General features: G+C 40.9%; 5 protein-coding genes across 5 annotated transcripts; 2 read left to right on the top strand and 3 right to left on the bottom strand.

Annotated features, from left to right (window-relative positions):
• Positions 1-263: 263 nt before the first annotated feature.
• CGCS363_v015103 (Clavaminate synthase-like protein) lies at positions 264-1,671 on the bottom strand (the record flags this gene model as incomplete). The annotated part of the gene is made up of 6 exons (XM_036646952.1): positions 264-344; positions 407-811; positions 887-939; positions 999-1,088; positions 1,148-1,399; positions 1,452-1,671. The coding sequence occupies 6 exons, from the start codon at positions 1,669-1,671 to the stop codon at positions 264-266; spliced, it is 1,101 nt and encodes a 366-aa protein (XP_036487840.1).
• A 667-nt stretch (positions 1,672-2,338) lies between these two features.
• Positions 2,339-4,804, top strand: CGCS363_v015102 (Pantothenate transporter liz1; the record flags this gene model as incomplete). The annotated part of the gene is made up of 16 exons (XM_036646951.1): positions 2,339-2,497; positions 2,562-2,620; positions 2,682-2,742; positions 2,799-2,837; positions 2,899-2,960; positions 3,023-3,049; positions 3,095-3,169; positions 3,228-3,244; positions 3,298-3,344; positions 3,402-3,515; positions 3,576-3,683; positions 3,764-3,888; positions 3,964-4,061; positions 4,115-4,177; positions 4,234-4,426; positions 4,624-4,804. 16 exons carry the CDS (start codon positions 2,339-2,341, stop codon positions 4,802-4,804), a joined length of 1,428 nt encoding a protein of 475 aa, XP_036487829.1.
• An 18,418-nt stretch (positions 4,805-23,222) lies between these two features.
• FUS6-1 (Efflux pump FUS6) lies at positions 23,223-25,119 on the bottom strand (the record flags this gene model as incomplete). Its single annotated transcript, XM_036646950.1, has 2 exons — positions 23,223-24,645; positions 24,857-25,119. 2 exons carry the CDS (start codon positions 25,117-25,119, stop codon positions 23,223-23,225), a joined length of 1,686 nt encoding a protein of 561 aa, XP_036487839.1.
• A 4,978-nt stretch (positions 25,120-30,097) lies between these two features.
• Positions 30,098-31,336, bottom strand: mlcG-0 (Deshydrogenase mlcG; the record flags this gene model as incomplete). Its single annotated transcript, XM_036646949.1, has 3 exons — positions 30,098-30,514; positions 30,632-30,743; positions 30,798-31,336. 3 exons carry the CDS (start codon positions 31,334-31,336, stop codon positions 30,098-30,100), a joined length of 1,068 nt encoding a protein of 355 aa, XP_036487827.1.
• Positions 31,337-32,847: 1,511 nt separating this feature from the next.
• On the top strand, positions 32,848-34,423 carry CGCS363_v015099 (Dioxygenase; the record flags this gene model as incomplete). The annotated part of the gene is made up of 5 exons (XM_036646948.1): positions 32,848-32,997; positions 33,051-33,556; positions 33,638-33,944; positions 34,063-34,313; positions 34,420-34,423. 5 exons carry the CDS (start codon positions 32,848-32,850, stop codon positions 34,421-34,423), a joined length of 1,218 nt encoding a protein of 405 aa, XP_036487830.1.
• Between the last annotated feature and the right edge of the window lie 26,525 nt (positions 34,424-60,948).

Genomic DNA, 60,948 nt, shown 5'->3' with positions numbered 1-60,948 from the left:
AGGGGACTGGAGATCGAAGACGGTCAGCCGAAGCAGAGAGAAAAAAGCGCTGAGGTAGTGCACCTAAATCTATCACTACAGCTACACGGCCTCCCCAGTCTTTGACGAGAAGCTTTACGGACGAGGAATGTGTTCCCGTTCGACCAGAGAGGGAGGTTCGCTTACCATCTCTGTTTGAAGCCGAACCAAGGAGATTCAACTGGACGGGACGCGTTTTGGGGGACTGTCGATAGAAAGGCCGTTTCAGTACTCGGCCGTTGCCCTTACAGCGGCGCGAACTTCTCGTGTCCGTCCCAGAGGCTGATGAGGAGCGATCTCTCGCCAACCCACGGCGAACGCGCGTGCTGCTCTCAGTTGTCAGCCGATTGAACCCGACCAAACAAACATCAGTCTTGTGGAACGCTACCTGAACCGTGTAGTTATCCAGCAGCGCGACATCGCCTTCTTCCCACGGAACCAAAAACTGAATCTCGTCGCCAATCTTGAGCAGTCGGTCCAGAGACTCCCGTGGAATCTCGCTGTCGTCTCCGTACGTCGTCGGCAGGTGATAGCGCCCGTCGGGCCCGCGATGCGGCGGATCGAGAGCCTTCTGGTCGCGCATGCGGCCAAAAACGCCCGCCAGGCCGTTGAAGAAGGTGAGCTTTCTCGTCGAGGCGACCCTGCGGATGGCGGGCACCCTTGAGAGAACGATGAGCGAGCCGTCGCGTTGCCACTCGCCCTCGACATGGAGACGGTCGGCGAGGAACCTTTCGACTTTGGCGCGTTGGACCTCGAGCGTGTCGCCCTCTTTGATTTCCTGACCATATGAATCCTATGAATTTGTGTGAGTTGTTCAGCTGTAGATCACGTCCGAACAGGTGCGACTTGCCTTCCAGTTCCAGCCGACTCTCTTCCAGTCAGGGTCATCTTTTGATGGGTAATATTGACGCCCGATGACACCTGGAGGAGAGTATCAGCCGCGCCAAGTCATGGAATGCCCTTGGGTGTTCTATTTTCACCTTTTTTCTCCAAGTCTCTGATAAAGTCTGGCAACTCTTTCTCAAGTATGTCATACAACTCCAGTGAAGACAACAATGGGGTCTGGCCGCCTAGTAACCTTGTTAGATCTCGAGAAGCGGTATGCTGTGTGTAGTAGGTTGATACATACCTTCTTGAGGGGCCTTCTCTGAGAAGAAGAACAGCACACCCGGGAAATTCGCAGACCGGCCATACTCATTGTGGAAATAGAACCGGACGGTTGGGGGCTCTTCGTTGGCCGTCTTGACCGTCTCTGAGATAGTGGTTCGCTTCCCAGAGAGTCCGATTTCCCGGTGAAGGTTGGGCAGGCCGAAGGCGTGCACGAACTTTGAAAAGTCGCCCGCGTCTTTCAAGGGAAAGCCGCGGAAGAGAATCGCGCCGTCTGTGGTTATCAGCTCATATGTATGATTGACTCGAGCACTGGGGAAACCAACGGTTTGTGAGGAGTTTGTTGAAGACGTTCTTGTCCGCCAAAGCCTTCAAGTGGGAGATGGCGTCATCAATGTCAATGAACGACTGCCCTTTCTTGACCCGAATCCCAAGAGGAAAATCCTGGCCGTGTACTGTGCGGCTTCCGGGAATGCTGAAGATCTCCACCCTGTCTTCCGTGCCCGGAAGCTCTGGGCCGGTCGCGTCGGGGGCTGTCGTAGGCATGTTCAAATCTTGCAATCACGGACTCCGGCAAGAGCAAAGAGAGAGACAGAGACAGAAGTTGCCGTGATGTTAGCGAAATTCAGGACAACGAGACTTAATCACTTCCAGCGAAGATTAGATCTGACCTTTCATCTTGCCTTTTGCCTCAACGGAGAGACAGGCTGCACAATACTAACGCAGCTTCGATCCATCACAAGCCGACGGGATAGAACGACATTGCATTCCTCATGGCATCATTGCCAGAACATACGACGTCGCAGAGATAAGCAGGGCCCGATGGAATTCCGACCGGCTAAGTTCTTACCCTGGCCACTCAGAAGTCATGCACCGCCGGTGACGCAATTCTCCGGCCGAGTTGTGACATGGCTTCTCATTTTGCCATCCACGGAAGTATCACGGAAGTATTCTGGCGTCTGATTAGACGTCACCCTCGCAGGACCCGTTTTATTCCCCGACTTGTTAGCTCGCATATTCGGCTCATGAGTGCGAGAGTGCGAGACGGGCATTTTCCGTGACATGGCTTGATTCTTCGAAAGCAAGCGACGCCGAAATACGGAGGCTCTGATGGACGTTAAATGCCAGGAACTCATTGTAGAGGTTTTCCTGTTCAGGACAGCTTCATACTCTTACTGTGCAAGGTTTTCATTTGAAATAAAGATCTGCTGCAATGGCGCCCGTGTCGCTAAAAGACAATGTGCCTTCAAAGACCAGCGAGTTGACAACTCGTATAGTTCCCGCCATCGAGGAAGAGCGGAAAACGACGTGGCGGCATTTCTTCTGGGATGCATGGGACAAGACGCCCGACGAGAGAAGGCTGATTTTCAAGGTATTCTGAAGTTATTTGACTCTAGACTTTGCTTTTACCCCTGATAGGCTTGCTGACTTTGCAGATGGACATCACTCTAATGACCTTTGGATGTCTTGGAACATTCATCAAGTATATCGATAGGTAAGGTGAACCATCCGCCCTTTTCTCCCAATTATTGACTGATGATTGACGAACCGTCTAGATCCAACTTGAACACGGCATTTGTGTCTGGAATGAAAGAGGAAATGTCACTTTACGGGAATGTACGAACATCTCACACGCATGAAGTCGAGATGATCACTGCTCTGATAAGAAACAGGAACTCAATTACGCCAACACCGCGTACAGTGTTGCGAACGTAGGAGCAGATCCATTGGGAGGAAACATTTTCAAGGAACGAAGTGACTGACATTTCGAAGATCATAGGATTGTGGCCCGTGAGCATTGCCCTGACTCGTTCGACGCCGAGATACTTCATCCCGTAGGTATGCCCTCAACAGATTTTGCCATCTGCCCAGTATTGATCCGGCGGTGTTAAACCAGGCTCATGGAAACAGGATGGACCATATGGTAAGAGTATTCCACTACAACCCGGCAGGCTCTAATAATGAGCAGCACTCTGGGTCAAGCCTTCATGCGTACTCCGCTGCAAATGTACGTCATGAGATTCTTGTTGGGTCTTTTTGAAACGTGAGTCCCACTCCTCAATCGACGGCAACATATTTTCAACACTGCTGACTGGGGCAAGTGGTCATTGGTCCTCAAGTAAGTAAAGCCTTTGGCCATGGACGTGGCAGTAGGTCTGACCTGCTACATAGTCATCTACCTATGCGGTGCATGGTATCAGAAACGAGAACTATCCCGCGTACGTCGAACTGCCAGTGTGACGGCAGGCGGCGGTCTGAACTGACACCGAGGCTAGAGAATCGCAATCATGAACTGTGCCACATCAATCGGCCCCATGTTTAGCTCGTACCTCCAAGCGGCGGCATACACGGGACTGAATGGTGTTCACGGCCTCTCAGGCTGGAGATGGGTTAGCACTATCGTAGACAAGACGGACACAGCTCAGAATGGATGCTAACTCGGGGCTCAGCTTTTTATTATTGACACTGTCATTTCCGTCGGAATCATCATCCCGCAATTCTTCTTCTACCCGGATGTCCCGGCGAGACAGCAGCCAAGCATTGTCTTCAGCGAAGCCGTAAGCCAGGGATTCTTTCACACATCCCCTTTACTTCTAAGTCTACCTTTTAAGAAGATGCTGACGAGCGTCTTTGACAGGAGATAGAGCTCGCTCGAGACCGCAACCCAAAGGAAGGCCGCGTCAAACAGGGAGCCTTTACCTGGGCCCAAGCCAAGCGCTGTGTCACGACCCCGGATATTTTCCTTTTGTGGCTGATTTCCGTGTAAGTTTCAGGTTTCCCTTGCTTGGCACGACAACCAAAGGAAGGGTTGCATGGCTAACCGAATCTCCTTCCTAGTTGCAACTCCGTCGCTCATATGCCCTCCGACTCCATGGCTTTCTGGTTCAAGGCCTGGAACACCATCAAACCAGGCTCCTATACAGTCCCACAGATAAGTAAGCTATTTTCTGCAGGAGAAAATCTCAAGTCAAGTACCTGACTGAAGCAGACAACTACACCACTCCTCTCGGAGGCGTGACCGTGATCCTTACGCTCGTATTTGCCTGGTCCAGTAGGTTCAACATAAGTCACCCTCCTAGATCTCGCGACTCATCCGTGTTCTTGCAGGTGACACTTGGTTGAAGGGCCGTCGCTGGCCAATGTTGGTGGTCGGTGGTGTGGTCACGGGCATAGTCTGCATTCTACTGGCCACCACGCCCGTCTTCCCCCAAAACAAAGCCTTCAGATGGTTCCTGTACTACAACACAAACTGGGCATTCGCTGCCAACACCATGTTTTGGTCATGGACACAAGACACACTGTGAGCACCTCTGAAGTGGACGAAGCGGTACGAGCTGATCGTAATGGGAAAAATAGCTCCGGGGACCCCTTGACCAGATCGTTTGCAAGCGCCGGGCTGAACGTATGCAGTTGGACGACTATAGCCGTGGTGTAGGTGGCTCCCGTTCTCTCATTCATGCGGCGTGAGTACACACACTACTGACAAGGCGCCTACAGACCCCTGTTCGCTTTTAAGACGGTCGATCAACCTGCGGTTATCGGCGGCAACTGGGGCGCGGCGGGGATGGCGTTTCTCTATGCGATCGCCGCCCTCACGCTTGCTTACGTTCAGTACAAGCGGGAGAACAAGAGACTGGAGGCCGAGGTGGAGACGAGCAGCACGGAACACGGTGGTTAATCTGCAGACATTGCTTGATGGTGTCCATGTCTACTCAAAGAGTTGCTGAGTGGGATTCACCTGAATCCTAGGTTTGGAGATCTAGTAAGCTTATTTGGTGATTTCGGGTAGAGCCTCCATACTTGGACCATACTGCAAATGCGGCTGTTGCTACAGAAGAGATCCAGAGGCAAACCAAGGAAGGTTTCCTTAGCCCAAAGATCGGTCTCGAGGGCGCAAGGTAACGGCAACGAATGGAAAATCTCGTCTCCACAGGTTGTCGCACATGCACTGGCCACCGTTCGTCTGTTATCATAATCAAGTGGTGGTGGTTTCCTGACGAGAGCACATCGATCCACAACGCAAATTTGTATGGGAGATATGGGTTTCGTCGAGTGTACGACCCAAATGATTGATGCCTTCAGTCAGAAGAACTGGGTTCTCGCCCCGCTATCGTGACACAACGAAGGGGAGTTGTCGAAGGTGGAGACGCGAGACGTCGGGAGTGATGGAACGCTTTGCTGAGGGAATTGATTCGGATCCCTGATGATCTTTGTGGGGAGGCGGCAGCTCTCAACCTAGTTTGGCTCATCGGGGGCCAGGAGGGTTTGTCGGGTGGGTTGGCTGGGTTCGTCGATGCTCGGGAGAGAGGGAACTAGTTCTCGGTCGGTTTTCGCGGGAGGGTGATGTTGGAAGGTGTCATCTCGGATTTCCGATTGAATCGGATCAAGGTGTCGATGCGCTTGCAAGGGAGATCGGGTCTCATCCTGTGTTCGTGGAAGAGGGATTGTCGGGAGTATTGATTCGAGTTGATAAGATGCCTGCATGATGGATGTTCCGATGTCGCGAGTGTTAGTTGTCAGTAGGAGACAGAAGAAGCAAATGAAACAAAGGAAAGGTACCTTGATCAAGGCTACTTGTTGATGGCATGAGACAGTGGCAACAAAGGGGAAAAGTCGCGGCGGGGGGTGCAGCAAACATGGCAAGCATCTGCACTTGTGCCTCCCGGAGTGACGGGGCCGATGTAGCTGTTTCGCACGGAAAGAAGAGGGAACAATGTGGAAGATTTGACGGGATGAGCGGGACTCGGACGACGCTGAGGTTCGCCCCGGTGGAAGTTGGAATTCGATGGAGAGGCAGGTACATGCGCAAGGCGCCTGCCATGTCACTTACCTGTCAAGCCGCAAGCATGGGCCCAAAGTAGGAGCGCATCGAACGGGGCCGAGTGGGCTGCACGCAAAAAGAGTTTCTGGGAAGGCACAAAGAGGGGAATGGTGACACACGCAGGTAGGTCCTCAACCCAAGATCAACAGGAAGGAAGGTGGGGGAGGGGGGGACAGGTGCAGCATCGGCAGGCACGATGGCCAAAATCACAATGTACTGGAGCTTCGCGGGGCGGACGAGTCAACCTCATCCACTGGACGTGGACGTCTTTTGAAGCGCTCGAAACTGTCGGCAAACCCGATCACACCGTCCAGCCCCCTCAAAAGCCCTTTTAGTTCATCTTTGATCGATGCTTGCAACAGTGCCTTGGTTTTGACATTTGGGTTCCTCGTCGTCCACTGTTGGCCTTGACTTTGGTAGAATCATTTTAGTCCCCTCTCCCGCGAACCCCCCTGCCACTACGACGGCAGCCCAAGTCTCGAAACCCTCCGAGGAACCGTCTTGCGCGCGGTCGGCGAACCATGGCACATGGTCAGAACTCTCGCTGGCCCCAGCCATTGCCTTTCGGAGGGATCGAGACCCAAGCTTTCGGGTTGCTGCTGCGGCTGGATATTCCGACACAGTGGGCAGTCTCCCGTCATCTTTTGGAGGCAGCTTGCAAACCCTGTGCACTCTTTGCCGAGAACTTCGCAGCAAACAATCATTTTCAAGCACACCAGCCTTGCACACACCCCCTTGGCTCACAACACTCCTTCAGCCGTCGCGATGATGCTTCCTGTAATATTCCGATGCACTGCGCGTCACATTCGCAATGCCGACTCTGCAATTCACCGAGGCACCTCTCTGGCTACGTACCTACCACGAGATGACTCCCGATTTCAGCGCTAAAAACCGGGAGGTATCCACTGCACTGCCGCTGGGCTTACAAGGGGTACCTACCAATTCTAGCGCTAAAATCGGGAGGTACCCTCTGTGGATACAGCGGGTAGCCTCCCGTGCCCCGCCCCCTCCATCCCCAACAACCTCACGGAACGGTGCAATTCGTGCACACCAAGATTCCCTTGCTACCAGTCACCATACCATCGACGAAGCCGATGCATCAACCATTCCGTAGGAAAATATTCCATCAATGCCGTCATGTCCCCTTATCACCAAATTCTATACCATCCCCAAATGTTGTTACTTCCCAAAGTTGTCTGCTGTGCGCCAATTGTCGAGGCACTGAAATATTTCTCGAATGGTGGCGTTCTCATGGCAACACCGGCTGTAGGTGTGGAACTTCAGACACGAATATCCAAGCTTACAATATTATTACTTCCAAAACAATGGTGCGGACGATGCTCGAAATCTGCCAAGTGACAGCTGCGTCGCCAACATCGAGAGCTCTTGGCACACCATACGTCCGTAAACCTCTCGCAGTCCTCTGGGTTGTGATCCCGACGGACCACTTCGAAAAAGACGACCACGACCTTTTGAGAAACAATTAATCTGCTGCAGAGACCTGGGTCGACCGCATGATACTTCACGGGACTGAGAAGAATAAGGTTGCAGGTTGCATAAATAATGGCGGACGCGTAAGAACACCATTGTTTGTCTGGCTGGCAGAATGAGAGTCGTTGATCTGGCATCGAATGGCAGGGCCGAAGGTTGTGTTTACTCGGCACTCTCAACAGCAGGGTGCCTCTTCTCTGACCCATTCTGTCCTCTACCTAGGGGCGTTAGTCAGCCACATCAAGCGCAAAACACCTCCTACTTACGTAGGAGGCGAAAAAATAGGGTTTCCACCTAAAAAAGGGGGTTTCTAGCTAATTATATAAAAGTTACGTTTTTCTCGTTTTATTACTAAAAAATATCCTTTTTAAAACTGTACTATAACCTAAAACTATATTTTTTTAATTACTTTTTTTAATCTTTATTACTAAGATACTTTACTAAAGTAATACTAATTTAATATTTACTAAATAAATTATATAAATATTATATATTATATAATATTAAGCTTTTTACTTTAACTACTCTAATAAACCTCTATTTATAATATTATTAATCTAAGTTATTACTAAAGATTATAAAATATCTTATATAGTAGTAAAGAAGTATCTAATAGCTTTAGAAGTTAGTTATAACCTCTCTATACTACTCTAAGAGAGTAGCTAGCTAAAAGTAGTAATAGAGGTTAAAAATATAGCTTTATTAGTATTTATAATATAGCTTAATACTATTAGCTTCTTAATAACTTTAATAATCTATAAAGAGATAGCTAACTTACTCTAAGTTATTTAAAGTATAAGCTTTATATTAAACTACTTTATAGTATTTTAAATAGCTAATTACTTAAAGTTTTAGAAAGGATTAAAGATTAAACCTATTAAAGTTTACTAAAAAAGTACTAAATTTAATTTAATACTAATCTAAAAGTTCTTTAATTAGTATAATATTATAACTTAAAAATATAATTTTAAGCTTTCTAAGATATAGAATACTAATAAGTTTAACTACTATATTAGCTACTTTAATAGCTATATATATATTATTTTACTCTAAGAATAATAGAAGTAAAGTAGACTATAAGAAGTTATTAATTTAGCTAATAGAGAGTTATATATTCTTATTAGTATTAATAAAACTATTAGAGATATTATTTTAGCTTATTTTATTTTTAAGATATAGCTAATTACTATTTAGGCTAATTATAATATTAATAAAAATATTTACTTTATATAGTTTCTTACTACTTTCTCTAACTAAGAGATTATAATAGATTATATTAAGTATTTTAATATATATTTATTTAAGTACTTAGCGAAGTTTTAATAACTTAAATATATTATAAAGTTATAATTTAGTATTAACGCTTATAGAGGTTACTCTAATTAGCTTAAAATATATAGCGTTATACTAAAAGTCTATATTAAGTTATATAGAGATATCCTCTAAGAAGAATTTAATATAAAGCTATATTATTTACTCTTTTTAAATAACTTCTCTAAGTATATTAATATAGATCTTATAAAATACTATATTAACTTTAATATTATTATTAGGTTTTTTCCCTTTTATATTATATATCTATTTTAACTTATAGATATAAAAGTTTTCTAGCTATTTAAGAAAGCTTATTAAATAGTATTATAAGAGTCTATATAAAGTAGTAACTTTATTTTTATATATAAAGCCTTTATTAATAAGCTTTAGTAGATAATAGATATAGCGTTTATTTAGGCTAATATTATAGTAAAGTTTAAAAAATTAAGTATCTAGCTAATTAGAGATAATATAATCCTCTTTTAATTAGTTAAATATATATAGTTAGCTTAAGTTAATATACCTAGCTACCTCCTCTATTATTTATTAGATAAAGATAAGTTTAAGAGGGTTATATTATAAATAAATATAAGTAAGTAATATTATACTACTAAATAGAGCTTTTTTATTTAGAGGGGTTATAAAGTAATTAAAGCTATAATTAATAAGAGTAATCTATATTTTAAAAGAAGTTAGAAGTATATTATTAACTAAAATAAGTATATAGAGATATAATAATAAAGTAGTAAACCTAGTAAAATATTAAACTAGCTTACTTATTTATTATAAGCTTAAAATTTATAGAGATTAAAGAGTACTATAAGAAGTAAGTAGAGGAAATATTATAGAAAGAGCTTAAATAGTAATATATTACTATAAAAAAAGAGGCTTAGTAATAAGAAAAGGAGTTAAAAATAGAGTATAATATTAATAAGTATTAACTAATTAATAAATATATAAAGAAGTTAAACTTTATATTATAATTATACTATACTAATAAATTTAATAACTTTATCCCCTTTAATAAAAAAGACTTATAATAAGTTAAGCTACTTAAGCTTTTTAAATAGTAAATTAATCTTAACCTTATACTACTATTAAAAGAAGTATTTAATATTATTAAATACTTTAGAAAGCTTCTTAGCTACTTTAATATTAAAAAGTTACTAACTTTAAGAAAGTATTATTTTAATAATAGTAACTTAAAGGTTTTTAATAATATTAATAACTTTATTAAAGAAAATAGTAATAGTATTATATTAAGCGTTAATTTAGTTTATAACTTTAGTAATAATAATAATATTATTAATACTAATAAGTTTAAGTTACTACTATTACTAGCGTTAGCTTTATTAGTTATATTAGCGTTAATAGTAAAGTAATAAATACTTTACTTTACTTTATAAAAAGGTTTAATATATTTCTATATTAATAATACTATAGAGGGTAACCTTCTAATAATACTTCTATTAATATAAATAGTAAAGAAATAGAAATATATTATTAATAATATAGAAAATAATAATATAGTTATCTTCTATAGTTTATTAATACTTATATAAGATATATAGATATTATATATATAGCTAGATAGCCTTATTTAAAAGTAATATAATAATACTACTTTTATTACTATATAATATAGTTAAAGCTAAAAATTATATTATAAAAAGTTATTGATTTAGTAGGTTAATACTAAAAAATGCTATTTTTAGTAATCTAGGTAGAAACCCCTTTTTTTACGTAGAAACCCCATCTTTTCGCCCCCTACGTGAGTAGGGGGGCTAGCGTTAGCCTGCGCCGCTTAGACCCCCGGGTATTTGCCGAACCAATGCTACCGTTGCAGCTTTTGCTCAGCTGATATATCTGACATGGCCACATGCTTGCGTTCAAGCTCGGCCCTGGCATTCTTGCTGTCTGCAAGGGCGAGCTAGCAAGCGTAGAAGATGACGTCCCAGGTCGAGAGGGGGATTCCAGAAGCAGAGACTAAATCCCATCTCACTGAACTTGGTCCGTCATTCCAACGTCTCGAACCGGCATGGCACTCCAAAAGTATGCCTTTCGGGTCCCTGAACAAACGCGATCGGCTTGGCTTGATCACTGGGCAGCGCGGTAGACGATTTCTTTGGTCTAGTACTCCCAGAGGCTCCTCTCATCGAACGGTTCAATCCTTCTTCTCTTCAAACTTTTCCTTCGCAGTTTGAACGCTTCAATTTGGCGCTTCGAGTCTTGATTTCTTCGGCTTGGAGGGAAACAAACATTCTCAGGGGAGTCAGCGAGAGAATCAACTTGATCCCCAAAAAGCTAGCAATCTGGTTGAATGCCTATCATCTGCGGGACTGTCTCACTGCGACTTGGCCAGACGCGAGCCGGGCAGAGCCGTGTCCTGCGACAAGTTCCCACTAAGTCACTGAGCCGATGGTGTGACCACCCATTTTCCCTGCGACAGCCCAGGCTGCTAGCTTCAGCAATACGGCGCAGCTCCATCGTAACCCTGATCATGTTCGGTGCGGGTATCGTACGGGATCTTGAGCCTGAACACCAAGAGAGTAGGCCTATTACCAAGGCTTGAAGGCTGCGCTCCCAAAAGAGACTGATGAGCTGGTGCACCGTTATGCTGTGAATGGCGTGGACAAGAGCTAACCCACGTTTTGCACCCAAGAAGTCCAAAATGACATGTCTGTCAACTTTTCATGTCAGAGCATCATTTCCTCCCCATCAGGGGCCCTTCCAACTCAAAAGGGCCGAGACACATGCGGTTCGAAATACCTAATGGCTGGGACGGTCTATTTGGACAGAGTCAAAGTGTCGTCGAGCCATTTCGCTCTCAAATTCCATCGGGCAGTGTGACAAAAAACATGCCAGACGCGGAAATCGAAATGAGAAATCTTTCACTGCAGAGCGTTTCTTTCAGGGTATGGACTTTCGAGACCACGATTCCAATGATTTGAAATGGCTCTTCTTGAGCCTGAGTCTGATCGCGATATCATAAGCAAGTAAAGATCTATGTGCGGCTTAGAACTCAGCTTCAGGGCAACCAGCACCCCGTAAGTTTCTCTTTGCAAGGCCATCGAGCACACATATCCTGCAGGCAACCCAGCATATTTTCTTAGATTGAGTGCATGTCTATTGCGAGAGGAAACAACGGCGGCCGTATTCCTGGGCCCCAAGCAATGTCTCGGAAATGGCTTTGACAGAGCATTGGATACTTTGAGCGACAAACAATCTCTACGACTGTCGGTCAAGAGATCGGAAGACTCCAAAAGATGACTGGACTGTTGCATCACCCGGGACGGGGAGATAAACAGTCTCAGGGATAACGGTACTTCGATATCATCGAACGTGATGACATGGGTCAGCATTTCGACATGCGTCTGTCTCACGAGAGGTCATCTTCCGTTGGCAACAAGCAACCCGGCATCCCTCGTCTGTTCCTTCTCGGCATGACCTACCTGGATCATGCCGGCCGTATTGATGGGCATCATAGGCATCATAGAGATGTGACAAGTAACATCCACCCTAGCTGTGGGGGATGCAGGCATGGTCTTTGCGTGCTGACTACACCGACATGAAGATGATGAGTATCAGTTGTTGTCCTGGTGATGCGTGTTCTTGAGGGAATCTTCGCGATGGTCCTGACGCCTGTCTTGTCAAAATAAGCCGCAATGCCGTTTGCAAATTAGAAGAGAGCCAACCCAAGAAGCTCCTTATAGCCTATAGTCATGCACATCATGTTTCTCAGTCTCTGCATCGTCAGAGGGCTTTCAGAGGAGTACTGAGCCGCCCAGAATCGCTAGTAGCAGTATGCGTTGCGTCGGTCCGCGTCACTACTTTGTGCACACCCTGTAGATATCGGAGAAAGATGAGTCACAGCTGACAGTCATGGCTTTGAATTGCTGCGCACAGATTGACCAGAAGTCTGGGTTCCTGGGATAGGGGTTTGAGGGCGGGTGCAGAATGTCGCCCTGGGGGCCCGAGAACAGTCTTCCGAACGCTCTTGGCTCAGCACAGCAGTATGAAAGCTTTTTTGGGATGCGGAATCAATCATATGAGGCTCATCATAAGGTCAGTCCGCTTCAACGAGTTCTCTGCCGCAGGGGGGGCAGCACGTGGGCAATCGCTCATACGGCTCATCACGGACGTGCACGATTTGCCGGTGGCCCCCGACATAATTACCTCACCGCACTGCATGTGCCTGGATCAACAAAACATCAAAAGGAGGTTGGAATTAGCTATGCACTGGAAGAAGTACCAGTACGGATCTGTGGGTTGACGGACATCTTTTGGACAATCGTATGGCTTGCTTTTGACTGTGATCCGCGCGGCAAAGGAGATGTGGATCAACCTGATGTGCTCGTTACAGTTATTATCCCTCTTACTAGCAGTCTTTTTCTCTTTTATAAATCCTGCGATTTGCTGTTCGTTATGTGCGGTTATGTCGCCGAACTTCGTGGAAATTGTGGGCCGCTCATTGGCTTTGGACAGCAACTACCCATGCTTTGGGCAAATCTAATCTTCCGGAGTCACTTGACTCTTCTTTGACTCAATGACTCAACATGGGGCTTTGTGAACCGCCCTGTGGTTTCCTGGGTCAGTGGTCTTCCAGGAAGCCAGGTAAGAAGCTTGATACAGGCTGGGACATGGCATAGTAGAACATCCACTTCAACGTCCACACGGAGATGCCGAGGTGCTTGTCATTCCTTGAACGCTACCGAACGACGTGCTCAAGGTATGTGTACTTGGCTGAGGCGAATCTGTCCAGCTGCTATGCTGCATAGTCCTGGTGCGATGTCTGTTCAAGTCTGTCGACAAGCACTGACGTTGATCAAGCGCATTACGGGAGCAAGACCATAAAGTGATTAAGGAAAGGCTTAAGCCTGGTTGATTGAGCAAATAACTCAAACATCTGCAGGTCTCTTTTGACACCCGCTGGGCGAGGAATGCCGAGAACAAAGATCCATGGATTGCAACACACGACCAGAATCCGTTCGTGGTACAGCACTTGGATCTGTTCGGTGTTTTCTTCTGGAAACTATAGGCCACGGGTGTAAGCTAGCCCACCCGTCTGTCTAAGCAGCATTTTCCCTGTGACTGGTTCTAATGGCTTGTACTTGGCTCGTCGAAGTGGGTGGCACGGTAGGTCTCGCGCCGCTGACAGCCAAGTGGTAATGACGATCCAATAGTCTGTACTCAGAGTCCTCGCCGTACCCCATGGAAACGCGGAACAATTGATATATTGCGAAGCAATCGACGAGCTTTGTAGGCGCTAGATGGTTCTGCGAAAAAGACGGTCGGTCACATCGGCCTGTAGGCTGCAAAGTATGTTCGCTACACATACTCTTAGTTCAAGCCGCAATATTTGCAGTCGCGCTGTGGTTGTGTAAATAAGACACTGGTCGGCATCTCAAAGAAAACTTTGAAGAACTTTGAGCTCAATGCCCCAGCCTGACTGTATCAAACAAGCCTTCAAGGAGTGCTGGTCGTTTTTACAGTCACCAAGCGGATGGTGCGATATTGAAAGGGGTCTCTGACACGACCGCATGTGGCGAATGGAAACACCTCAACACGCTCCCCATAAACAGGGTTGAAGTCTAGCTGCCGCTTGTACACGGTTCGAAGTATTCAGTCCACTTTCCTGGCACGCAAGCTGAAGTTTTCTAGGTCGCCCCTGGGCAATCTCAAAACCTCAAAGACTTGGTTGATCCTCAAGGCCGCAAGGTGAGTATAAAATCAAGGCATTCCCAGGACAGCGCTCTGAGACAGCCGCTAAAAATTGATCGTCGCATCAACCGTCATGTTGTCTTTATCTCTCGCAGGGGTCAGTCATGTGTTTGGTGTGCCCAAGGACGGCCTGCGGCGGAGCCTATTTGAAAATTGGTGGAAAATTTCAGTGGCGACTTTTGAGAACGAAAAGAAAGGATACATACGGACTGCGTTAGATGGTGAGGCGAAGTGAGGCCGGATAAGAAAGATGGGGTTGGCTTTTTCCCCCACTCCCGTCTAATCTTCGCGACCTTGCAACCGTTGCAGGGAACAATCTTCCCGCTTTCTGATTTGAGAGTCGAAATCATTCATCTTGGAATTTGGAGAATGCTTCCATCTGCGAGAGAGAGCGAGTATTGAGACCATCTAGATCGCAGGTGGCAAATCGCATTTGCGGGGTTAAGGTGAGCGTCTGGGTGGTGATTTCACCCGGCCAGATCCATGAGATAAGTTTGATTGTTTCAGCTACCTTCCGCGGTGACTTGGCTACCGGACATGCCGCCGCGATGACTGCAGATCAGATGTGTCCTCTAAGCAGAGGGTGCAACAGTGGTTCGCTACGAATTGTGGCTGCTGGGCGGCAAAGACGGGATAGCCGTTTTCACCATCCTCAGTAGGTCTTGAGAATGGCAAACCTTTGACAAAGAAGGCTGCCTGGCGGTGCCTGACGATGATTGGTGTGGACGGGGAGCAATCCGAAGCAGAGTAAGAGAAGGTTCGAGTTTTCGGGAACGAAAGAAATTTGGTCGGTCGAAAGTGGTGGGCATTTCCAAATCGGTGAGTGTTTACTTTTCTTCGAGTAATTGGGTTATAAGAAACTGAACTTCCGACTTGCCAGAGATGGGTTCCACGGGCAAGCAGCTATCGGGACGCGATGCAGAAGAGACGGAGTGATTGGATGTATTTCCCAAGCTGCCTCTCAGTAACCGATTTGAGGCAGACAGTCCCCCATTCTCATGACCTTGAGAAGGTCAAAGTTGAAGGCGAGGGTTGGAATCACCAAACAGAACAGGAACCATGCGAATGCCTGTCCTTCAACAGAGTTCCGGGGGTTGAACCACAAAGTTTTACCAATACTGTTTATGAACAAGGCTTAGAATTTCCGGTGAGCATCATGCAGATCACTCTGGTTTTTGCGACAGTTCAAGCAATACTTTCGCTTCGAATACTGGGAGCAATCCCATGGTTGGCCCAGACTTTATGCAGATGTGAGAGAAGCTGATCCTGAGAAACCAAGGACGGGATTCCGTATTGCTCTGGTGTAGCGTTCAGCACGGCGAAAGTCGACATTCAGAGAAGTTTGCCGAGTGAAGAAAGTATCAGCTGAACAAAACGAGGAGCGCCGTCATTTGTTGAGAATAGTGAGCATGCTGAGAAAAGGACTTTCTTTTAGCAGTCAGCTGCAAATTCACATGAGCAGCAAAATATCGGGAGGACTAAAAAAGAAAAAGTGCCTTCGAAGGGGTTCGAAGTTGCAACCTCTAAACCGAGCAAAAGTATATTGAGTATCTAATGGTAACCAAACAAGGCACTATCCAAAGGGCAGGTAGGAATATGCTTGGTGTCGACTTCAACTGCCATATAAACCTTGGCCTCATCTCCTTTCAGGGTCCTCTGTGTGGCAGAAGTAAGCAATGACGTCTACGAGCGCTGGTTCGTTCTTCTATGAAGAATTCAGACACTGCGATGAATGCGCGACAATCTAAATACTGTTACCCATCTTGATTCATCATGTACCCTCAACCACCATGGAATTGACAATCGCAACCGGGAATGCCTTCGTAGGTCACCACGTGTGGCACAAAGAGCACATTAGCATCCATTCTCCCAACGGCGAGAAATTGTTAATAGCCGGCACCAGCCGTCAGCCATATCCCCGTTATTCTTGTAATGAAAAGCGACCAAATCTATTTCTGGAAGCCACTTGGTGGGCATGGCGCCGGCGAGGAAGTACGTTTGGGGATCGTCATTGAGATGACAGGCATCCCCACAAGAGGAGCATCGATCAATCTAAGAACAGTCGATGCACTCAGTTGCGGATCTACGGATTACTTGTCTGCGTATATTATGCAGGTGTCTTGACCCAAGAGCCAAGTGAGATTGACAATGGATAATATACAATAGAAGACAAGCTGCAGTTCTCGAAGAGACCGGTCTGTCTGGCAAGTAAGGAGGAAAGTGTGGAATTCAACTCCTCGGTTGCCCAGGCATGCCGAAATTACTCTGATGCTAATATGTGGTTGCTGTGAAACCTCCCAAGACAACGACGGCCACGCTACCCTCACGCAGAGGCCTTCTCGACCTTGAATCGTTGGAAATTTAGAGCTACCACACATCTTGGGCGGCATGGGAAGCTAATGGCATTGGTCTGATCTTCATTGCGAACGTCTTTCCCACGTTCTTTGACACCTTCACTCTATCGCAAACAGAGGCAATCCAAAATATTTTCAGACCTTTCACAGAAGTGCATGAACTCGGTGGCAGTGGTGGCTTATCAACGAACTTGCTTTGGAGCTCGACGTCATATAGACAGATCGGACATGTCTTGAGCAGGGTAATGGTTCCCCAAAATGAGTTGACTTTGTACAGGTATGGATACAGAATAAAACCTTGACAGAAGCGCAGGGGAAATCTGCGGAGCAGAAAAGAAGCCGAGATCAAAGAATCCCCGCATAATGAAGAGGGCAGGCTCTGGGATAGATGAAGGGCAGGACAGAGGCCAATCACTCTGAACCCCGTCTACTCAGAGCCTGCAGGCGTCCTCGGGTCCTCCGCAACTCCCACAAATGCTCGTTCGCTGTATTAGTCCAAGAAGTCGACTTGTAACTCTCCAAAACTTCCTCCGCATGTTCCTTGATCATCCCGAGCTCGTCGGTGTACCTGGCCTCCTCTAGATCACGCTGGATTGTGACGGCAGCCGGCTCCCCTCGGAGGCTGAGAGGGTCTTCGTACCGAGCAGCCGACAGATGTTTGTCTCGCTGAACCACAGAGATGGAATGGACGAATACGCTCCACGCGTTCACGGTAGAACAGGTCGAGCGACTGCATCGATCGAGCGCATATGTCATGCTTCCGTTCCAGTTTGGTGAGCACGGCAAGCTCCTCGGTAGCAGCGTATGATGCAACACGCTTCATGCGATTGTCAGCTTCAGTGGGAACGTTGAAGGGCACTTACTGCCTCACCTGGACTTGCTCTGCGTGAGAAGCAGAGCAAGTCTTCCTGCCATGCTCAACTTCATCTCAGGTGTCCGTCATGTGCGTTCTATGTCTGGAAGCCTTCTTCCTGGGCGGCCTGGTTTGCTCTGCACTCGTGTTAGCTTGAGCTGCAGACCGAGTTATATAGAGATAAGTATAAGTTATATATAGGCTTAAAAACGAACGATATATAAAATAAGGCTAGCTTGTAGCCCTAATAGACGTTTAATTAGGCCTTAAGCTACAGCCTCATCTAACCGCCAAATTAGCCACGCTGACCACGCAACTGGCAATGCCGCCAGCCTTAATAACCATACCACACCTCTGTCAACCCCAAGTAAATCCAAACCTAACATAACAATTGCGCAAACCAGCGCGCTAGCAACCTGAGGGAGAGAAACAGCCATATTGTGCAGTCCCTGGACGCCCGCCACATTTGTACGCCCCTCAGCAAGTTCAGTGTTAATCAGCGCAAACGGAACCCACATCGTCACGGCCTGGGTTGCGCCGATGATGGAGATAAGGATGAGGGAGGCTGTGGCTGTTTGAAAGGGAATTGTGAGAAGAAGGGAGGTGGTTGCGAGGAGTTGGGAGATCAACCAGAGGTAGGGGAGGTTGCGGTGGTGAAGGGTGGTGGAGATGTGGGAGAGGAGGGTTAGGAGGAAGGTGGACAGGAGGGTCCCTAAGGAGACAGCGAGGGACGCGTAGAGGATGTAGGATTCCGGGGGGGCTACTGGGGGGGAGGGTTCGAGTTTGGGGGTTCGGAGGGATTCGGATTGTGCTGGGAGATGTTAGTCTGGATCGAAATGGGGTTTGTAGAGAGGGCATTGGGTGATTACCCGTTTCGTAAGCATACCTAACGGTTGTGTTAGTCCATCGACAGACCCAAACATAAACAAGCCAAAGGGAATCACCTACGTAGACATGTTGAACAACACCGGGAACCACCCAAACCACGCAACTAGTTGCACGCCACACACCCTTCCCGTCAGCGGCGGCATCCGCGCCCAGCGCCGCGCCAGCTCGCTCGGCAGACACATGGTGAAGACACGCCTGATCCCGGACCCGGACTGCTGGAGCGGCGGCGTGGCATCGCGCGGCACGAACCAGCAGACCAGCCCGACGGTGGCCGCGGAGCAGATCGTCGCGACGTACGCCAGCGTGCGGAACGCGACCACGGGGTCGGTGTCTGGGGACTGCGTGGTGTAGACGAAGCCGGTGACGGAGAGCAAAGCGCATCCGAGAACATTCCAGCGCATAGACCAGGCGGCGGCGGTGGGTTGTTGAGACGGCGGGCAGGCCTCGACGACGATGGCGCGCACGCCAACGGAGTAGGCGGTTATCGCCAACAAAATTACTACCAGGCAGGTAACGGCGAGGGCACGCGGCTGCCAGGGGTTTGCGGCCCGGCTTTCGGTGAAGGGCACGGTGAGCTCGGGGGCGTGGGCCATAAGCAGGGTGGAGATCATTGTGGTGAGCGCGCCGGCGATCATGACTGGCTTCCGGCGGCCGAGCGGGTGATGGAGCTCGTCGCTCAGCTGGCCGATGATGGGCTGGACGAAGGCGCCGAAAATTGGGCCTAGGGCCAAGGTTAGGGATATGGAAGAGGGTGTCATGCCGAGGGAGCGGAGATATGGCTGGGTTTTTGTTAGTGCACTATAGTGATGGGAAGGGATGGATGACGGACCGTGCCGCTGGATTGTAGTAGGAACCAGCAGACTTGGAGCCCGAGGCTAGGACATGTTAGAAGGAGTAGGCCGGGTGTGGATAGTGGTTCGGGTAGTTTCGGGCCGTGGAGCTCGTCGACCTCGAACAAGAGTTGTTCATGTTCTTCGGAGTGAAGGCTTTCATTTGGTGAAAGGCATGGCTCGTACGCAGGTGCGGCCATTGCTAGGTGATGATAATGGCTGGTTTAGAGCAAGAGAGAGGTGTTCACCATTTAGAACCTGTCTTGAACTGCTTCTATGCCCTAATTGCTCGTGCTGGATGCGGAGGTATTTTTGCCGTGCCGTAGCATATATCGCAGAGGCTGCGTTAATGTGAAGTGCTATGGAAAACTGTTGTGGTGGTTTGTTTAATATTTATATACAGCGTATAAGCACCTCAAAGCACCCCTGCTGGTATAGACTACGTCCAAAAAATAGAGTTTGACAGGGTTCGGTCTACGTCCACAGTAGAAGACAAGTTATTTGGCCTGGGTAACAGCTATTATACCAGCACCGCCCCCCTCAGCTTCTGACTATCTCCCAGAAATTCCCCATTCATTCCATCTCAGAAGAAATCTGTCTCCTCTATTTCTCTGCTGTCCCAGCGACTGCAACTGCTGATAATGCCCTCAACCGAGTATCACCAACTTTCGGCGTCTAGAGACGAGGATCTAGACGATGTTTCTTTCACACACCAGGATCAATATGTCACGCCAAAGAAAAAGTCTCTTCCCATTCGTGTTTTAGGGGTGCTAGTTGCGTTCCTAGGGCTAGTGTCTTACACGGCGGCGGTGCTGTACTATGCGCAGGAGTTCATTCACAAGCCGTACTGTCCGCGGTTTGCGGCGAGTGATACGGTTCACCTGTGGGTGAGTTGCCTCCCAAAACCACCACATGGTCGATGGTATCTCTAACAGAAGAGAACAGGACAAAATCGGGTACAAGCCCATGCATTTCAACCCAGCCACACCACATCACTCCGATGCCTTCCTCGGCAGCCCAAGCGCCGAACTCGACGCGAACTGGCGCAAGCTGCTGTTGAGTTAGTCCTCCCGGCGCTCATCTCTGTAGGCTACACAGACTGAATTGATACCCAGCGTTCTCGAGTCGGCTCCCCGATTCCGAAGCAGACAGGCTGGGTCCTAAATCGGACGCCATTCCGTTCGATGACGGCAAGGGCGGCTTGTAATTCCACACAAATTCACAATGATTAGGAGAGTACTGAGAAGTCCAGCGTCGGCGGCATCGCCGTGGTGCACAATCTGCACTGCATCGTGCGTCAATCCTCCCGTCTTCTGCGGTGTGTACTAACAACCCGCTTGCCAGAACTACGTATACCAGACCATGCACGGGGACTACTACTTCCCCAACATCACCGAGAAGCAGCTTAAAAAGCAAAGAAGCCACCTTTGTGTGTTTTCCGTTAAGTAACCGTTGTTGATGATGCTAACCGTTGCCAAAGCACACTGCCTCCACCACCTCATGTCCTCGGCCAAGTGTCAGGCTGATATGACGCCGGTGCTGCTGCACTGGACGGCGGACGACCATGTCCCGGTCCTGAAGTGGGACGGTGTGCAGCGGTCCTGCGTGGACTGGGAGAGCTTGATGAACTGGGGGGATGAGCACTCGATGACGCACTCGGAGACTATGCCGTCGGTTTCTAGTAAGCAGTATATATCTTCCTTTAGGCCACATAACCACATCTTGCTAACATTCTATCCTTCTGCAGAAATGAAGCACCCCATCTACAGTAAGCAGGCTAGGTTCGTACTTGGTGCTGAAAAATCCGGCTTACATAAACAGGTCACTTCGTCGATGATCGCGGCAGGTTCATCCTTGCCAACGCTGAGGGAGTGGTTGACTTTGAGGAGTTCTCGCAGAGAGCAGATTACCAGCAGTGGGCGAGGGAGCAGGGCATAGGAACGGGGAAAGAAGAAGCGGAGCGGTTTTTGGAGGAGTTTGCTAGAAAGCAGAATGATCATCGTCATTGAGTACTGGATTTGAGGAATTGCGAGGTTGGTTGGTGATGTACCTAGCTAGGGGTACGTATGAAGCTTCCGGATTGACGCATATTATCTGGTTTATCAATAGACTCGCTACTCGGCGACACACAGTTCAGATAGCATGGCCCCGGGGCTTCTTGCTTCCATCTCCACAACTAAGTTGTCTGGGTGAAAGTCGGTCTACCGGTGAATATCTGATTGGTCACACGATGAATCCAGTGGAAAAAGAAGGACTTTCAACAACGAATAGGTCATGTGGCCGCATGCAAACGAGAATTCCCTGCACCTGAGTCGAGCAAGCGGACAATTCGAAACCCGGGGAGAGTCCCCCGCTCCTTGGCCAAACAAAACCACACGCCCCTAGAAATTACCGTTTGTCTGCTAGTACCCCCTTTCGGCATTTGCGAGAGCAGCCGCACCCCCCCCCCCCCCCCAAGATATTGCCCATTTCCACAATACCCATCAACGTCTCAGTCATGACAGTCGGGTTCGGGCAGAAGGAGCCGCCGCCCATGCCTGCGATAGATTCTCCCGGCCCAGTTTCCCTCGGATCATCTGTACATCGTACGTTCGAGTCCAAGCTTGATTACTATCAGATCTCCATCACTGAACACTCCTCCCAATCTGCTGTGCAAACTGCCACCTCGCCTTCATCTCCCATCTTCCAGTATCCTACATTCCATATTCACAATGCCCCCATCTCCAACAGCGTCTTCGGGCGAGCCCAGCACCGGGCGCTCATCCTCCGACTATGACGAGAAAGTCGGCCTGCTCGACGGCGTCCAATCCAGCCCTCTGGCCGGTGCGTCGCCACGGATTCGCCGGGCTGTCATATTGATGGCACTGTCCAACGTCGTGTCCCTGTGTGCGCTGTTCTGCATCGCGGTGAGGCCACAGCCGGTGCCGACCACGGTGTTGTATCCGCCGCAGCCGGACTGGTTTCCTCCACAGAGTGCGTTCGCATTCGCTTGATCAGGTGGTTTGTGTATAATCTGATGTTGATTGGGTGTGAACTAGTTCCCGTTACCAAAGTCTTCCAGAGCGAGCCGCTATTTGGGCAGGAGCCGAACAACGAGAGTATCGCTGCGTGGAACTCGCTTTTGCCAAGTCAGTCTTCTCGAGTGCCTCCATCGTTGTAATATGGTATGTGCGGTTGTCTAACAGAAAGAAAACAGAGGGCCGCGGCTGGGTCCACGTGCGCAACCAGACGGCCCTCCCAGACATGCCAGGCCTGAACCAGTCTCTTCCCGAACACACAGCGCTGCCCTCGGTATACCATCAGCTGCACTGCCTCGTACGCAACTCTCTCCCCTTATTTACCCTCCCACCCGAGATCCAAACCGCTGACACCCAAGCAGTACAGCACAATGCGCAGCTACTACGACCTCCTAGACCGCGTCAACAACCCGCACCAGAGACGCGAGCTCCCCGCCGACCCGGGCTGGAACAAGGAGCACCTGAACCACTGTTGGGACTACCTGCGGCAGAACATCATGTGCGCGGCAGACGTGACGCTGGAGTGGCATCGGTGGAATGAAAAGGTCGAGACTGGCTGGGGGTATGAGCACCAATGTAAGGACTGGGATGCATTGACGGGGTGGGTGCTGGAGAGGCGGACGTCGAACAACTGGGGCTTGTTGAGGGGAGAGGGGGAGAGGATTCCGCTGAAAGAGAACTCGTAGTGAATGGATTGTGTCGTCGGTTGGATATGTAAAGTTAATATGTTGCGGTTTCAAAAAGCCAGAATTTCATACATATATAAATCTGCATTGTGTCGTTACTCCAAACACGCTACCAAATACGCTAATTGGAAGTTTTGTCACCGACTTCAACCGTAGCATCTTTCTCCAGCCCAAAGTCAGTCTCCAACTCCTCCCGCAAGACGACCTCCCCCTCGGCACACGCCAACAAGACGCCAACACCCGCGATGCCAGCCGCAACATACCAAACGCCCTTGATAGCCTCTCCAAATACTCCCACCACCTCATCCCTCGTAGTACCCTGCACACTCTCCAAAAACGCCCGGGTCGCAAACCCATACGCCCGTCCGCCGCCCAACTGGTCCCTGACCCGCTCATCCGATATCCTATCCGCAAGCGCCTCCAACCTATTGTTGAATACCGCGGCCGGGATCGTCACACTCCACATGTTAGCCAGGCTCTGCACAAACGTGAACGTACTCGTAGCAACCGCCTGGTCGCTTTCCCCCACTGCACCTTGAAACGCCGGCAACAATGTGTTAATCACCATGCCCAGTCCGACCGAAAACAGCACCTCCATTAAAATCCACTCCGCATCTCCCGACGCCTCGTCCAAAACACTAAACAGCCCGCACGCGGTGCACATCCCCACAAACCCAGAAACATGCAGCATCTTGTACCGCCCGAGCTTACTAACCAAGACGACGGAGATGATGCTCGCGGGGACGGCGACAGCAACGATGGGAAGCAGCTGCACGCCGGCCCGTGAGGGCGTCGACATGCGCACGCCTTGGAAGTACAATGGCAACAAAAAGTTGACCCAGTTGCTGAGGAGGCTGCTGGTGAACGCCCCGGCCGCCACGGTAGCGCCCACCCGGTGTGTAAGCAGGCGGAGCGGGATGACCGGCTCGACGGTATTGCTGCGCGCGAGGTATTGCTCCAGGAGCAAGAACACGCCCAGTCCAAGCGTACCGGCGGTCAGCGAGGCGACGATACGGGCGTCATACCAGGGGTATTTGGACCCGGCGTACGTGATGGCGTACAACGTAGCGCCCGTCGCGGCCGTCAGCAACACGTTGCCGCCGTAATCCACGCGCCGGAGACGCTCGCGACGGCTTTGGTTTGCCTTCCTGGTCCCGCCTTTCAAACAGACAGCCAAGACCAAAAGGCTCGCCGCCCCAAACGGCACGGGCAGCCAAAACACCCACCTCCAAGCGCCGGACTGGACCAGTACGCCCCCCAGCAGCGGACCACTGGTAGCGCCCAAAAGGTATGCAGCCAGCATGATAGCCATGTACTTACCTCGGTGCCGGACTGAGACGAGGTCGGAGACGACAACGGCTGACATGACGTTGATGCCGCCCGCTCCGAGGCCTTGGACCACCCGTCCGGCAATGAGCTGCAGACCGGAGGTTGCCGCGCCAGAGATTATCCCGCCGACGACGAAGAGAAGCACAGAAAGGCAGGTGGGATAGCGGCGGCCGAAGAGGTCGGATAGCTGGCCTAAAGGCGGGGCTATTGCTGCGCTGTGCAGCGGGGTTGTCAGTCGTCGAGTATAGTAAGTACCAGTACCTGTCAAGTCGGTATGGAACGATTGAGAGGGGTGTGGACCGGCGAACGAGGTGCGTTGAAGAATGCAAAGCCCAGAGAACTGGCGAGAGAACTGGCGAGAGAACAAGCGAGAGCGAGAGAACAAGCGAGAGCGAGAGCGAGAGAGAGAGAGAGACAGAGACGAACCTAGCCAGCGCAGACCCGTTGGAAACCCACACATAGCTCGACCCAATGCCCAGCGTCTGAACAATAGTCGGCAGGGCGGTAGACACAATAGTGATCTCGAGTGCCAACATCAGCTTGCTGGCTGCCAAGGCCGCGACGATGGCCCAGAAGCGGAGCCCTTTTGCGCGCGCTGCAGTGACTGACTCATTTGGCTCCATGGACGTGTCGGTGGTCTCCGGGTCCGGAACGTTCGGACGAACACCTTGTGGGGCCTGCTGAGCCATCGTGGATGCGAATCAGAAGTGGATAGAGCAGCGTTACACTAAAACGGGATGGCAGCTGACGGGAGGAGCGCCTGATGGGACGGCGTGGGATCACGATTTGTTAAATAGACTTTAGGGCGATTGTGGGGTGCCGTTTACTCCGGCCCGTACCGCAGGTTGCATCGAGACTTTTCCAAATCCACCCCGCCTCTCTCACCCCCCCCCCTGCTCCTAGTATACGATGTACAGCAGCACAGTAGAACATGCATGGTATACAGCCATGTTATGGTCTCAGTCGCGTAATGAAAACAAAATAAGGTTCATCAAAGTCTCCTGTCTTGTAACCACTTGATCATGGTGGGTATCAGCACACTAGGTAGCAAGCGCATCTCCACCGATCATTAATTTCGCAGAGCCAGGGCCACGCCTCCCGCTGCGCGGCTTGCTGGCTGGCTTGCTGTGTGCATTGGGCGGTTTGTGTGTATCGCTGTAGCGGGGAGTTATCTTGATCTAAGCACAAGTGCAAGCAGCTCAGCGGGGCGACGGCGTAGGTGCTAGTCTCTACTGGTCATTAGATATTGTAGGCACAGATAGGTCTGGTGAAAGCAGTCTTGGAAAAAGCACGCCCTGCCGGTTGTGTCGCTCACATTGCTTGTTTGTGAAACAAAAAAGGAAAAATTACTAACCTCAGTACAGCAAGGGAAAGAAATCTGGCGATATCATGATCTCAAGACAAAGATCTTCTCCAGGAGTAGTATTCAAGTTGCTTGTCTCAACAAACTTGAACCTGCCTAACAACAACAACATCGTCCAAAACATCACCACAAATGCTATCTACCAAACCAGAACCCCTTTTCATATCACTTCATAACAATGCCAATCAAACTTCCCCTCAGCCACCCCAAATTCTGTTCCGCGCCTGCCCTCAGAAACTCCAGAGCAGCCACCCTCCAACGGCTCAACTCCTCCTCCGTACTACCCCAGAGCCGTGGCGCAATGCGCATGAAGTACACCAGCATGACGCCGACAACCATCGCGAGTTTGCACACAAACACATCATCCACAATCCCCGCCGTGTGTGTTTTGTAAGCTTTCAAGAATGAACGTAGTAAACCCCTGTCGCCGTACTTGTCCTCCAACACCATCGCTTCAACGCACCACATGCCCACATCCCCCGCTGCTTCGCCGAACTGCGCGAGTTCCCAGTCCACGATGTAGATGTCCGGCGCGCTATTGCTGTTGTCGCTGTCGTTGCTCTTGATATCGGAGCCAACTGGGAAGCGAAGGAGGGCATTCATTGGCCGGAAATCCCACGCTGTCATCGTGCGCACCGTCCCCGGCCGGCGCAGCGCCGTCAGAATCTTCTCGCTCTCCTCGCCATCCTTCACCACAGACTGAACGAGCTTGTCCATGAATCCGTCCGGATTGTAAAACCGCCTCAGCTCCGGGTTTACCGGCTCAAAACCGGATGCCCCCAAGGCCGCGCCCGTGACCTGTAGACAGCCCAGCCACTTGCCGATTCGCGCGCCGATGCCCGCCACGTCCAACGTTGGATTGTTCCGGAACGCGTCCATCAGGTTCACCTCCCCAGCCCAGGACATGACGAACCCGTTCTCCGTGGTCCTCAACACTCTCGGCACGCGTACGCTGGGTTCCGCGCGCGACGCCTCCGCCACGGCGCGGGATGTAAGCGCGCGGACCTCGGTGGTAAGCCGGGCGGGGGATACGGCATCGTCGCTGAACTTGGGTGTGCTATCGGCGCATTTCAGCACGGCTGGCTCAGCGGGCGGATGGTCGGGGTGCAAAAAACCGTCCAGTCTCCAGATGAAGCAGGATGTGCCGGCGTCGATGGGATTCGCGGAGTTGCAGGTGATGCCATTGTCGGCGAGGTATTGATCTATTCCGGCGGCCCAGAGGCGCGGGTGGGGGGGTTGGGTTTTTGCTGTTGACATTTTCTTGGGGTTTGACTTGGATGATGTGTAGGACTACCTAGCAGAGGTCGGCGCTGTGGGAGAGATCTATCTCGGGTTTTATTCGTTTGCCGAGGAGGGCTGTCGGTGACGGGCGCGGTTGTCGAAAAGGTGTCTTGGGGAACATGAGTGGCACGTGCGTGTGATACGGTGTATATATATATATATATATGCTGGGTATGGACCACCACACCATGGGTTCTTTGTATCTTGCTTTCCTTCACAACGCATTCAAGCCACCTGTCCGCAACCACCAGGCTTGTCTCACAGCGCGCCAATATGGCATCTACAGGTGAAAAGCTCTTCGTCCGCAAAATCGAAGAAAACGCCCGCCTGGTTCCCACCAACATCTTCGCGCGCGTTCCGCTCGACGACTGGGAGACAAACGGCTACCGTTCCATCACCTGGAAGCAGTACAACGACAGCATCAACAAGATCGCGCACTGGCTGGACGAGACGCTCGGCAAGTCGGTGAACAATGACACGGTGTCGTACTTCGGGGCCAACGACATCCGCTATGCGCTTGTGTTTGCTGCGCTGAATAAGTCTAACCGGAAGGTCCGTCAACCCTTTTTGGACTGTGCTCGAAAACACACTGAAGTGTGTGGAGAAATAGCTGCTCACCCCTGACGGCCGACTCATGAAGAGCGCGCTGCACGGCCTCTTGTCCGCATCCAACTGCAAAGTGTGGCTGTACACCGAGGACGAGGTTGCCGCCCAGACCTCGTTCGGCCTCGACGAAGCCGGCATGGCGCTACACGCCTTCCCGTCCCTGAAGTGGTGCCTCGACGCCGAGGATACTCCGCCATACCCGTACACAAAGACGTACGAGGAGCACAAATGGGAAGAAATCTTGATCATCCACACCTCCGGCACGACCGGCCCGCCAAAGCCCATCTACATGAACAACGGCTTCTGGACGGCGGCCTGCGCATCGCCGCAACTGGCCAAGCGGAATTGGCCAAGGGGGATCTGCACCGAGGAGCTGTATGGTAGGAGTCTGATCCTGGCCTGTCCGATGCGCTGGAACTCGGGGCTGATCCTGACCAACGCGTTCGGCGTGTTCGCGAATACCTGCTGCGTGCTGCCGCCGGCCGACGCGGTAGGCCTGCCGCCCGCCATGTTCGACAAATTCGTCAAGCTCAACCACGTGGAAGGGCTGGTGGCGACACCGTTCACCATCGTTGAGCTGTTCAACGACGCCACGACCTGCTCGACGCTCCAAGGCCTGGAGTTCGTCACGTACCTCGGTGCGCGGCTGGACAAGGTTGTCGGCGACGCGCTGGTGCAGCACACGCGCCTCGGCTCTGTGATCGGCGCCACCGAAACCGGCGGGCGGTTCTCGTTCCTGCCGAGGGAGAAAAGGTTTTGGCACACGTACGACTTCATCTCCGAGGCCCACGTGCGCCTTGTTCCGATTGACAAGTCGGGCCTGCCGACGAGTGCGGCCGAGGACAGCGATGTGTACCGCATGTTCATCGATCGGCCGGAAGGGAAGATCAAGGAGTACATGTGCGCGTTTTGGAATGTGCGGATGTTTGAGGGTGTCGACACGATCGATACAAAAGAGTTGTGGCGGCCGGTGGATTGCGATGGGGAGGTACGGTGGGAGTTTTTTGCGCGGGCTGACGACTCGGTCAAACTGTTTGGCGGGGTGTCTTTCGACGCGACCGAGTTCGAAACGCCGATTGCGAGACACCCCGGTGTTCGGCATGCGTTCGTTGGGGGCGCTGGGCGGCCGGCGCCTTTTGTGATTCTCGACATGTACGAGGATGCGGTGCGCGGACGGGACAGAGGCGATGTTGCGAGGGAGGTCTGGGAAAGGTGCATCGAGCGGTTGAATCACCAAGTTGTCAAGGAGATCCGGATTCCGGCGGAGACAGTCATGGTGGCGGCCGAGGGGCGGCCGTTGCCGTTGAGCATGAAGCAGCTTGTGCTGCGCACGCGGGCGGAAGGGGAGTACCAGATTGAGATACAGGCGGCGTATGAGAAGCTAAACAAGGGGAAGGACAGTCGGAACAAGTTTGCCGAGTTTATGAAATAGAAAGTAGACGGCTCCCGTCTGTAGCTGCTTGTAAGGAGTTGAGATCACACAATGTTGGTTCTCGCTGCCCTGCGGCACTGACTGCTCTAAAAACTACACTTCCATTCCCGCTATACATCAATATCCTCCAGATCCTTACTCAACCAAACGTCCCGCGTAACAGTAGTATCCAACGGCTTCCTCTCATACCCAAGCGCCAAAATACCCCGATTGTTCGTGATCCAGTGCTTCTCGAGCCAGTCGTAGATCCGGCCCCAGTCTTTGCACTGCCGCTCATAGCCCCAGCTCGTCCTCTCGTGTTTACCCCGTCACTCGACTGTCAAATCGGAATTCTGAATCTTGGGAGCTCCTTACACGGCATGATGTGGCTTCAAGCCTTCAACTCGTCCTCATCCGGCGGACGTGTAAAATCGTCGTTAGCATCGACGATGGCAGTGACTGGGACTATAGGCAGCGGGTTAACAAGCACGAAACCCTTCGGAAAAAATCACTTACTCTCAGGCGCAATGCAATGCGGATATCTATTCAGCACACACAGCCTCAAATTATCGCGGATGACAAGTAGCGCTAGCACAGACGACAGCGAGATGAAACTTAACAACGACAGCAAAACCGTTGGCCCAAGCTTCTGCTGCTGCATATTTCCGCTTCAGGTTATTGCCGTGGAGTGCCTCTCGAACCCATACGAACGTCCAAAAAATGAAATAACAGACGAGACCTTGATTAACCCCACCCCCTTCGGGGTGTGTACGTTAACAACAAGGTTTACCCCCCCCTCCGCACCCCCCCCCCCCCCCACCCCAGCTGAACACAGTGAAGATGAGTGTCACTCTGCCCTGCCAGAAAATAAACTTTTGCGACAAAACTTGCCAAGGTAGAGGCTCCACATTAGCGCGGCACCCATACCCGATGAGCCTCTAAAACAAGACCATAATTCAACTGCAACTGTCAAACCGCAGCCCCTCATTGTCTATCGTCACCTAATCTACGGATACATCCGAACCACAATCTTCTCCCCAGAGAGTTTCTTATCCCGACTCAGCTCCATCCCCGCCATAATCGCCTCGAACCCGCCATCCAGCACCCTGAGGGGATGATGCTTTAGCTTTCCCTCAGCAACCAGCTCCCTCGCCACGTCCCACAGCTTCACCCCGAATTCTTTCAGTTCTTCGTCCGGCTCGCTCTTGTACGGCGCAGGCCAGGTGCAACCCTCGCCAAACACCCTAGGCCCGACAGTGAAGTCGCACTTGACGACCTTGCGCGTGGCCGCGTGCTCCTGCCACGGGTCCAGCGAGACGTACTTGCCACCCGCGCGGCCGATGGCCGCGAAGCAGAGGATGGTCGACTCAACGCTGGTGATGCAGTCGAGGGCGTATCTCAGGTTGTTTCTTGTGTAAGATTTCTGCGGGATGTCGCTTGTCAGCCGGACACAAATCGTGATGCATGCCCGCCCAATGCAGGGAAACTAAAAGTGCCCGGCGGGCAGTAAGAGAAGCTTAAGAGAGAGAAAGAAACTTACAATCTTCTGTGCACAATCCTTGTCATGCCTGTCAAAAACCTTCTCGGCACCGTTGCTCCTCGCCAGGGCAAAATTCCTGGGCGAGCACACCGCAACAGGAATCAACCCGGACCTGGATCCCCGTCAGCACCACCCATGCGTCAAACCACAGCGTGTGATAACTCACAACTTCAAGAGCTGGATAGCAATCGTAGCTGTAGCCGTACTCCCGCCATACACCAGCACATGCGCGCCTGTCTTCACCGGCTGATCTGGCAGCGGCAAGCCCAGCAGCTTCAGGGCCAAGCCGGCGGTGCAAAGCCCTACGGGCAGACTGGCGGCAGCCTCGAAACCCCACGAGTCAGGAATCTTCATCCACATGCGGCCACGAGTTACGTTGTAGCCCGCAAACGCCCCGCGCTCTGGGCTCCCTTGGAAGAGCTCGTTCTGCGCCCCGCACACGCGATCGCCTACTTGCACATCAGTCACGTCTACCCCGATAGCGACGACCTCGCCTGCATAGTCCGCTCCAAGGATCGCATGGGGGACAGCGAACGGCCCGATCATCTTGGTGTCGCTGGGATTGACGCCGACGGCGTGTACGCGGACGAGGACTTGGTCTCGTGGCAGGGACGGGAAGGGGCAGTCGTAGCGAATGATGACATTGTCGTGGTCGTCGACAACTAGGCCCGATTGGGTGCTAGGTGGTACAAACGGGCTGGCCATTTTTGCGAGGAGTGGCAAGGGGACGGGGCAGGGGGCGGGGGAAGAAAAGAGACGGTCTGGTATATGAGAATGCAGTACACCAGTAAAGTTCTCCTCTATTTATATTGGTAGAGGCGGTGAGGGTAAGAGTTTAAGATTCTAATATGCATGCGTCTTGAATTAGCAGTTGCTACTGCATAGTATATCGATTCGTGCGCGTCTGATATGCACAAATAGCCCCTCTCCCACGCCCCCCCCCTTAGCCCCTAGCCCAGTCATACAACGCAACGGCGTATTCTCTAAACAACTGTATCCCTCAAACCATTGTATATTAACCCGGTGCCATCAGTTGTAAGTCCTGTCACACGCAAACACCTCGTACATCTTCACACCACATCGGGAAACTACTCTCGTGGCAAAGTCTTTTTTTGTCTTTCACTATGGGCCTCTCCAGAAAACCCTCCAAAGCAATCCTATGCATGCACGGCGGAGGAGCCTCTCCTGACATCTTCCGCTTCCAGACCTCCTCCCTGCGCGCCGCCCTGGCCCACGAGTATGACTTCCTCTACGCGTCCGCCCCGCACCTCGCCACACCGGGGCCCGACGTACTCCCATTCTTCGCGGGCATGGACCCGTTCTACAGCTGGTTCAGGCCCGTACACGACGATCCTGCCTCGGAAATCGTCACATTTAACGAGGCGGTGCACAAAAGTGTCGAGACGTACACGAGAAGCAACCCCGGCGTCAAGATTGTTGGGGTGCTGGGCTTTTCCCAGGGCGCGGTAGCGTCGACGATGCTCCTGTGGCAGCGGCAGGTCGGGCGGGTGACTTGGCTGCCCGATGTCAAGTTCGGAATTCTCCTCTGCCCCGGCTACAGTGCTGTCGCCACTGAGTACATGCGGGACATTTGCGAGCGAGAAAACCGCGGTGAGGAGGGGATTGTGGTGCAGCTGCCGACGCTGCATTTGCACGGACGCCAGGATACTGTGAATTTGCCGCAGTCGAGAAGGATGTACGCGACTCATTACAGGGGCGCGAAGTTGACCGAGTTTGACGGTGAGCATGAGGTCCCAAGGAAGGTCGGCGATGTCAAGAAAGTGATTGAGTATGTGCTGGGGACCCCTGTCTAGAACAAATAGAGTGGAATGTGGAGTCGGGGCTTGTGTGGATTGGATTCGTAGGTCTGCTTTTGGTATTGCTGTTATGCAGAAGCCCCTAGTGTGGACACAGCCTGTTCGTCCACAGACTGATGCAACACCTCTTTGTTGCATACGTCGAGTGCAGCAGACATGGTGTCCAGAGTCTGAAGAAGTAGTCCATGATAGAACTTGTAATTCATGCAGAACGACAGTAATCGTACGAGGTCAGCGTACTGTCGACCCAGTTCGTGATTGAAACCGGACCCAGCCTTATCAAGCCTTGAAGACGTCATATTCCGTCGTCATATTATTGACCTCGCGAACCCGGAAAACACCAACTTTGGATCTAACTTCGCTGTGCAATCCAACTCCAGTCTGCTCACCACCGCTAAAATGTCCTTCAACCTCCCGCCCCCAGCCTCGCCATCGACCTCCGGCCTCGACTTCGCCGACAAACCCTATCACACGTCGCGCATCGACCCTTTAACCCGCTTCCATGAGGATGTAGCCCAGGTCCGACGCTGGGTCGAGGACAATTTGTCGGTACGTAATGCTCACCAATTCCACCGACAGTAACGTGAACTGATCCAATCTAGAACTTTTCCCACCTAAACGAGATAATTGTCCTTCGACTCGGTTCAGACACGCTCCCCCACCAGCATCTAACCATCGATGCAACTACTGTTCCGCCCGTCCTAGCCACAACTATCCCCTCCACCCTCCACAAGTCCATAACCATCCTGCCAGAGTACATCCTCGACGCAATCGAGGGGCGCATGCACAGCCAACATGCTTTCGGAAAACGCGCCACGCCGCCCACCCATGGCGTCATACCTTCCTGCTTCGCGCCCGCCGGTGTTCCGGAGCCTTGCATGGCCGTAGACTCCAAGACGCTGCCAAAGCCGACAGAAGACGTGGCGCAGCTGAAGCGCGATTTGACGACATGGGGGTATGCAATCTGCGCAAATGCGCTGAGCACCGAGCAGGTGCAGATTATTCGGACCGCGGTGGAGGAGCAGGCCGAGGCAGAGAGGCTGGTCGGGGTCGGGCATTTGGATACCGCGCACAAGAAGGCCGGGGATCAGCCAAATCAGCGGGTTTGGTCAGCTGCCCTTGTTTTCTTTTTGGTTTGTTTTTGGTTTTGAGCTACGGTACAGATGCTGATGTGAGACGACCAAAACAGGAACCTCCCCAACAAAGGCGACGAGTTCCTCGACCTGCTTAACCACCCACTCATTGACGCCGTCATGCCGTGGTTCTTGGGCGGCAACTTCAGCCTCTTCACCATGTCGGCCAACATCGCGCGGCCCGGCACGTCGGGAATATACATGCACCGCGACCAAATGGTCATGACGCCGGACACGACCGCGCATGCATACGTGCTCAACTCCATGTGGTATTTGACTGACGTTTCCGATGAGAAAGGTGCCACGCGGGTGTATCCGGGTAGCCATCTAACGAATGTTTTGCCGACTAGTATAAATCATGTTGTACGTTTGGGTTTTTTCTTTTCTTTTTTTTTTTTTTTTTTTTTTTTTTTTTTTTGGCTGTTTTCTTCTTTTTGTTGTGGTGAGCCTGGGACAAAAAAGCTAATATATGACATTAAAGGGCACGTCGGTCCCTATCGCAGCACCAGCAGGCTCATGCGTGCTCCTCGACAGTAGAACCTGGCACTCGACGGGCGTCAACACGACCAACGAGGCGCGGCCCGTTATCCTACAGTCTTTTTGCAGGTTCTTTATCCGGCAGATTGAGAGCTACCAGGCTATTCTGAGCGACGACGTCAAAGCCAAGTTGTCGGAGCGCCAGAGGGCGCTGTTAGGTTTGCCGAGTTTGAAGCCCGTTGGCAAGGGACAGGGGTTTGCGGTGTATAATTGGCCGGGCACGCAGGTTGGGAGAATGAGGGTTGCGGTTGGCAGGCAATAGATTTGTTGTTGGTGCTCAGGAAGGGTTTTGACAGTGCAGGTAGACAATGAGATTTATGATGCGTACAGATCCTCGAGACAACCACCGTATCATGCGCTTGGTATGTTGACCAACCTCCGCATCAAATGCTGCATTCACTAGACCACACCAGCAGCCATCTATCAAACTAATCAGTCACGGACAGCACCGTCACGTCTACCCGACATGCTTGTTCCTCAACATATCCTTCCCAGGAATAGTCCCCTCCGGAACCCCATGCTTCCTCGCCCAAGCCTGCCAGTCCGGCCTGGCAAATAACTGATCCCACTCTACGATTGCATCTTGGTTCAAAAAGTCTGCGCGGCCATCCTCGTCCAGCAACGTCGCTATTCACAGTCAGCCAGCTTCTTCCACAACAAATGACCCAGCGGTCTTCATAGTACATACCGTAAAGAGGATGAGGAGCAACTACAAGCAGAAAAAAAAGAAGACAAAAACGTCAGTACATTTGTTCGTGGTTTGTGGTAGATTGTGTGATGCTTACCCTGCCCGAGATTATCTTTCCCAGTCGGAACGATCTGGTTGCGCCCAGCCCACTCCATGATGCGGTCCCAGTTCGCGCACGTGTGCCGCGCCCCGTTCCAGTTGACAACGGGCGCAACCTCGTTGACCACCCAGTGCAGTGACAGCGGGGACATATCTGGGTGGCATTTGAGTGCATCCATTAGGCGGTGGAGGCAGTGGTCTGATTTTGGTTAACATGTAGTCCGACGTCAAAGAAAAAAGGGAGAAGAGAGTGCGTGAGGGAGCGAGGGAGACGGATTGGAACCTACGCAAATGACTGCTATGGGACTTCTCCTCCGCCTCGGTCATGTTGTGGTAGTAATGGTCCCTGTGCAGGCCATTATACAAATATTTCTGCCATTCTTCGTCAGCGACCATCCAACAAACCATGGTCAACATACAACGCAGTGCAGGTTGTGCCCAACCCACACACTCCCATAACTGCGACCGTCAGTCTTTTATCATGCCATCCCAGCATAATTGCAAACGTACTATTCACCAACATCGTCATCCAGCCAAATGGACCCCTCCTCAATCCCCAGCCTGCGTATCTCGGCGCTTGGGACGCGATTGCGGAATGCTTTTTGATTTTCGTCAGCGAGATCTCAACCATGCAGGCTTCAGGCGGGTGGTACTCGATAAGAGCGCATTCCAATTCCCATCCAGCTCCGGCCGTGGAGCGCCCAAGTAAGGATGATGCTCGTCCGGCTCCTTGTGGTCGGCGGGAACCTCCTCATATTCTAGAACATCCTACTCAATGTCAAAACATCAATCACTCAACACAATATTACGGGGCATTGCCGCGCGACTTACCCAAGCGCGGAACCGATCCGGCGCCGCGACGCCTGGACACACAGTTTTGTAGTACAGCTCCCGCGCGGCGAGAAGGACTACTACTGTGTACACAAGTTGCGCCAGCACCGCGAGCACAACATACGTGTACCAGGTCTTGCGTTTGCGGGCGGGCGGCGGAGGTTGGACGCCGTCCGGTGTCAAGGGGTACTGCTCCGGTTCGCCATCGCTGGCGTAATCGGGGCTGTAGGAGGAGAGAGAGGCGTATTGGTCCTTGTGCATTTTTTTCTTTTTCTCTGGTTGATGTTTTGTGCGATAGTGGGAGTGCTGAGTGAAGGGAATGGGGTTCGTATTAAGAGGGTGCCACAATGGTGGATTGAGACGTTGGGGGTTGGTAAGTAGGTAAGGGTAGATATCACAAAGCTAGGAGGTGGTTAAACGGGATGCTTTTAACGGGGTTGTACGTGGCTTATATTGGAGTGGGCAATGTGGATGTGCGCCTGGCGGAAGTGAGGCATGATAGATACACACGTGCATCTCCTTAGTACCTAGCAAAAAGTAGAGCTAGCAGAAAAGGGAACTCTCCTATATATAGTAGTTAGGTCTAAAAGCAAGAGTTTTATTATATATAGCGTACTAATTAATATGCTTATATGACTAGGTGCTTAGTAAAGCATTTAAGTTAATAAAATATATATTATAACGTGCTTATCTATTAATACTATATATTTTATAGTTAGCTTTTAGATAATAAAGTCTCTTAATAAAAGTTAGATATTAATATATAGTAGTAGTATGCTAAAGCTATAGTTTAAGTTGCACTATATATAAATCTTAGAATTATTATCTATTACTAGAGGCTACTTATTTAATTTTATATAAGTAATATAAGAGAAGAGAACTTAATAAGTTTAAATAATATTAAACTTTAAATAAAGGCTTATAGCTATTTACTATTATTTTTTCTTACTTAGAGTAGTAGGCTTCTTAACTCTATACCTCCTAATAATATATATAGTTTTTAGTTATATAATTATAGCTTTCCTAACTTTAGCTATATATATATTAATAAATTTACTATTTTTAATAACCCTTTAGTAGTAATATAACTTATAATTACTTTACTACTTAATTACTTAAATACTACCTATTAAATAATTAACTTACCTTCTCTCTTATATATTACTTATATTATTATTAAATACTATCTCTATTAAGCTTATATTTAAGCTTAAGCTATATCTATATTAGTATTATAGAGAGTTTATATAAAGAAAAGCTAGTCTTTAAAATAGCTAGAGATATATATAGCTTCTGCTTTAAAACTATTAAAAGTATTTATTACTTTAATTATAGTATAGAAAAGGTCTTTATTAGAAGTAATCTTAAAAGCTCTATTTAATACTACTATAATAAAGTACTTTTAATTAGAATTAGAGTATTTAATAAAGCTAAAAGCTTTATTTAGTATAAAAACATTATTTTGTTTATTAATATCTTTAGCTATTTTCTCAAAGAAGGTATACTTACTATAAAGTTAGTATTCTTATATTCTATATATAGTATAAATATTATAAAGAATTTATTATAAATAAAAAAAGAAGAGGGATAAATATAATGCTTTATATATAATAGTAAAGCTTTTATTTCTTTAGCTATATAAACTTCTTTTAATAACCTCTTAAGTTAAGAAGTTATCTCTTATATAGTAGTATTATTAAGCTATAAAAGCTTTAATAACCTATTTAAATTAAATATAATTAACTTTATTATATATAATACTACTAGCTTTATACTATATAGCTAGTACTATTACTATTCTACTAGTTTATTTAGCTAAAGTATATATTTAACTATATAATAATTAGAAGGTTTACTTATTAATAGGAATATATAAGGTTTCTATATTATTTACCTTAATTAGTAGAAAGTATAAGTAATATATAACGTAGTGAAGGTGTTTACTACCTTTAGCGTAATAGGCACCCTAACCACGCTTAATATAATTAACGCAATTAGCGCGTTAAACGTAGTAAAGGCCCTTAAGGCTTTCAAGGTATTTAACACGCCTAAAGCCTTAAACATAGTTAACCTTCTTAATATATATATTACTATAACTATATTACTAATATAATATATATTAATTAGTAGTATAACCTTAATAGTTACTTACCTCCCTTAAATTAAAGAAGATAGCTAACTTTATATTAATAGTTAACCTTATTAAGTTTAATAATTAAGTTCTAGTATATAGCTAATCTTATAAAGCTTAAATAATAATAATATCGCATTAAACTCTTCCTCTAACTAGGAATATCCTAAAAAGATATAAAACCTCACTATTATACTTTAGATAATATTAACTAATCTTAAAGTAGTAGAAAACCTTAAAGCTAAATTACTTAAGCCTATTAGCTATATAATAATTACTAACTTTTAAGCTATTTATAAAAACTACCTAGAGAAGTTTTATAAAATATTTATTCTAACTAAATATTTACTATTTAACTTTAGTATATAAGCTATAATTTTAGCTATAGCTTATAAGGGATTTAAACGCTATATAATAAACTACTATAGATAAATCTAAACTATAAACCTAAAAAGAAAAGCTTATATTAACACTATAAAACTTAAAAACTAAATATTAAAGACTTAGAGAGATAATCCTAATATATTTACTAACTTAATTAAATAATAGTATTATCTTAATATACTATATTATATAAAATATATTAAGATTAAAAACACTTTAGGATAAGAACTTAACCTCACTTTACTTTTTAGTAATAATAGAAAAATAGAGGGTTATAAGACCTTAAATACTAGCTATATAGAGAAACTAAAAAGCTTAGAACCTTAATATTTAGTTAATATTCTATCTTAAGATTAAGAATTAATAGTAGTTCTATTAACTTTAGAGGAATATATTAACTTTAGATAAAAATTCTTAAATACTTTAAGATCCTTACCTCTAAAGTTAGAAACACTAAGTAATTAACTATTAATACCTAACTTAACTACTAAAACCTTAATTATATTATTAGAATAATTAACTATTATAATAGTAGATACTATTTATTATATAACTAAACTTCCTTCTAGCTAAAGCTAAAATAGTATATTAGAATCTAATAATATATAGAGTTATTATAATTAAGGATAGTCTTAGCTTATTTATTTTAAACTTTAGCTTACCTTATTAACTATACTAAAAAGAAAAAAGCCTATATTTAATAATAATATCTAAGAGTAAACTAAGGATATAAAATAGGTCTCTACTCTATAAAGAGATCTAAGTAATAATAATAATAGAAGTAATCTTAATAATAAGAAGAACTATAAAGATAAAGATTATAATAAAAGAGGAAGTAATAGAAACTAACTAAACTACTACTCTTTTAAAGCTTAATAGAGGCTTATTAAGTTAGGATAGTCTAATAATAGAATATCTATTAATTATAACTTTCTATTTATACTTATTACTTTAAATAGAGACTATATTATCTATATATTATCTAGCTCTCCTATAGATAATATAAGATATTTACTATTATAATTTAAAATAGATATAATTAGCTTATTTAATCTACTCTTATATAATAATAAAGTAGATAATATCTATATTAATAGAAGTTTTAAGATAGTTTACTAAAATATATATCGCTTTATTAACGCTATTAATAGTTATATTAAATCTAATAATAGTAATATAGCTATAGCAGCTTTAAACCTCTACTAGATATTACTTTACTATATATTAGATTAGTATTATACTAACTTAATAATTAAAGAGAAGTTAGCTTTAAGAGACCTTTAAGTTAAAATTATATAATAAAAGGAACTATTACTCAGTAGATTTTACCTTCTATATAAACTTACTAAAGTATAATTATCTAAAGAATAATACACCTTAAGAGATATTTATAATTATTATAATATTTATCACTAGATAACTAAAATAGCTTAACTTTACTATAATATAGAAAAGTCTAAAGCAAAAATATTATCTATAATATATAATAAGATAAACGCTAAGCTTATTATAAATATTCTAAAGCCTAATAAATTAACTAACTATAATAAATTTATAGCTAGCCTATAAAGCATAATTCTAAGCTAATATAAAATAGTTACTAAAAGATTATAGCGTAACCTTTTACTATTAACTACTAAAAGTAAATATATAGGGATAATATCTTTATATTTAATATTAAGAATAACACCTAAATCCTCTTTAAATTATTATTCTTACTATTTAAAACTAAAAAAACTAAAAATCTCTAGCTTAATATTAGCAAAGAATATAAGAACTACTGCAAATATCTTAATTAAGCTACTATTAACCTATAATAAGTTAGCTTAACCTAAAAAGCCTTAAGTATAATTTAAATATAAATATCAACCTAACTATTATAATTAACGCAATTAACATCTAAAAGCACTAAAATATCTATTAGTATATACTACCTCTAAACTTAAGCAGTAAATTAATAATACTAATAGTAATATCCTATCTAATAATAATAATTATAATTATATCTAATACTATAAGGCTATTAATACTTCAGAGGCTTATAATAAAGACTTAGTTATTAGTATAGATAATAAAAGCAAAGATAATTATAATACTAAACATATAAATCATACTAATATTTCATTTTAACTAAATAAAGATTATACTTTAAAAATATTAAGATATCTTCCTCATTATAATAATAAATACTCTCTCTTTAATGCTACTTTATTTTTAAACTCTATATTAACTAACCTAGAAATCTATTTATATAATATTTATTTATATAATATAAAGCTATACTTAGATTTTAATAATATCTTCTTATACTAAACCTTTTTATCACTATAGCTAAACGCTACTATTATTAGCCTAATTAAGCCTTAATATTATAATAATACCTACTTATATAAGTATATATATACTAAAATTATTATCTGAAGTTTTTAAGATAAACTACTAATTATAATTTATATTAATATAGGCGCTAATAGATTTATTATTAGTAAGGCTTATCTCTATTAATTTTATATTATTACTAAGCAACCTAAAGTATTTAAGTTATAAAGAGTAAGAAGCATAAAAACTATTATATAGGTTACCTTCTTAATATTTATTTATAATTAGTTACTAAGCAGATATATAGTAACTACTAAACTATAAATAAGCACCTAGTTAGTACTATACCTTAACGCTAGTTTACTTATAAAGTAAGACTTTAATATTCTAAATAGCATTAATATTCTAAACTTTAAATCTTATATTTATATTCTATCCTATAATAATCTTTATATACTTTTATAGATTTATTCTAAAGTCCTAATAAAAACCTTCACTATATATACTGCTATTAATATAGTAATACTACTATATAATTAGGTAACCTTTTAAATCACTATACTAATAAAATTAAAATAAAATCCCTTCTATTTAACCTAAAGCAAGAAAGGTATATATTTATATATATAGGCGCTTCACTATTTATTCCTATTGTTAATAACACTCCTTACCCTTTAAAAATTAAACATAAAACAAAACTTAAAATATTATTACTATTTAAATCTAATAGTTTTATTAAACTATAAATTTATAATTATTTATAAGCTACTATATTAATATTACTAAATAAATACTTAATATATTATTCTATTTTTCACCTTATAGATTAAAAACTAGCCACTTTAGTTTAATTACCTAAATAGTTAGCTACTAAACAGAGCTAACTCCTAACCCTTAATTTAAATAAATCTTTTACAGTTTAAAGTAATATTAAAGATAATCTTACACTAAAATAGGGAGATATTTATAAAGAAACTATTAATATAAATAGTAAGATAGGTATTACTAAGCTAAAAAGCCTACCTACTATTATCACTAATAAAAGCGTTTATATCTATAATTATAGCAAAGAAGCTATATAATACTTTAAGGAAGTAATCTTATATTATCCTAAAGTTTAGATTAACTAAGGTTTAATTAATCTTCTAGAAGACTAATACTTATATATTAAACTTATTAATAATTAGTAAAAAATAAATATAAGATAATATCTATACCTAATAAGCAAAAAAGATAAGAAACTAATAAACACTATTCTTAATAAGCTATATATTTAAGATTAAATAGAATAAGAGAAATCTAAACCTACTCTATTTAAACCTCCTATATTTACAATATAGTATATTATTAATAGTAAACATAAAAGCTAAATAGTTATTAATTTATATGCTTTAAATAAGACTATAGTTTTAGATATATATCTAATACCCCTCTAATAAGATATTATTAAACACCTAAAGGGAAAAGCTTAAATTATAATTATTAATACTTAATTATTCTTTTATTAGTTTCTTATTAAGAAGGAATATAGAGAACACTTTATAATTATTAATTATTAAGGCTAAAAGCAGTTAAAAGTTATACTTATAGGTTTTTATAACTCTCTAGCATACACTTAACGCGTTATAAACAAGCTTTTATAGCCCTATAAAGAGTTTATATATACTTTTATTAATAATATTATAATAGTATTAACTAACCTTAAGAGCTACTTAAAGCATCTTAATACTATCTTTAAACTATTTTTAGATATTAATCTATTACTATCTACTTAAAAGTTATTTATTAGATATCTATTTATTAAATTATTAAGATTTATTATTAACGCTTTTAGCCTATTATTACAACCTATAAATAAGGATAATAGCTGAACAACCCACTTAAGCGTTAGGCAGCTAAGACAGGACATTTATACTATAAGATTATAAGAATAATAGGGACTTACTTAGCATAAAAGAACTATAATATAAGTTATATAATAATAAGATAAGACTAAGTAAACAGTATAGATTACTAAACACTTAGTAAAGATTATTAAGCACTTATTAGTAATTACTAAGTACTTACTAATATTTAGTTAGGAATTAGTAACTAGATAAAAGAACTATTTAAGACTTATATATAGTATAACCTAAGCTTAGTTTAAGGTTAAACTCCTATAGCTCTTTAGTAATTAACTTAATATTTATCCTTAAAATACTCTTAGCTTACTTTTACTACGAATTACTTATTAAGCTTAAGATTAATTACTTTAGCTTCTAAAGACTTAATCTACTATAGCTTATAACTTTTAACTTAGACTATAACTTAATATACTATTAAAATATATTAATCCTTAGCTTTTATTAGTAAACTTTACTATTAGATAGTTAATTATAACACTTTAATTACTCCTATTTAGTAAGTTAACTATTAATACTTACTAAATAGTATAGATAAGATATCCTCTTATACTTCTACTAAATCTCTTACTTTAAGATTCTTATTTTCTTTATATAACTAGCTTTAAAGCTTAATATAAAAACTTACTAATATTAAGGATTATAATATACTAAACTTTAAATATAACTCTAATAGAGAAGGTTCTTTTACTAAAGAAGGATATAAATAACTCTAATATATTATTTAGAAGTAAGAAGCTAAAACTAAGGAAATATAGACTTTTATTAATAAGAGTAAGTAAGCTATAAATAGCTTAAATAAATAATTCTAAAACGCTAGAGAAGCTTATAAGAAACTAAAAAAAAGTATCTATAGAGATATTAACTTTAAAAAGATTTAGGAACTCTAAGGAGAACTTAATACTTTTTAAGTTACTACTAATATTATTACTACTTCTATTAGAGGATATTAGAAACTTAAGCTTAGTACTTTTATTACTTATAATAGTACTTCTAGATAACTTAAACTATATTTAATCTAAATTAAGACTTATTATAACTTTTATTATAGTAACTTTACTAATTAGATAGAGAAAGTTATCTATATAGCTATTTACTTTTATAGATAAGCTTTTAAGTAGTTTAAACCTATTTAAGAAGAATTCCTTAAGTATAAAACCTTAAATAAATACTTTATAGAAACATATAATATCTATAGTAGCTTTTAAGGATTTAAGGACGCCCTATAATCCCTTTTCTAAGATTTAGATAAGAAGTACTAAACTAAATATAACCTTATATAGTTATAATAGACTAAGTTAGTTAAAGAATATATTACTACTTTTTAATAACTTAGCGTTTAATTAGATCTTACTAAGGAAACTAAGATCTTTATATTTTACTAAGGATTTAAAGATAATATTAAGGATAAAATTATTAAGCTAGATAAACCTAAAGATTTCTTTTAATATATTAGTATAGCTATTAAAATTAATAATTAACTCTTTAAATAAAGGAAAGAAAAAGGTGAATAATAATAAGGAGCTAACTTTAGACGTAAGTACTAATAGTAACCTTAATATAAGTCTAATAACTAATAGAATAATAATAAACCTTATAATAACTAAAATAATACCTACTAGAGTACTACTTATAAATAGTATAGCAGACCTATAAACCTCAATATAATAACTAAACCTAATAATAAGAAACCTTAAAACCTTAAGTATTATAACTATAATAGATAAAGATATATCGCTAAAAATTATAAATAACTTAAGAAGCTTCCCTAGAAGCTAATAGCTAAATAACCTTAATAAGTTAATATAATTATAAAAGCTTTATATATATCTTAGTTTTAGACTAAATATTATAATAATAAGTATTAAGTTCACCTTAAAGATAAGGAAATATTAGGATACTACCTAAGAGATAGTAACCTTAAATAATCTAGATATAATATAATAACTCTAAATACTCACCTGAGGATCTTAGCTATAATATATTATAGTAATAATAAGATTACTAGAAAACTAATAGAGTAACTTAATAAAATATTATAAGTATAATAGTTTAAACCTATTAGCACCTCCTCTACTATATATAATAAAAAACTAAAAGATAATAATAAGTAATAACTTAATAAGCTATAAGTAGCTTAGCTTATATATCTATAGAAGATCTAAGAAGAACTAAATAACTATATCTAGTACTAGTAATTTAGAGTAATTACTTTATATATAGAAAGATAAGAATATATATATAGAAACCCTACTAGAATTAAATAAATTAACTAAGAACTTAATAAATAAATCTAAAGAAAACCTAATAAGGAAATAATTAAGGAAGAATCTAAAGAGGTAGAACTAAAATACTAATATAACCTCCTAATAGAATAATAACTCCTTAGTATAACTAATAACTAAACTTTTAGAGAAAATAAAAGTTTACTTTATAATTTAGATAAACCTTATAATATTACTTAATAATATACTTAAGTAGAGATTATTTATAATTTCACCCCTAGTATAAATAACTCTAGCTCTAGAGAAAAATCTAATAATTAAGAAGATAAAATTAAATAACTCTTAAAGTATTAAGAAGTTAATATACTCTAAGATAAATAATAGCACTATTTCTATAGTACTTTAGTAAACTAATAAGACTAAAACTACACCTCCTAGCTATATATAGAAGATCATCCTACTCTATAAAGTAACTATTAATAATATTAAACCCTCTTCTAGCTTTAGTATTTCTATAATAAGTATAAAGAATATATAAGAGATAAGTATAACTACTAATTCTACCTTAGAAAACTTAATAATAAACCTATTAAGAATATCTATACTATATATATTATAATTAGATAGATTATAATAGCTTTTAATAGAAAGATCACTACCTTTTAATTAAGCTTATAGTTTCCTATAAAATACTAACATAATAATAGTATAAAATAAGATAAATATTAGTATAATAAATACTAAGTCTACTACTAAGATAAAGCCTATATATAGAGAATTATAAAAAACAGACTAAAACCTCTATAAATTAGAATTTATAAGAATAGCCTCACTAAAGTAGTATAAGAAGGAAAATAAATCACCTACCTAAGATAATTAGAATAATTAAAAAACTAAACTTACTTATTAATAATAAATTATAATAAGTAATAGGGAAAAGATCTATTTACTAAATATTATAAAGATATAAAAAGAACCTAGAACTTAAAATTATTATTAATAAATAAATAATACTTATACTAATTAATAGTAAAGCTAAAATAAATTTTATTACCTCCTAAGCTATTAATAAACTAGAAGTATAATAGAGAGGAAAAGAATAACTATACCTCTTATATATAATAGAAAGAGAAGAATTTAAGTATAAAGGAGGTATTATCTATAATAAGATTACACCCCTTAAGATAAATTACCTAAATTAAAAAGAAAGAATTTAATTTAATATTACTAATATAAAGATATATAATATAATACTAAAATTACTCTAGCTATAAATAAATAACCTATAGATAAACTAGAGTAAAAGCTAACTTTAGTAGGACTATAATAGTCTAATTACTAAGTAGCTCTATAAAATATAAACCTTAAATAAACTAATATAATAAAAAATAGCAAAATAGTATATCTATTACTTTAAAGTAAAAGAAGCTATATTATAATAATTAATAACAGAGGATCTTAAGAATAATCTACTTCTATCTATCCTAAAAGAATATAGAGTTTATAAGAAACTCTTTATAGCTAAATTAAAAACTAAACTATTAGAATATACTAGTTTTAACTATAAAATCCCTCTTAAAGAAAGAAAAGAACTATAATTTAATAAAATCTATAGCTTTAACCTAATAGAAATAAAAGCTCTAGATAAATACCTTAAAGAAAACCTTAAGAAAGGTTATATCTAACTTTTAACTTTACTAATAAGAAGTCTAATCCTATTTATACTAAAAAAGAACAAAAAGCTATAACTATATATTAACTATTATATACTTAATAAAATAATAATTAAAAATTACTACTTACTACTACTTATTAATAAAATAAAGAGACTCTTCTATAAAGCTAACTAGTTTATAGCTTTTAACTTTAAAAGTATATATAACTTAATTAGAATAAAATAAAGAGAAGAATAAAAAACTACTTTTAGGATATATAAAGGATATTTTAAGTACTTTATTATACTTTTTAATCTTATTAATACTCCTATAATATTTTAGAATATAATTAATTTAGTTCTATATAAATATATTAATATTTATATAGTTATCTATTTAGATAATATCCTTATATTCTTACTAATACTAGAGAAATATAAAGAGGATATTTACTACGTTTTATAAGCTCTTTAAGAAACTAAGCTCTTAGTAAAACCTAAGAAAAATAAATTCTATACCTAAAAAGTAGAATATCTTAGATTTACTATTACTCCTAAAAAAGTTTAAATATTAGAGAATAAGATTAAAGCTATTAAAGAATAGCTAGAACTTAAGAACCTTAAAGAAGTCTAAAGATTCTTAGGTTTTATTAACTTTTACTAAAAATTTATTAAGAGCTATAGTAAGATTAATATAGCTCTTATTAACCTTAGCTATAAAGATACCCCTTTTATATAAGAAGAACTTTAATAAATAGCTTTTTAGAAAATTAAAGACCTTATTAGTAGTAAACTAGTCCTAATAATACTAAACCCTACTAAGTAGTTTAAAGTAAAACTAAACTCCTTAGATTATACCTTTAGAGTATAGTTATTATAATAAAACTTAGAAAGAAAGCTATACTTATATACCTTCTTTTCTTAGAAACTCTATAAACCTAAGCTTAACTATTAAATCTATAATAAAGAACTTATAGTAATAATTAAAGCTTTTAAAGAATAGAAACTTAAACTTTTAGGAATAGTTTATAAAGTACTTATATACTTAGACTATAAGAACCTCTTATACTTCACTACTTCTAAAGTATTAAATAAATAATAAATTAGATAGTTAGAATTCCTTTCTAAGTTTAACTTCTAAATTATCTATTAAAAAGGATTAGATAATAATAAAGCTAATACTATTAGCTAATAACTAGATTATAACATCCTAATACCTAAAGAAACCTAAGTAATTCTTAAAGGAAATAATAATAAAGACTTAATACTAATAACTAAACTCTTAATAATAACTAGATAATCTAAAACTAGCCTACCTAATAAACTAAATAATAAAGTAATTATAGAGTTTTATACTTACTTTATATATAGTCACTAAGGAATTATAAAAACCTAGAAATAACTATAATAGCAATATAGAGAAAAAGTTACTAGAGAATATATAATAAAAATAATTAAGGACTATAAGGTATACCTAAAAAGTAAACCCACTTAATATTAACCTTATAGTATACTATAACCTTTACTTATACTATAAACTACTTAGTAATCTATATCACTTAACTTTATTATTAAGCTATTAAAGTTATAAGAACCCCTTATAGGAGTATATTATAATAATATTCTTATTATTATAGATTAACTTATAAAGTATACCTACTTTATCTAATATAAAGAAGTAAGTAATACTAAAAAATACACCTATATATTTCTTAAGTATATTATTACTAACTATAAAATACCTAAGGAAATTATATTAAATAAAGATAAGATCTTTACTTCTAACTTTTAGAAATTAATTATATTATACCTTAATATTAAATAATTAATATCTACTGCATTCTACTTATAGACTAATAGATAAATAGAATAAATTAACTAAATCCTCAAAACTTACCTCTACACCTATATTAATTATAATTAAGATAACTAAGTAATACTCCTACTAATAGCATAGTTTATATATAATAGCATAATAAAAGAAAGCACTAAAGAATTACCCTTCTACCTTAACTATAGGTTTAAGCTAATAGTATATAGAGAACCCTAAGTAGGACTAGCTATAATAAAAGCTATTATATTAGTACGATAAATCAAAGATATCTAAGAAAACACATATAAAGAACTTAAATTTATATAATAACAAATAACCTAATTTAGTAATAAATAAAAGATTAAGGGATTAACCTTAAAAGAGGGAGATAGCACCTATCTTATATAGTAAAACATTAAAACAAAATAACTAAGTAATAAATTTAACTTTAAAAAACTTAAACCTTTTAAAATCTTATAAGTTATTTCACTAGTTAACTATAAGCTTAAACTCCTAGATATTATAAAGTATTACTTAGTATTTTATATCTCACTACTTAAACTAGCCCTATAAAAATCACAAACAAGTAATATTATTATTATAGAGAATAATAAGCTAGAATATAAAGTTAAATATATTATTAACTACCTTAAAAAGCCTAAAGGATACTAATATCTTATTAAGTAGAAAAGATATAAATATAAAGATAATACTTAAGAACCTATAAAAAACCTTACTAATATAACTAATAAACTTACTATTTATTAGTAATAATACTAAGAATAGGAAACTATACTAACACTAATAATACCTCTTAGTTAAATAAATACTAATAGCTACCTATAAATTAAATACCTATATAAATATATTAAACTACTAGTAGAAATAGACAAACTATAATAAAGAAAACCATTTATTTAACTAAGAACACTAAAATATAACTAAGACTCCCTCAATAAGAAATTTAGAGTACTAAGATTCTAATTAAGAATTAAATCTAAGTCTAACACTTTAAAGCCACCTATAGACTAAACTTCTAACATAAAAAACTCTATAAAAGGAACTCTAAACACCTCACCTTCTTCTATAACTACTAATATCTCCTTATAACTCTTCTTAAAAACTATTCTCTTTACTTTATAAATATAATCTAACTTTATAAACACCTTATTTACTTTAGCTTATACTTTTTATAGCACCTCTATTCTCTTTTAAAATAACTCCTTAGTTTCCTCCTCTTTATTATCTAAATAATAAAACTTTATTATTAATTACTCTACTATAATTAGTTAGCTAAAAAAAAAAAACCTAGAATAAGCACTACCTTATACTAGTAGATTATATTATTAGAAGTATTATAGGAATAATAAGTGCTACTAATAGTAATACACTCCCTATAAACTAATAACCCTAGCAGCATTTTATAGTAAAGCTTCTTTAAATAACAGTAATAATAAGGTATAACTTTAAAACTATTCTCAGTAGTATTAAGAGAATAATAATAATAACAAAGTATAAAAATCATAGGATTTTTAATAATATAACCTAATATAATATTAGCACTATAAGTAAATCAGAAAGCATAATTAATAAATCTCTAACTTAAGACTAATAACCTACTTATATTAAGTCTTAAGGATAAAACTTTTAGAGAGGGGACCTAATATTATAACCTATAAATAAGGATAATAGCTAAACAACCTACTTAGGCGTTAAGTAGCTAGGATAGGATATTTATACTATAAGATTATAGGAATAATAAGGACTTACTTAGCATAAAAAAACTATAGTATAAGTTATATAATAATAAGATAAAACTAAGTAGATAGTATAAATCACTAAGCGCTTAGTAAGGACTACTAAGTACTTATTAGTAATTACTAAGTACTTACTAATACTTAGTTAGGAATTAATAGCTAGATAAAAAAACTATTTAAGACTTATATATAGTATAACCTAAGCTTAGCTTAAAGTTAGACTCCTATAGCTCTTTAGTAATTAACTTAGTATTTATCCTTAAGATACTCTTAGCTTACTTTTACTATAAATCACTTATTAAACCTAAAACTAATTACCTTAGCCTCTAAAGACCTAATTTACTACAGCTTACAACCTTCAACCTAGACCATAACCTAGTATACTATTAAAACGTATTAATCCCCAGCTTCTATTAGCAGACCCTACTATCAGATAGCTAACTATAACACCTATCTAATATATAGAACTATATTAATACTATTATAAAAATAAAATACCTATATAACCTTTATTAACTTAAATATTAGATTAAAGCTATAAGATTTCTTTAATATATTATACTATAATATAGCAATTATATATAATTACTATAAGAACGAAAAACCTTATTACTAGCATAAGCTTACATATAAAGTAAAGATAAAGGTGCAGCTAGAAAAATATTCTACTAAAATACTTATTTTATTCTAACTAAAGAAGAAATTATAAGCTTTAATAATATTAAGAATACCTTAATAAATAATAATATAATATTTTACTATAATCCTAATAAATAGTTATTTATTTAGCTTAATTCCTTAAAAGAATATAGATATTTAGCTTTAATTTTCTAACTTAAAGATAGCGTTATTTAGAAACCTTATAACGCTATTAAATAAATAGATATACTACCTATCACTTATATAAATAAAGTGCTTAATATAGCTAAATAAAAGTATTAGCCTACTAAACTTAAAGTAGCCTATTTAGTATAAATAGTTAAGAAAACTAAACTATTAATATAATTATCTCATAATAAACCTATAATTATTCTTACTAACTATTTAGTAACTTATAATATAATTAAGTAAATATTATTATAAACTAAAAATAAAATAAAGTTAAACTTATATCTTACTCTATTATTTAAATATCTTAGCTAATTCTTACTAATATATTACTATATCCTAAGAATATCAAATATTATAATAGACGCCTTATTATATTTACTAACTACTAAAGTACTAGTAGAAGATATTAGTAAACTTAATAAAATATAGGATAACATACTAATAAGAGTTAATTTTATAACTAAAGCTTTACTAGATAATAATTTTAAAACTAAACTTATCTAAGCATATAAAAAATTAAAATTATAGAAAAAAGTATATAATATATTAAGTAACTAATAAGATAATATTAAGCTTAATTTTATTATATATAATAGCCTCCTTTATTATATTAATTACTATAACTTTAAGTAATAACTTTATATACTAAAAGAAATAGTAATACTATTAATTAAAGAAGCTTATAATAATTATTATTATTTTAGAGAGTAATAAATATAGAAAGCACTAAATAATAACTTTTATATTTAAAGGTTATATTACTAAGTAAAAATATATATTTAAAACTATCCCTATTATAAAACACTTAGTATAGATTATTAACTACTATTAAGAACTATATAACTAATCTTAATACTACCTATTCTATTTCATACTATTATAATAGATTTTATTATTAGTTTTCCTAAAATACTATTAAGATACTTTAGTTATAAATAAGAAAACTTCCTATTACTTAATACTATCTTTATAGTTAATAATAAATTCTTAAAAGTAATATTACTTATCTTAGGATACTTAATATATATTACTAAAATCTAAGGATATTTATTTCTTTAAGAACTCTAATATAGAAACTAAAGAATTCCTAAGGTAATTATTTCAAACTATAATTATAAATTCTTATTAAAATTTTAGATATTACTTTAGACTAAACTTAATATTAAGCTAAAGTTTTTAACTATATATTATCTATAAACTAATAGAATATTAGAAAGAAAAAACTAAACTATTAAACTAGCTATTAGGTATTTTTTAAATATTATAAATAGTAATTAAAGTAAATTACTTCTTAATCTTTAGTATAATCTAAATAATACCTACTCCTAAATAATTAGCTACTTACTAAATTAGATTCTTTATAGTATAAATATAAATAACGCCTTAAATATCTTAAGAAATTTAAATCTAAAACTTAATTATAAAATATTCTAAGAGGAAGTAAAAATCTTAATTATTATAGCTTAGCTTTATATAAAGGAACACTATAATAAAAAACGCTATTTTATTATATTTAAACTAAGAGATTAAGTATACCTTAAGATAGGATTAAGATATTTTCTACTAAGACGCCTAATATTAAAGTATAGCTACTAATATATCCCTTTTAAGATTATTAACTAAGTTAGTAAATTAGCCTATTATCTAAATATTCTACTAAATATAAATATATATCTAATAATATTAATAATTTAACTTATAGTAGTACTAATACTTAATATTAACCTTTTTAATTAGTAAGATAATTACTATAGCTTTATTAATATATAAGAAGATAAGGATATATATTAGCTTAAATTATATAAACACTTTAAGGTTAAGAGTATCCTTAAAAGGTGAATAACTACTTAAAGAAAGGTTTAATATTTAATTAAATAAAAAGGATATCTACTTACTTATACTATATAAATAGATAAAGATATAATAAATATAAATAAACTTATTTCTACTTTTAAAGAATATAAGTATAAAATAGAATAACTATACTAATAAACTTAAGCTTAAAGACTAACTACTAGTTTAGAAGAATAATCCCTTAAACCTAGAGAAAAACCTAAATAACTAGTATATAAGAGAGGAAAACTAAAAAAGAATTTAAATTAAAAACCTAATTAATAAAGTATTAATTTAAAATAAAATACTTATTATTTAAAACGTATTATTTAGTCTTTATAGCTATAAGATATAGTATAAGATATTTATTATTAATTAATAATAAGTTATTTATACTTACCTTAAAGCTATATATAACTTAATATATTTACTCTTACTATAATAAGTATAAATAAGAACCTTTATAACCTTAACTACTATCCTTACCTAAAAGTTATTCCTTACCTTAAACTATTAGCTAATAGTAAAAATTAAAGTAATTAGTTACCTATATAAAAAAATAAACTTATTATTAAGTAACTACTATACTTATTACTATTATCCCTCTTAATATAGTATTAATACCCTTCTCTCTTATATATATAATACCTTTATATTCTATATTTATATTATATAGTCTTTAGTTATTAATACTATTATTATCTTTATTTTATTTATTATAATTATTACTATTAGTACTTTTTAATACCTTTAACGCTAGCTATATAGCTAATACCTCTATCTTATTTAGAGCATATTATTATTAGAACGTATTTATACTTAAAGTTTAATATTAGCTAAATAGTTACTATATAAAGAATAATAAGCCTTACTTTCTTTATACTCTTAATTTTATATATTACTATATACTTAATATTAAAGAGAAGGATTATATTAAGCCTACTTACTATATTTATAACCTCACTACTTTCTAATATATTATTAACTTTAAGTAAGACTACTATAGTTATAATAAAAATATCTTATAATACCTATTTATTATCTATATAGATACTAATATAGTAAATATTAATTACTTTAAGCCTATTAAGCTAAGTAAGTTCTACTAAAGATTCCCTTTAGCTATCTCCCCTTATAAGTAACATACTATTAACCCTACCTCTTAAAACTCTTAACACTATCCTTCCTCTATAGAACCTATTAATATTAAAGACTATAGTAATATTACTAATAGCAACCTCTCTAATATTAAAAGTAATAAGTTAGATAATAATAGTAACACTAATATTAAGTTTATTAATATCCTTATTAACACTAATATAATTAGACCTATTAACACTAAGGTTATTAGTACTATAAAGCTTGCTATCACTATAAAGAATACTAATAAAGTTAAGATAGCTAATACTATACCCCTTATATCTATAGCTAAAACCTTAGAAATATATAGTAAACATATTAATATTATTACCACCTTACTTAAAAGCCTTTATAAAGCTTATAATAAGCTTCACACCTTAATAATATCTAATAATACTAATAACTTTAACTAAGTCAGTATAAATATTACTAAGTTTATTAACACTATTAATACTAAAAATAAAGCAATAAAGGTATCTATACCTAAGCCTATAGTTAACCTAATACCTAATTATATAAGCCCTAATGCCTTCCTTAAGCATAAGCATATTATATCTACTACTAACCTTAATAACCCCTTTATTACTATACCTTCTAAGAAAGTCGCTACTACTATAAATATTAATAACACCTAAACGCCTATTATACCTAAAATAAGCTAAATATCTAACATATTTATAAACGCTATTATCTTAAACCTTAACGCTATATTTAAGGCTAATAGTTACTATTAATTAGCTAAAATGCTTAACACTACTATTAATAACTAAAAAGTATTTTATAAATACTAACATAATATTACTATTATCACTATTAATAACCTTATTCCCTATACTACTAATAAGATATATATGCTTCTTTATAATACCTATATTATATTTAGCCTCTATATATTTATTAAAGCGCTTAAGGTATTTATTAAGAATTATATTAAGACTAATACTATATTTAGCTCTATTAACCCTTAGTTCATAATAAAAGTTATATTAAAGGTTAAGTTCTTAGCTATTCATACTACTAAGTATTTAACTATAGATATAGTTAAGATATTAAATACTAACCTAAAAGCAGCCTATAGTATTATTAATATTAATAGTAATAAAGCTAAGGCTATACTACTTATATAGCGCTATAAAAGTATAAACTTAAATGCATTCTACGCTAAGGTTACTAACCTTATTACCTCTATTATAGTAATTAAAAACTCTATAATTAAATATTTCCCTAAAGTTACTACTAATATTAAAGCTACCTACCTTAAGGTATTTACTAATAATTATAAACTAGCTAACACTTATAACGTTAGTATTACTAACCTTCTTTATAATATTATTACTATTAAGGATAATAATAAAGAGGAGGAAGTTTTAGATATTCTCACCCTTAATAAGTATAACACTATCTAAATAGTATTTAATATTAAGAACACCTTTTTTAAGATATATATATTTAAATAAATAAATAAGAAGTTAACTATAAGCTATATTAATAAAAGTAGGATTATAGGATAGAGTATATAGAAGCAGGGTTTAAGTTATATATAATTATATTAGCTATAATAAGGTATAAATAGAAATTATACTTATTATTATAGATAACGTTCTTTCCTTTTGTTTATAGTAATTAATATATAATATATTAAAAGCGTTTACTACCTTTAGCATAATAGGCGCCCTAACTATACTTAATATAATTAACGCAGTTAGCGCGTTAAACATAGCAAAAGCCCTTAAAGCCTTCAAAGTATTCAACACGCCTAAGGCCTTAAACGTAGTCAACCTTCTTAATACATACATTACTATAACCATATTACTAACATAACGCATATCAATAAGTTAAAGTACCTATATAGTATTTCTAGAATTATCCTTATATATAAGGTGAAATTTACTATAGCCTTTTTATTTAGAAGCTGCGTTATAACTATAAACTTAAACTTTAAATAAACTATAACTTCCTTTATAAATACTTTATTATCTTATTTTAGTTCTTATTAAAGAAGTTAGAATTTACATTTAACTTACTTATAAATCTATAGCTTATTATTTTAAGATTCTTAATTTATTATTTATATATTACGACCTATAAGTAAGGATAATAGCTAAACAACCTACTTAGGCGTTAGGCAGCTACAACAGAATATTTATACTATAGGATTATAAGAATAATAGGAACTTACTTAGTATAGAAGAACTATAATATAAGTTATATAATAATAAGATAAAGAAATAATTAGTAGAATATATAAAGGAGCGCTTAGTAATTAGTTAGTTCTATTAACTAATTATAATTACTTTATATACTTAAATAATTACCCTCTAGTAAATAAAGAATACTATTTAGGACTTATATATAGGATAACTTAAATTAGGTTTATAGTTAAACTCTTATAGCTTTTTAGTAATTAACTTAGTATTTATCTTTAGGATACTTTTAGCTTACTTTTACTATAAACTACTTATTAAGTTTAAGACTAATCACTTTAGTTTCTAAAGACTTAACTTACTATAGCTTATAACTTATAACCTAGACTATAACTTAGTATACTGTTACTATATATTAATCCCTAGCTTTTATTAGCAGACCTTATTATTAGATAGCTAACTATAATATTATATTTTAGTTTTATAACTTTTAAAGTAAGCTTTTATATTTCATAACTTTTATTTTAATTACCTAGAGATAAATAATATATAGATATCTTAAATTATTAATTAGCCTTAAGTAAGTAAGTATATTAGTATTAATAGTAGGTTTTTAAAATACTTTATAAGTTATAAAAGGCTATATTTAATAAAATAGGTAAGAGATTAAGATTTATTAATCTAAATATCCTAACTATCTATATCTCTAAAGGCTCTTATAACTATTTAAATACATTATTATAAGTATATTTATAAATTATTAGTATTATAAATAGTTTTCTACTATCTTCAAACTATAAATTAAATTATTAGTAAATTAATTACTTAAGGAATTAAAAAAAAAGCTCTATATATAGGTAAATAAGGCCTCTAATTCTTATTTAATAGATTGTCTACTTATTTAAGCTACCCCTAGCAGCTGAGAAGCGCTATTCTAACCCCTATAATCTAATCACTTCTATCAGATTAGGTATATATATGCATAATTTGCAGAGAAACCCAGCTTATGTAGGCCCGCTTCCTTAACAACTTCCAGCGTCCTCGTACAACTAGCACCATCCTGCAGCTATCCCTCAAAACCAACACCCCTACGCCGCCGTCCATCCCCCATCAACACACAAAACCTGCCCGGTAACGTGCCCTGCATCTTCCCCGTCCGCCAGAAATGCAACCACCCCGGCGACCTCCCTCGGCTCTGCCAGCCTCGCCTGCGGGATTCTTGCTCGAAAAGCGGCCGTAGCAGCCGCGCTCAGCCTTTCCACCATGGGCACGGCCGTCGGACCGGGGGCTACTGCGTTGACCCGAATCCCGTGCTCGGCGTACTCGACTGCTGCGGTCTTGGCCATGGCGATCACAGCACCCTTTGAGATGGCGTAGGGCGCTGAGTTCGGCATGCCGACCAGCCCTGCTATCGATGCTGTGAGAACGATGGAACCCCCAGTAGGCTGCGCGGTCATGAAGCGCAGTGCGAGTTGGAGGATCAGAAAGGCGCCGTGGATATTGTACCGGAAGACCTCCTCGGCATCAACAGCTGTCACATCCAAAATTGGGCAGCGTGGCCCGCCCATGCCAGTGTTGTTGACCAAGATATCCAGCCGGCAATGCGTCGTGCGGATGTAGGTCTCCAGGTCTCGGATGCTGTCTTCGGATGCCGCATCGAGGTGGCGCGGGGTGACGCTGGCGCCGAGCTCGGCGGCCAGGGCCTCGTGGCCGGCCTTGTCAGCCGCGATAACGGTCGCGCCCTCGGAGACCAGGCGCCGGACGATGGCGGCGCCGCTGCCGGATGCGCAGGAGGTTACAAGGGCGATTTTGGAGGTGAAGCGGGCCATTGTGGGATGTGGAAGGGAGCTGTGTTGTGATAATGGGTACGTGGCCGCCGAGGAAGAGTTGCCGGCAACGGTAAGACGCCAAGGAGAGATTGGACCTTTGACCCTTGGGGACTGGTGCTGTTGCGAGGCTTTTCGCACATTCGGATACAGCCTGTGCGCCGACTCGTTGTTAAATACATGGCAGCGCAGTAACTACGCATACGATCTGTCTGCCGCGACTCGCCACCCACAGACACACACCACCAAGAGCCAGTCTACTACTCATCCCCAGGCAGCCGAATCTCATGGCCCGTCCCCTCGCTCAAGAACGGATTCAAACAAGCTCCCAGCACCGCAACAGCCGCACACCCCCAGAACACCAACCCTGTCATGTTGTGCGACGTGCCATACGCCAACAACGCGCCCGCCAGCGCCGTGCTCCCCGCCCGCGTCACCATGGAGGAGAAAAACGCTACGCTGTGTGTCCTGGCGAGGGCGGACGGGTGCGGGCAGGCCGCGTTCACTAGGATGGCTTGGGACGGGGACACAGTGCTAGTCAGCAGCGCGGTGAGCAACTGCATGGGCGTTATCACGGCCCAGATGGCAAGCCCTGTTTTGCCTGACGGTGGAGGGGTGCTGGAGGGGACGAGAGCTGCGTAGGGGTATGTGTAGTAGAGGAGCGGGAAGGCGAGGTAGAAGATCCGCCAGACTTGCAAGGGCCCAAGGCGTTGGGACAAGCGCGGGTAGAGGATCATTTGAAGGGGGATGGAGAAGATGCCTTGTTCGTTTTTGGCTTCGTCAGCACTTTATCAGTAGAAAAGGTTAAAAAGAGGGTCCCCGGGGTGGGGGGAGAGGGGGGGGGGGGGGGGTGTTGCACGCACCGTACATAACCGAGTACGCAGCCAAAGGCAATGGCGTGAAGCCAGCCCCTCCACCAAAGAAAAAGGGGAGCACTCGCTGCGTCTCCTCCTCCGTGCTGGAGACGGGCGTCACAAGGAGGTTCGGGAAGGCGACGCTCGCGGTCCCGAGGTGCGCTTCGTAAATGAAGGCCGCGAGGAGGACCAGCACCATATTTTTGGTGAACATACGGGTGGTGGGGAGCCTAGCGACAGGTTCAAGTTTTGGCAGTGGAGACGGCAACTCCGGCTCGTCGAGGAAGGCCATTTCCTCGGATGCGTCGACGGGATCGTACAACGCTTGTTGGCTGATGCAGCTGCGGAGGAACTGAAGTCGACGGATGATGTAGCGTGACATGGCGATGCCGGGGTCGTATCTGTGCCGGACGAGCTTGGAGGTCTGGATCATGGTTGGATTCTGTCCCGGTGGGGGTGACGGGGGAGCGCATACCTCTTCAAGGAACAAAACAGCTGTCACTAGCACAACTAGTAAAAAGCTGGCGTTGAGAAGGGCGGGCAGTGCGTACGGATACCGAGCCAGCAACCCGCTGCCGTGGGCTTTGGGCGTCAGCTCAACCGTGCCGGCTGCGACGAGGGCGCTGAGGATGATGGCGAAGCTAGTGCTGATGTTGAGGAGGACGAAGGCTCGTGCCTGGTATCTGATGTTGTCAGCCGAGAAGTGGCCGCAGAAATAACTGCAAAGACAGACGTACTTTTTTTCTTGCACAACCTCTGCCGTCATAGTCCGCACCATGGCAACAGTACCATTGGTCAGACCCTCGACAAAGCGCAGTACGAGGGCCTGTTTGAAATTGGCGACGAAGCCGAACAGCGAGCAAGCGACAACTATTATCTAGTGTCAGCGCCACCTCTACGCACACATACCGCGCCACTATATCAAAAATGACATACAAGACCCCAACAGACTTATCACAACAACACCTTTCCTCCCGCCCCAGGACGAGTCCGCGATGCTCCCCAAAAGCATGCTCGCGAGACACTGCGCAATGGTGTAGGCGGCCTGCAGCAGCGTGGTCTGCTGCACGACGGCGGCGCTGTTGAGTGACCGGTCCAGAGATTGCAGCTGGAAGTAGACATAGGAGGATATGGAGACTTTGACAATGGGCTCGCAGAAACGGACGAGAAAGAGAATGACCAGCTGGTCTTTTCGCGGGAGGGAGGCCCAAGTTACTTTGGATTCTGCCATATCGGGCTGTCTTGCTGTCTTGTTGTCCTGCTGTGTTTGGAGCCTTTAGAGCAGCCATAAACAGCATTCCATTTGCTTTAGAAGGGCCAGGTGTCGAGGTGACGGTGAGTAGTTTTGTTAACTGCATTACCAGGCCTCGTGGAGGAATATCGGATAAGTGACTATTCTACGGTTGGAAATCCCGACATACCCACAAGCCGTCTAGACCCACAAAAGTAGCTCCCATTCCAGACGCCCGATTTCTGTTCACTGCACGCCCACTTACTGGGTGGGGGACACCGTAGGTGGGTGTGCAAATGTGACTTGGGGAAATGCTCGGGAAAACAAACCACGAATTTCCGAACCCGCTTGGCGTCGTGGGTCGAGACAGCACCGAGTAATGACCCAATCTGCTATTGCCGAGGTGTACTTTTTTCTTCTTATTTACTGCCCGCGAGAAAAGACTGTGGATCACCAACCCCAGCATCGCTCTTAGCATGTCCCTGTCGGTTGTAGAGAAACATGCTACCCAGTCTGGCGGTGAGGTTCCAGTTTATGGTCTCCAGAGCGGGCGGCAAGGCGCAGGCAAGAACCTTAACCCAAAGTAACCAACCCTGAGGTGAGAGCTCCAAGTGGATGTTGCGATGCGTGAATGACTTAGACTTTAGAAACACTTGGCTGGTGGTAGCATATACATAATGGGTGTCATCGACAGTGCGAGATTCGATATGTCTGACAACCCTACTATAGCGTTATAGGTAAGTCAAACTTCCTGGGCTGGTATCATAGGGACTGACAACCTATGGAAACTCTTAAATACTTCCTCAGTGGCTGCTCTTCCGCATGTAAACGATGTAACGCACAGCATTTACTTTAGCGTAGTACCATAATATTATAATAACAACCCCACCCACCCTAGAATATAAGTAGCGTATACTTTTTTTACATTTCTCTTATATAAGTTTCAAAACATTACGTTATCCTATAAGTATTATAACTATCTTACTCTTTTAATATAATATAAGTAATTAATTAAGGTTTTATTAAAGTAGTTTTATAAGTAGTATGTTTACTACTTTAAAGAACTCTACTTAAATCTTATTATACTTAACTTATCCCCCTTTATTAATATATTCTATTTATATAGTTAAAGTATTATATATCTAAGACTATTAAATTATAACTTTTCT

Source organism: Colletotrichum siamense, assembly GCF_013390195.1.
Source record: "Colletotrichum siamense strain Cg363 chromosome Unknown KSG_Cg363_contig16, whole genome shotgun sequence".
Taxonomy (NCBI): Eukaryota; Fungi; Ascomycota; class Sordariomycetes; order Glomerellales; family Glomerellaceae; genus Colletotrichum; species Colletotrichum siamense.
Note: the sequence above shows the minus strand (reverse complement) of the source record. Positions and strands in the feature narration are given on the sequence as shown.